We start from the raw sequence: 53,620 nt of genomic DNA on the forward strand, positions 1-53,620 counted from the left end.
ATTTTGCTATTTGAAAGAGCTGACTTCTGTCATTCACACCATTTGGAAAATCTGTGAGCCTGGTGCTGCTACTTTATAAGGGGAGGGAAGGATGTTTAATCAAAGCAGAGTTCTGAAAATCCAGCAGTCCAGTTTGTAGCCTTCATATTTTGGAGAATTATCAACTAAACCAGATTTAGTTACCATATTACACCAACAGCAATACATACCAATGCTAAACCAATGTATAAAACTATTCTCTTTAAAAAGAGTAGAGTTTGAGTGCTGACTTGATTGGAAATGAGCTTTCATGGCAGTCCTGACATATTCAGCAAAGTCAAGCAGAGCACCAGCTCTGCTTGACTTTGCTGAATAGCAAAGATATCTTTAGCTGAGCAGAAAAAAATCAGGAGTTTAACAGCTCTTGTATTTATGTTCTGCTCCCCCAGGATCTTCTTTGTATTGTGATTTTAAACCTGCCAACACTTAACAACAAAAAAAAGTGAATGTAGATGCAGGGAAAGTGCACTCCAAGTTCATATTCTCTCAGCATGACCACACAGGGTTGATACACATAAAAATAATCAGTAAGCAACTACCTCCAAAGATGTCAGGACCAAAGTAGTGAATAAGTCCATCCTTATAAACTGGATTATACCCCAAGTGATAAAGTCAGAGGCGACTTGGAGATGAAATTAGCATCTCAACAAGTCAGGAGAAAGACACAAGAGAAACCAGGTAGTTCTACACGTTTGTATATCTGGAGTCACTTTTTGCAACTGCTACAAAAAGCTGCTTCTGCAAGACATAAATCAACAGCTTTGCTGAAAGCATTAAAAAACTCAAAATTCAGAGCCCTGAACCTTTCAAAATTATAATTTTAGTATTTACTATGCTAGACAGATGACTTGAATTTTTACAGTATGTAATTTAGATTTTTGCAATTTAAACAGAGGTGACTTACAACTGAAATATATTCAAATCAGAACATTTTGATTCTTTTAGAACCATTAAAATGGTATCATTTTTGACTTGTAACAGCTTTTTCAAGGACTTGTGATTGGAGTAGAGAAGGCTGTGCAGACCAATAAAACTCTAATGATATGAACCATATCCAAGAACCAATATCTGACACAACTCTAATACTTCAAGTAAAAACCAGCAACTGAAAGCTGTAAGATAGACTCCTAGAAACACTCTCCCATCTTTGATAAGAATCAGAGGTACAATGAACCTTTAGAGCATAATTATTTAATGTAGTTTCTTGTGGAGTCCAAGAGGTAAATCACTCAGCTATGTATCTGCGTTTCAAGGAAAAAGGACCATTTTGAATTATGTTATAGTCTTGATTTCATCTCCAAAGCACAATTTCATTCCGTGATGTAAAATATTTCTGTATTATAGAAATCTTATTCCTGCTCCAAACTGAACACCATCACATATCCTGAAAAGAAACAAACAACAAACAATGTAAGGGATATATAAATTAGTAATGAAATCAAAATCAATTCTCCCTATCCCCAAATTCCAAAGGTTTTAGCTGACAATGGTTTTGTAAAAGAAACGTTTTGAAAATCTGTCATCCATATGGAGCAATTACATTTCCAAATAGAGCCCATAATTTTGAAATTGCTATTATACATTCACATTGCCCACAGAAACAATACTCCTCCTGTATGAAAGACTGAATATCTCACACAATACTCCCGAACAAGAACAGGCCTCCTGAAGCTTTTAATTGCATATTACAATATTTGCTTGATGCAGGATAATTGGTTGCTAACAAATGAATTTGTTCTTCTTTTCTCTTTATAGATAAACTTGTTTTCATTTTTGAAGGAAAGACATTAAACTAGGTTTTAATAAAGACAGCAAATGAGGTATTTATCCAAATCATTTGGGTTTAGAAGGCTTAAGAACACCCCACAAGCTGTTTGAGTGATCACTTCCCCACAAGGAATGAAGCTGCTGCACAGCTATTTGCACGTATCAACAGCTGCTCTCAAGGTAAATGAACTGTGGTACTTGGGAAGCAAAGTCATAACCAAGCTGTGCAACCAAGGTGAATAAAGCGGGCTGGGAAAGCAGCACCGAGATGTCTCTGTTGGAATGGACTAAAAAAACCTACATGGCACAACTGTCTCTGAGAAAGCAGACAGGAGTGCAGGAACCTCTGCAAAGCTGGTGTACCAACCTGTCTCCAGCCTGTACTCCCATGGGGAAGCAGTAGTTGAGCTCGAGCCTGGCAATGTTTCCCAGGCGCAGCACTATTCCTGTGCCGTAGGACCAGCGGATGCACTCTGCCAGCCTCTGCAGGTGCGCCCTCGGACCGTCACCTGCAGTCAAACACCAACAGATGAGCAGCACAGCAAGAGAGCAGAACTAGAATAAAAATACTCTGATTTCAGTTGGATTGTTGGCTGGTCTCTATGTCCCACTATAGCGCTCCTACAAGAAGGTGGAAATTAGTATTAAAGATTTCAATGTCTTTACTGCTCTCTTCCAGTGCCCGAAGGGAGCCCATGGGAAAAATGGAGAGAAACTAAGTGACAAGAGCCTGGAGTAACAGAACAAGGGGGAATGGCTTCAGACTGACAGAGAGGAGGGTTAGTTTGGATATGAGAGAGAAATTCTTCCCTGTGAGGGTGCTGAGGCCCTGGCACAGACTGCCTAGAGAAGCTGTGGCTGCCCCAGCCTGGAACTGTCCAAGGCCCAGTTGGATGTGGCTTGCAGGAACAGGGGATAGTGGAAGGTGACCCTGCCCATGGCAGGTGGGAGAACAAGATGAGCTTTAAGGTCCTTTTCAACCCAAACCCTTCTGGGACTCTATTCTATGATTCAGTGGGTCTCTGCTATTTTTAAGTTGATTGAATTATCTCCCTTCCAAATGGAAGTCACCTTTCTTACATCAAGTGAGGCAGACATCAAATACTACTATATTCTAAAACGGACTGAAATAATATTGAAAAGTCATAGATTAATACACTGAAATGTATCCTGAATTGAGTTAGGGATGGGAGGAAAAAGAGTCCCATCAGCTACCACACCCTCATCTAATGCCACCACTTTTTCTTTAGCTCATCCCAGTAAACACCAGAACCCCACTAAAACACCATCTTCTATTCTCCCTTCAGAATGGTGTAAGATAGCAAGTGTTAGTTACACATTGGTCTGCAAACATCACCTGTTCATAGACACTACCATTACCCTCCTGGCTCTCTTTCCTACAAGTTGTGCTGGAAATTATGGAGAGAGCTAAATAAACTACTGACAATCTGTCAAATATACAAGTTAAAAGCAGCAGGTTTTTGACATGCACCAAAATATATACAGTAAACAAAGTGCCTCTGAATGAACACACACAGAACAACTCTCCTTTTTGCTTTTATATGAAAAGAGGATTTTTTTTATTCTGTTGAGTCTTACCATAGTTGAGATTGCAGAGATTTCCAGCATTAAGGAAGAAATGTGTTCGGAAAAGGTCTCCAAATCCTCCACGGCCAGGCCGGAAAGGGAGAGGGGTGTAGAGATGCAACCCTCCAGCCCAGTAGGCTTCTCCTCCCAAGTAATCACCTGTTTGGGCAAAATGTTGAAATAAAGATTGTAATTTTAATTTACTATGGAACATATTAAAGGAATCACTTGTTAAAGGTACAAAAACACATTCCATAAGTTTATATTACACTTCCACCCTTTACAACTCTTCCCATTTGCTTCTGACTCGCTCTAAACTCACCACTATTAGTTTGAAAAATTAGAACTTCTACATTTCTTTAAACCTTCCAAGGGAAGTATATTTTTCTTCCTTCCCTCACCAGAACAGCCTGAAGCACGACAGTTCATCAGAATTACCTCCTGGCCACCTTTGCAATACTTCCCTCGGTAATAAAAATGGGCAATTGATACAATTGAACGATTCATTTCAAAACAGCAGAATAGAACTGAGGAAGCTCCTAGCACTCCAAACACCTCTGCTGAGCAGATTATCTTTCCCCTAGGCGACCTGAACATAGGCTGTATCAAACAAACTGTTGCTATAACCATGTTTTGGAACTTTTCCAGCTTGAAGATTGCTTACTAATTAAAATGACACACTTGAAGTGTGCAAGTTTGAACACACACATGGTTTATAAAATCAGTAATTAATCACAGCTTAACTAAGAACTGCCTGGCTTTGTCCCATTGTGAACTGATCTGTAAACAACATATCAAAGCCCTAACACTTCTCAAAAGTAGAGAATGAGTAATTATTTTCAGGTTACACAGAGTTTAAGGACTCTCTGTGACACACTAATATGTACAGTATTTTCAGAGGAGGGGGACTTAGAAGTGTCAGACCTTCACTCTGGGGTCCAATGCTGTACATACTGAATCCACGCACACTTGTTGGTCCACCAAGGTAAAACCTAGTGAATACAGATAAATTTAATTTAATGCTTCACTTAAAGGTGACTTTGTAACAGGTTTACTAATGTGATCTTTAAACACCAGCATGAGAAGGCAAAACTTGCTACAGAGTGAACAGAGTCACAATATGGCTTTGTGTCTGAATAAACCTATACCTGTTACAGAATTTTGCAGGTGGTAAATACCATTTTGCAATCAGAAATATGGGCAGGCAGAGCTACTACACAGCAATTTATAAGTTTTTACCAGCCCAATATGAAAATGGCTTGAGTATGAACATGCAATTACAGCTAATTACAAACACTTTATTCTCCTCAGAACTACTACTGTTTTTCTCTTGTGCAGAGTTTTCTATATACAATACACCTCTGTTGACTGGGAAAAATCCCCCAAACATTTAAAAAACTTGCCTGTCAGCTATACTGGATGGCTTGTCTCCAATAGGTACCAGCATTCCACCCCAGAACGATGCTGAAACAACCTTTGGAGAGAAAAACAAGTTGTTTATTAGTACTTATTCCTCAGGCAGAGCTCCCATCAGTCTCCCAGAGCTACAGCTGCTCACATCCTGTGGATATCACACCCTGTATGTCAGATTTGCAACAGGATTTTCAGGAAATTCTTGATGGCTGCCGCCCTCATTCTTTTATGCAGTGCTGTGCCTTGAAAATGTCAATATAGCACATTTGAACCTAATGCTAACTCCACAACAGCTTAAGGGAGCACTCAACCTCATCCAGCACCTCTTATCTTGAGAATTTTCATGTCTTGAATTAAGACAACACTGATGCCATCAATTATTCCTGGCAATTTGAAATCCACAGGAGACTGAGTCCAACAAGCAACTGCCAAAAATGTACAATTATAACCTGTCTGTAAATTAACCTTATAATTACATGAAATCACCTTCTGTGACTCACTATACTGACATCAAATAAACTACAGAGTTATCCTTTATCTATGAAAAGTAATTCTTGCATTTCAAGTCACTGAAATAAATAAATTTAATCACTTGCTTGCTGCCTGTGTGCCAGGTGTCACTGATAGACAGTGACATCTTCTGTCAATATCTTTGGGATAGAAATTATTGTAACCCCTGACTTTTAAATCTTCAGTATGCAAGTTGCTGCTTAATTCCCCATTCAGCTCTGAGAAGAATTTATTGCACTATCTCCTTGTGATAAAAGACTTCTTTCTAAATTCAGTTAGAAATATTCCTGGGATATGTTAAAATTCTTATTACAGTTTTTCAATATTTTATTTCAAAATCCTATTTCCACCTAATACTAAATCAATGCTGTTGAAATCAGCCTTCCCATTTTTCCCAATAATGTTATACACAGGAAACAATTACACGCTATGATATCAAGATGAACAGTTATATAGTCAACATTTCAATTAAAAAGGAAATTAAACCAAGATTATACAGAATATTCATGAAGGTTTAAAGCTTTTAAGTTTTTCAAAAACTTGCAAGGTTTTTCAAAAATCCCTCCTAAGGAAGATCACAAAGAACAGACATGACCAACATCACTTCTGGAAGGAAAATCATTCTTATGGTTAACTGTGAAACAAGTTCTCTCCAAAATTCCCACTTTTCAAGTAATTGTGCACAGCAGGAACATAAAGTTAAAAATACAGACAGTCCATTTTCCAGAAAACAGAATAAAGTTATCTACTCCAGCCATTTTTCACATTTTCATTTTTCTTTTTCCTAATCCATAGTGGAAAATAATCATAAGACATAGGTTTAATAGCCCCCCAAAAAACCTCAGGTCAATTACTAAAATATCTTTAAAAAGTTTACCGAATCCCAGAGAAGTTGCTTATTAAACTGAAATTCAAAATCCTCCTTCAGAAAGCTCACATCTCCACCTGTATAGCCAGCCAATTCCTGCAAAGACATAAATTTACGGAAGTTGCAACAGATATTATATGTTTCTTTCCTCTAAAAATTCAGCATGTCTGCATCAGCACGGGCAGTATTTTTCTTTATAAGAAATACAGAAACACCAGCATGGCGAGGCAGCTGATTTTTGGACTGAGCCAGGCATGAACCTCTGAGCCTCAGAATAATGAGCTGCATTTTTTTCTTTTCCAAATATTAAACCAAACTATTGTTTTCCAAGCCATTTTATAAATGAAGGCAAGATGGAATGGAGGTGGAAAATGCAGCATCCAAAATCAAGAATGTATTTTCCTAGATCTGAGATTTCAACTGGTGAAGAAGAGCATGACATAATTTGTTATTTTCAGCTCTCATGAAGTGACTGAACTAACTCAGTGTTAGAGGCAGGATCTAACATATTACACAGTACCTAAACACTGAATTACAGCCACTTCTCTCACTCACAACAGTCCACTGCTGCTTACTTTTAGTTCCAGTGGCTTTTCAAATCTGCCTCTAAAGCACTAGAGAAATTAATGCTTCTGAAGTATAACGTATACATCAGAAAAGCCAACTTTTAGAAAGGCTCTGACTGTAACAAGAGGGAAAAGCATTTTCTCAGCCAAAATGATACACGCATTTGCCTTGGAGAGTTATTTTTACCCAGTCTTTCATTTTTAACTCTCAGAAATTATGTAAGTAGCAACAGGACTGCAGTCTGGCAATCTGCATTACAGTGTTAAAAAAAAGAAGGCTAATTAATACCCACTGAAAGTGTAGTGCAAATACTGTCAGTGATAGTGTCTCTCAGCTAATAAATAATTTAATGCTGATGAAGAGGCTGTGCTCTTCGACTAATGGCATACAAATGAAAATTTTCCACCATAAAAAAAGTTTGACGATTTTAAAAGGCACACTGGGTAAACAGAAAATTACCAGTCTGCATTGTCTCCTAGTCAATTTTAGATTCATTTCTAACTTTAGACTTTTAAATATGAACATCAATTAGATCAACTAAGACTTATTTGAACACACAGATAAACCCCAATAATAGCACAAGTGATTAAAGCTACCTGATTAATTTTCAGCAAAGCACCTCGTTTTGGCAAGATTGAGGAGTTCCGGGAATCAATTACCATGGCATGCTGAAAAGAAGAAAAATATTTGGGTTAGGTTCTCTTATCTGTTGAATGCCTCAGAGTGACACCATTATTTTCCTTCCCAAACTGTGCAAACAGTGGAAGACAGCTCCAACTAAGATTAATGTAGCTACATGGATTTGGGAACAATATCCCTATAGACTGGCTTTGTTTGACATTTACAGGCCACATGAAATGCATACATTTATATTTTTTGCCCATGGCACACACCAGAAACAGAGCAGCAGCCCAACTGCAACCCACCAATCTGCAAAGAGCTTATCTCCTACAGTTTGTAAGCTGTAAGTGAAAGATGGCAAGTGACCAGAAGCTGGCATCGGGGAGAATGTTTACGAAAGGCTTAGAATGAGGATATTTACTCTTCCTGTCTGTTACAAAACAAAGCAATTCTGCTAAAAGAGATGGCAGGTAAGACAGTGGGAGAACAAGCCAAAGCCTAACAGTCAACTATAATTCTCTTAATTCCCAGTTCTCCCTTTGGGCCTCCTGGGTTACTCCAATGACTGGACACAGCAAAAGATGTCTGAAGGAAAACACATTCCCTCCAAAGAAAAAAAGCTCCTTTGGTATCACTCCTAAGTATGAGATGACTCAAAGTTATGTGTTTTTAAAATATTATTATGAAAAAGCCTTACAGAGAGAGAAGATTTTAGAGAGTGTCCACTTTCCTCTCGAACAGAAAAGGATGCTGTTCTAGCAAGGCAGCCAAGCTCTCTCCACACAACTTCCCACTTCACTGTGTGATTGGTCTTCCAGATGGGAAACTACAATAAAGGATTGAGAAACTCATTAAAACAATTGTTACAAAATTAAAAAAAATATATTTTATATTTGAGCCTATGGCTTTCTTCCCAAACTTCTTGAAACAGAAAGAAACTCTTTTCCATTTCAGAGTTATGCTAATTGTGCTCCAGCCAAGAGAGTTGGATGCACACTAATTAATCCATTCCAAATGAAAAATATCTTGAATTGGGCTGATACAGTAAACTAGGCAATCAGCTGCCTCTCTGAAATGATAATAAAAAAAAAAAAAAAGAAAAAAATACTGGCATTTTTATACAGCCAAAATGAGACTGAATTGTAACAAAAAAATCCAAGATGCACGACCTCTGTAATTTTCAAATCACTGACCTCTTTCAAATAAAGACAAGTCAGCCCTGCGCATGAGTGATTCAATTATTCAAAAAATAAAACAAATATTTCCAAGAGCCCAGCTGAAATGTAAATGAAGCATGTGTTACACTTGTGCTACACTCACATTATAGTCTGCAGATATTCCTCTGTCTGTTTCTCGAAGAGAGCTCCAAGGGAACTGTCCAGTTACTTTGTATACATTAACTGAAAAACTGAAACACAACATTATTGGCAGTTTTGAAAGGGAAACTATTTAAGGTACAGCTCTGAATAACAAAAAAAATTTAAGAAACCAGCTCTGCTACATCATTACCAGACCCTCAGGAAAGAATATAAGCAATTCTTACTCAAGGAAAGATCTTTTAACTGTTTTATATTGCTTCACTAAAAACAGAAGTAGCAAAAAACACATCCCCTACTTTTTTTCAAAGTTTCCAGGCCATGGTTTGAAGAAGGACAGGCCATATGAAGTTTCTTTTGTTCCATAGGAGAACTGGAAGGTCACCTTTTCTGCACGTCCAAGGAGATTTGGGAACTTCAGCCCAAGCACCTAAAGAAAATAAATAAAAAACCCCCAAAACACTAGACAAAAAAACAAAAACCTCCCCACACCATAACATTTTATATTGTTTGCTGCCTTGCATCTAAATCATATGCTGAAGACAGGGACAGCATGAGAATTAGAAATTAAGGTATTTAAAAATACTTGTAACTGAATGTAGTTTTTTTCTTAGTTTTCTCTCTGCAATGGCAGCAAAAGCCAAGTGCAAGCTACAATCAAACATCTAACTTTTACTGCTGTTTAGTAGCTGCTGACTTAATCTGCACTCTCACTGAGATATCAGTAGTGATACTACTTCCAGCAAAATCTCCAAGCCTGTCTCAAAGCCCTGGAGAACAAATCTTTGGCACAACAAGCAGCTGCTCTGCAATTGCAGACTCTCCCACTGATCCTCAGGAAAAATTCCTGTCAGGGAGTGTTCATCAGAACCAAAGCAAGGGAAAATCATCACTATGGAGCCACTTTCTTGTAATTTGGTTTTGAGCACCAAGATCCTTTTGCAACCAGACCTGATGGTGGCACAACACAATTCTACAATTCTCCAGAAACTACTGAAACAGTTTTGCCTATTCTGACACAAATTCCTTGCATCCTTCAGGCAGCTCTTGGCCCTCTGACAGAAAAGATGGAGCAGGTTTCCTCCCAACACAGACACCACCACTGTAATATTGTTGTGTGTACTGTTGGAAAAGAATACTAAAAAACTCCCAAATTCTAACTGGAATTGGGACTGACAGCTGTTGGAAGCAAACCAGTAACATGAGTTTTGTAATGATGGTTATTATACCATAAAAACAAAAGGCTTTTAGTATGAAGTACTAGATTTATAAGCTTCAGCTGAATTTAAGGGATTAGAATAAATAAATCTATTCAACTCTTAAGGAAACACATAATCTTGATTGCCAATATCAGTTTATTACCAGTCATGCTTTTAGAGCATTCACAAATTTTACTTCTCTTTGATAAACTAAGATCAAACAGAAGAGGAAGTTGAGCACAAAAAGAGAAACCCAAGCAGCTTTCAGCCATTTCTGAGCAGCACTGGAAGCAACAGGTAGGATTCCCTGCTGGTTTCCTTCAGGCCAAACATCGTGAACCTGGCTCCTGGCAGAGGAGCTGCATAAGCAGCTCTCAACTCACCCAGTTCCAACTCTCCTTGCACATGCAAAACATCATCACCTGAGTCATGTGGGATCTTACCCAGGTTAAAAATACCCTTAAGAGGAAAAGGATGAGCCCCTTGATCTGGCTTATCCACCAGCCCCAGGCACAGCTGCCCTGTGCAAGTGAGAAGGCAAAAAGGGTGCAGGATGAGCACCTGAAAGCACAAGCTGCTCACAGCAGCACTTCTGGTAAAAGCACATTCACAGACCAGCAGTACAGCTGGTGCTTCCTGGGGCAACTGGCAAATATTGTTCATACAAGATTTTAATCCAATGCATCCTTAATTGAGTCACATGAAAACAAGTCCCAAAGTTTGTAGAATTCATGAAAACCTACAGCCTAGAATAACTGATACCAGGCTAAAAGAGAAACACAAGAAAAATTTCTAAGTCAAATATAAAGCATTTTGACTGAGCAGAAAAATACTTCAAGTATATCTTATAGAAACAAAATGCCAAATTCCTTACTAATCTCTCCAACAGATGAAACATCTTAAATATCAGCAAGAAATAATTCAATAAGTTTCAAGAATTAAAAAACTAACTTGCTGAGCTGGAAGCTACAGCATTGTCCCCCAGCTCAAAATAGGCTTTTGCTGAATGAAAGCCTGGCACAAAGCCTGACAAAGTCTTAGTAAGGTTGGATCAAGTCTAGATCACCAAATTCCTAGCTAGGCTTGAAACTGAAGGTAAGAGGAATACCAAAAAACATTACTAATAATTTGAAGTAATCCATACCATGCTGCCTTCATTGTTGCCAACCATGGTGTTATAGCTCCCAGTTAACCTTCTCAATTCGGTTACCTCAAAGGTCACATCTAAACCATTTGGAAGGGCATCATCTCCTGAAGAATCAATGAAGTGCATGTTATCTCTAAAGAGATATTTTAAAAATTGCAGACAGGAGGTTACTTGAATTATTTGAAAATTGAGTTAAGGCATAATAAAAGTCCATGCTACAAAGGAAAATGGCTTGAGAAAAGGACATTTGGATGTGAGTGCAGAATTTGACTCAATCATAGGATTACTGGCTTTAATTATTTCATGTCAATGTGATGTGTAATACAACAACAGGACACATTTTCAAGCTTTCTCTCACATGTTCCTTGAAACTGTGGATTAAGGAAAGCTTACTGTAATTATTAGAAGTGCTGAAAATTCACTCATGGACATACACATATATGCAAACACATGCAAATAGATTTCCTTCATAGGGATAACTGATGTGGATACATTTGTACCCACAGCACACCCATCTATTCATCTAAAATATATATAAAGGTATACAAGACTAAGTTACACACACAAATAATATCCAACCTATTAAACAGGGAAATATACATTACAGGTATGAATAGATGAGAATAAAGATGAGGATAAATGAAGGAATACATACCTTGGCAGGTATCAATCAGAACATCCACCTGTCTAAATATTCCAAGACGAAGCAACTTCTCACGAGCTTCATGTGATTTCCTCATCACCTACAGCATGAGAAAAGTATCTCAGTCCCAGAATCAGAGGATATTTGGGATGGAAGAGGCTTTTAAGATAATCTAGTTCCTTTGAGTCTTTCAGGTTAACAAAAACTAATGAGGATAAATTAAAATGCAGCTAAGTTGTGAAATATTCACAGATTTTGTATATAAAGACACACATGTTCACATTCAAAACAGAACACAACCACTTTAACACTTTCATCTGCAGAAATATTTAGACCCAGAGCATCTGGCTCAATACCTTCAAACCTTTTGTTAATTGGCTTCCTATTTACTTTAATGGTTAAAACAGTTACTCAAATAGGTTCCAGTAGTTACAACTTATTTAGGGGGCTCCTGTTCTTGACAGAGTTGCCCCATGTCTGAAGGGAGTTGCCCAAAGCAGAAAAAAGAGAAAAAATTTTAATTTTTAAACAACAAGTCTGTTATTCACTGCAACACTTACATCAATGAGATTTTTTGCCTTGAAAACATCAGAGATTTCATACATGATGATATCATCTTTGGTCCGTCCAAGTCCATCGAAGTGCACGTGCTGAACCACCACCTAAACACAACAAATCTTTACGCACAAGTACTGGATTTGCATCTAATAACAAGGACCGAGGTCACCAATGCACAAAAATTATTGTGAAAAACCTTGACGATTCCTAGGGCTAATTCCTGCTAACCTACATCATCAGAAATTACTGCTTTCTAAGGACATAGCTCCCATAAGACAAAAATGAAAGAAAAGAGATGTCTAACGTGAAAGCTAGCACTGGTTGTAGCAGAAGAAACACTGATAGACTGCAGCTGCTGGGGTTTTAGTTATAAATGTTGTATGGACAAAGAAGCAAATGCAGAAATCACACAAGTAATAAGTGCATAAGACAGAATTATGTAGTTAATCATAGTTATTTGCTACTTCTTTCATCCACTATATGTAAGCAAAGAATTAAAAGAAGAAAATTAAACAAGTGTACAAGCCACAAATATTTAAACTCTGTTAAAATCATCATGACCACAGAAACAGAGCAGTTTGAAGTGCAGCTGAAAATCACTGCCATTATGAGGTTTTCTACTTTCATTTTGATACACAATCACCTGAGACAATTTTACTGTAAAAATCACAGCACCTTCCACACTACCCAGTACAAACAGATTGCATTTCCTTTATTTTTCCAATCTTTTCAGTGAACTATAATTTTAGGGGTAAATGTAAAAAAAAAAAAACCTGCTTCAAATAGTTGTCAAGGATTGGAACAGGCTGCCCAGGGCAGTCACCACCCCTGGGGGGACTAAAAACCATGTGGATGTGGCACGTGGGACATGGTTTGTGCTGGACTTGGCAGTGCTGGGATAACAACAAAGACTCTGTCTTAGCTTAGAGATCTTTTCCAACCTAAACAAATCTATGATTCTATACCAGAGTTTGTTAAAGAGACTATGCAGATTATAATAACTCTATCAGAAATATTTGTATGACTCTGTGTATTCATGTATAATACAACAGAAAAATAACAGCAACCTTCTATTACTGCCAATTGCTGAAAAAAACTGCTCTCCAAAAAATTCAGGATTTTGCTCAGCCACTTACATCTTTGTTTTCAAGAATTTCCTGCTTGCTCTCAGGTTCAACTTCAACCAGTTCAGCTTCCTCTCCCAAGGCACCAAAGTCTGGCCCTGCCATTGGAAGAGGCTCCAGACTCTGAAAGCATAAGAGAAAACAGCATTTAATAGGGTACACAGATTTGTGACTGGTGCCTTTTGTAAGCATTGAGCCTGTGGTTCTCAACAACGGGCTCATCCAATCCTAAGGGAAAAAAGCAAGAGAGAACTAAAATGAAAGGAACTACCAGAACACGTGATACCTACCTGCTTGCTGAAATTTTTAATGAAAGCTAAATAGCTTCCACATTGAATGACTTCTGAAAAACACTCTGCATTCTTCCAAAAAATAGCCTGAAGTTTTAAGACAGGCTTTTTTGTGTAAAAAGATTAATTCCAAATTCTTTAAAAAAATCTAAAAGCTCAGGCTGTCACTTCTCTAGTTTGGGTTTTAGGAGGCAGAAGACTATGAATGTGAAACAATAAAATAAAAAGGGTGTTCTCAGAATGTTAGTTTGCTTTGCATGCATTTATTTACCTTTATATTTCAGTATTTCTTTTATTTTTAGCCTTATTCTTTTCAAATATGGCTTGAGAACCTGAGGTTCTGACCATCAGAGCCAAACACTTTAATGAAACACAGCATATACCTGAAAGAGTTCTAAAAGAAGACTTACCAGAATAGCTGCTTTCCTGAATAGTAAATTGCTGTTGCATATCAAAATCCAAAGGAAGACAGACGCTTCTACCACCGCCACAAATTTCAGACAAGTGTAAAACACTGTGGTTTGAACTGCTAGACAATATTGTATCCACACAATATTGTCTAGCAGTTCAAACCACAGATGGACCCAAAACAGAGAATGCAAACAAAAAATCTTGAAACAGAAATTACATTAGTCACAGTATTTACATACTTGAGAGCCTTAACTGCAGGCAGCTCCCTGCAGCTGTTCTTCAGCCTTAAAACTGACCACTTAGACCTCTATCTTTCTTCTTTAAGCACTGCTAGATGGCTTTGGAGCTTTGTGCATCTATTCACGATGATTTCAGGCATGAAGCCCCTCAGCCCTCTCCAAGCAATGCAAGGCTCCAGCCTCCAAGTCTCACCAAGGGCGCTTCTCTTTGCACTGTGTTTTTTCAGCTGCTTGGTTTTGGGTTTTGTTTGGTTTGGGTCGTTTTAATTGTTTTTATTTCCCCAGCCTCGTTCTTGCCAGCCCACCCCCTGGGGAGATCAGCTCTGGGAAAGCCTCAGGAAAGACACAAAAAGACCCAAGTATTCTATAGGGAGAAAATCAATAAGAAATTTATCTCCTTTGTGAGGGTGCTGAGGCCCTGGCACAGGCTGCCCACAGCAGCCGTGGCTGTTCCATTACTGGAAGTGTTCAAGGCCCGGCTGGATGAGGTTGGGAGCAGCCTGAGCTAGTGAAAGGTATCCCAGCCCATGGCAGCGGGGACGTGCCACCACACGACCATAAAGGTCGCTTCCAAGCCGCCAGTATCAATGATTCTATAAAACCCCCAAAAAACAGCTGGGAAGGGAAGACGCTCCCGAGCACCGGCACAGGCTCCGACCCTTTCTCTCTGCCCTGGCCCGACTATACCACAATGGGCGGGCTCGGAAGCACGTAGCGAGTGAGGCGGGACACGGCCCCCGATCGCACCCCCAGCCCCGCTCCCGGCCGCGCCGTGCCCAGCCCGGCCCGAAGGTCGCGGCAGGGAGCGCGGGGCCCTGCGACCTTCGGGCGGCCCCGGTGCGGCTGCCAGGGTCCCACCCCTGGCGGGTCCTGCCCCGGTCGATTCCGAGGGCTCCGGCGCTCACCCTGGCGTGCACGGTGCCCATGGCGGCAGCGGCGGCGCGGGCGCGGCCTCGGCAGCTCCAGAGGACTCGGGGCGCTCAGGGCCGCAGCACGGGGGCGGCCATGACAGGCGGCCCCACCCGGCGCCCATTGGCCGGGACGGCGGAAAGGGGCGGGGCCAGGGGAGCGCTTCCCGGGCCGGAGGTCACCGAAAACCGGGGAATTCAGCCCAAACCCCGGGGACTTCACCCCAGACCCGGGGAATTCACCCCAAACCCGCGGGATTCAGCCCAAACCCCGGGGAATCCACCCTAAACCCGGGGGGTTCGTCTCAAATCCCGGGAATTCAGGCCAAACCCGCGAGATTCACCCCAAACCCAGGGGATTCACTCAAACCCACGAGTTTGTTTCACCCCGAATCCTTTAATTCACCCCAAACTCAAGTGTTTGTTTCACCCCGAATCCATTAATTCACCCCAAACTCAAGTGTTTGTTTCACCCCAAGCCCACTTGTGTCAGCCGAAACCGACGGGATTCACTCCAAACTTGGGGAATTCACCCCAAACGCACGCATTTCATCCCAAACCCATGGGATTTGCCCCAAACCCGGGGAAGCAGATTGGGCACTTGAAACGAAAAGCTCGTGTTGTAAATTACTTAAAATTGTTGGTATTGTAATTATTATTATTACTACTACTATTATTTTACATTGCATTAAATTGTTATCTCTACATATTTCTACTTTTCATTTTTATATTTGTATTATATATTTATAGATAATCTAGTTATTATATATTACTTATACTTTAAATTACTGATATGTTTTAAAATATCTATATTAAATATAAATATTTTAGCACATCTATTATCCATAGAACAAATTATTTAATAGATTTTTATTATTTATATTTAGTTATCTGATAAGTTAGTTTTATCTCAGAAACAACACACCCTTTGTTTTCTCCCTTCACACCCAACTTTCTCTGTTTTTTAATTATTTTTGTTTAAATGCAACGATGTATTTGTAAAATAACTGGTTGCAGACAGCAAACAAAAAATCCCATCAAAGAAAAGACAAAAAACCCACAAAACTTTAAACTGAGGTGACATTCAGGTCCAGCCGGAGTATGCACAAGCATCTCTCAAGAGTACTACTCGCACTCTTAAAAAAAACACCTCAGAACCATCAATGACATCAACACATTCTGATTTAACTTGCACTTGGGTGAATTACACTCAAGAAAGCTCAGAGACCATGGAAACAGAGATTGTGTTTTTATTTTTAAAAAAGGAGACAAAATGGGAGCTGTGCCCAACAGAAAAAGTGGTTAAGGTTTATTTAAATGTAGTTAATAGAAGTATTCCAACAAAGACCAGAAGCAAAACTTGGCATTCCTGATTTAATTCTAAAACAAACTGGTAAACTAATGAATGAAGACAATTTAAAACAGATCTTGTATAGTTTAATTGTAGTTAGAGCAATTCCAACATTTTTTCTTGCAACTCTGATGATATATACACCCAAAAAATGAACAGAAGAGTTGAAGTAAAGTAGCACCAGCCTTGTAGAGTACAGAAATAAGAGAGCTCAGCACTTCTTCCCTAAAGTCCATTTGAATATTGTAAAATGCAGAACTCCAAGCTTAGGGAAATCACAACTGAGAGACTGTTTGAAAGGCAGGCCCAATTCAAGTGCTACATTTTGCCCAAAGTTCACACTCCCATATCCCAGCTCCTGAGCATCACAATCCAACCCCTTTCCCTGGACAAGGGGCCCTCAAGCAGCACTTCCCTGGGCTGTGCAGAATTCCCTCTCTTGCATGAGAAGCCTCCCAAGGTCACATGCTGCCCCCAAACACATGTGCAAATCAACTTTAAAGCCATTATTGTTTCCTTCTACTAAAAAATTTACAAGACCTGATAAGCCATGAGAAGAGCAATTAATCCTAACATCACTTTCCTTCCCAGATGCCCTCCCCCACTAATGCATTGTCTTTGTTAAAATCATGCAGAACCTTTGTAGTGAAAATGGTTTAAGCTGCCATTTCTCAATAGAGGTATGATTTGGCTAAATTTTCTACCTATTATTTGAGACCTCTGCAGAGCTCCCTGAATATTGATACTTCCACCCAGCCTTACAATTTTGCTGTGCCTGACAATCTTGGGAAACTTCCTTTGGGTCATCCTACCTCACTGAGACAGGAGGGACACCTTTCTTTTTCTTCCTTCAGCAACAGGGGAGTGGAAGAAGGAAAGAAAAATCTCTGAAACTGGAGGGGAAAAAAGCCACAAAAATGATGGGGCAACAATTAGAGAGACAACCTAAACATCATTCACCACTTGCTATGCACTGATTTTTGTTAATATCTTCTGTAAAGTTTAACACCTTCACCACATACTGCTTGCTACTAAACACAGTCACTATTTTACCCACTTTTCAATACTTGATCAAGTATTAAGCTTTTATGTAAAGTTCCAAAAAAAAAAAAAAAAAAGTCCTCTGAAGTCACTGAAAGAGTACTTGTTTACACTTCAGGGAAAGGGGTCCCGTTTCTCATGCCATTTTCACTTGAAGTATTTCAGGAGAGAAAGAGACACAGAAGAAAGGTAATAGGAACTGCAGAGTACATACAACAACCTAGAATAATACTGTTCCTACAGTATCTTGTGCAGACAACTTTCCATAAACACAACAGTATGTTAAATATAAGGCAAATGACACTGGAGGCCACTAAGAAACTCACTTGTGTATTCCTCTTAAGGGACTAAAAACTTAATTTAATTTAAGTGCTATAAAAGTAATCCTAAGACATAATATTAAGAATTACATTTTTAAAAATGTTCTGTTATCTATGCCTGTTTGTCTAACAATCTGTTTACAGAATTTACATGCTGGAAGTAATTTTTAAAAAGATTTATTTCCAGAGAGACACTGTTTAACTACAAGTCTTAGTACAGCTGATTGAGCTGGTGCTTCGACAGAGCTATAATCTGTTACTTAGTATAGCAGCCACTGTTTTTATAATCCTTAAAACAGTAAGAGTCCCAAGGCAGATTTGTCAGGAAGCTGTAAACAAGTAATTTCCCAAGACTTCTTGGCAACAAAGTGATCCCTAGTCTAGGTTTTAATTTTCTCTGCCCAATTTCAATTTTGGAAACTGTGGAATCTACTTCCCTATTAATAATCTGGAGCAGTTTGGAAACTTGTCTCTGAGGAAGAGTCAACATCTATTTCCAGCACAGACTCATCAGGATTTGGGAGGAAATTAGGATAGGCATTTAAGTCAGACTGCTCCTGGATATCAGCAGGAGCATTTTTCATAGCTGAGTGCATGAAGCATGAAGATTCCCAGAGCCAGCTCTCAATGTGTGCAGCAGAGTGAGGCATTTTAAGGTGGCAGTATGAAGAACGAAATTCCACAGTAGATGGGACAGTTTGACATTGTCTTAGTGATGCATAACTGTCTTTCCTGTTTAAAAAAGAAGGAAGGAAAAGGAAATTATTAGTGTTTCAATGGCATTTTTGTCATGTTTACAAGTAGCAAATACAGTTGTTTACCTTCCCAAAGGCCATCTCTGCATTCCACTTTACAATCAGCTCGTTATCACCAACCTGAACAAGTGGAACAGAACTTGTCTACACTCTAAACCAGCACCTGAATCACCAGTTTAGCCCTTTCCAATTTGAGAAACAGGAAACTGAAGTTTTATCCAAGAACATCCTTTTTTTTAAAAAAAAGTTCTCTTCTCTCTTGCAGTGCTTTTGGGGAAAAAAAAAAAAACCACAACAAAACACCATGCCACAACCCCTCCCACAAACAAAAATAGCTCAACTGGCCATACACAGACACTACAACACTGCTTGAGCTGCTTTTCCACAAGGAAAACTGTGTTTCTGTTTAATAATGATGCAGTGAGCAAAGAATCCCTCTTAGAAGTTATTTCTGAGACAAACTGGTGATTCTGTGTCTTCCCAAAGCCTGTCTCAGATGGTAAGACTGTAATATGAGAGACTGCTAAATAAGGGTAAAAGCAGAAAGGTAGCAATACCCAAATTTATTCACAGAATCTCTAGGTTGGAAGAGACCTTCAAGATCATTGAGTCCAACCCGTGCCCTAACACCTCAACTAAACCATGGCACCGAGTGCCACATCCAGTCTTTTATTAAACACATCCAGGAATGGTGACTCTACCACCTCCCCAGGCAGACCATTCCAGAACTTTATGACTCTTTCCATGAAAAAAATTTTCCTAATATCCAACCTATAGATATTGTGGAAAAGTATCAGGAATATCACTAAGTAGGAAGAAAAGACACTGGATTACACGCGCTATCAAGTAACTGAGGAGAGGACAGTAGGTTAAAGAGCAAATATATATCAAGAGCTACATTTTTTCTCAGAGAGATGCCTCAAAAGCCAACTAGTGCTGGCTATTCTTATTCAAGAAAAGACTTTAACTGATTTCAAAAAGAGAGAATTTATAAAACTGAATCATTTGCATGCAGCAGCACTGCACTTTACCTGGCTGTACAGAACAGCTTGCTTTTAGCCTGGGCATAAACTGTGGCAGCAATCCGAAAAAGCTGTTCCTGCATCCATCGAACGTCAGCAGGCATGTCAGGAAACCAGTTCACCAACCTGCAGGCAAAACCAAAACACAGTTTTTGTAAGCAGGAGATTTAATCTCAGTTATGTTTTTACACACCCTGTCCCATATCCAAAACAGCTTTTTTTCCCCCAAACCAACTCCCCTAACCAAGGTGTCCATTTCTTCCCAGCCTCCCTGAATTGCCATCTAACCCTTTCATCTCTCTTCTACAAGCTAAGAAAAGGGGCACCACAAATCACTGCATCTCTAGTGGCTGACCAGTGCGTGCATTCCACACCCTGTGACCAGCACAGGAATCCTCCAAAATATTCCTGTCTCCAAGACCTTTGTGGTATGAACTTTCTGTTCAGTTTAAAGCAAGGTGGAAGAGGAAGGAAGAACAAAAGAAAAACACAATGGAAGAACAAAGAGAAGGCAAAACAAGAACAATGTACCAAGTGTACTTTTTTTCCTTATGATACCCCTTAATGGGAGTATCAGCTACATCAGTGGGACAAGGAGGAAAACTCCACAGAGACATCTGGAGAAACTTGCTGCCTCCCCATCAACCAAAAATGGCACAGAAGTGTCACACTCATTTGCACAGAAACAAAGTACTTCAATGGAGTTCTATATGGTTTTATTACCAGACCTGTTTTTTTCAAGATTTTCTAAAGATAGTCATGACATCTGCTGCTCAAGGACTGGAATTCTCTTAAGCAAGCACAAAGCTTAGGATTCATGGCACATTTATTGAGCATAACTTCTCCTTGACAAGAACTGAAACTTATCAAATTAAGCCCTACTTCAAGAGCAACTTTCAGTCAACCTAAACAGAACTGGTAAGAGAATTTATATGGTGAGTAAATAGTGGATTTCACTCCAGATTTCAGAAAGAAGCACAAGAAGGATGCGGAGAGAGTTCAGATACCCCTGCAGAATACAGTAATGAAGAATGTATTCCTGGAAAGCACAACTAAGGCTGCTTCTTTTGAGCAATTACAAGGTAGCTATTAGTAATATGAGTATGTATTTTAAGAATCTTCTTAATATGTTTATTTATCTAACCTTGGATTATATAGGCTTTAGGATGCATCACATAGGTAAAAATAATGGGTCTTTTGACAGTTATCACTTGAATTATTGAGTCCCAGAATGCCTCCAACATTTCCAAAATGATGATAATTCTAGAAGAGTTCTTTACAAGTTCCTTACCGTAAAGCGACGGAGTAAGCAGACTCCACTGGGAGTGTGTATGGCAGCATCAGGTAGGATATCACCCGCATGGGGAAGAGTTTAGAGAACTGAGCATAGAACCCATTCTGTTCTTTACAAGCTTCCTGCAGTGCTTAAGAATAATTATTTGGGAAAAGATGTTACACTATTTGAAAGCAGTTTCAATAATTAATCTCAGAGCACTCTTACCATAAACTTTGTGATATTTTAAAATATGGGAACACAGACTCATGGCACAGGGACAAAACACACTACCCAGAACTTCTAAGCAATTAAAAAAAAAAGGTCAAAGTTTGCTACTCAGATTTATAGGAAACAGCCTGAAGCATGCACCTTTACGAAGTCTGGGAGGTAGACTCTCAAATATGCTCTTCTCCAAAGGCCATGGATTTTGCTTTAGCTGGTCATTTAAGCTGGTCATTTTCAAAGTTTCTACTCTGTTGTTTTCTGTCAATTTTCTTCTCTTCACATGGTCAAGATGTTGTTGTGCAGCCTCGTGGGGGTTTCTTTTTGTGAAGGACAAGTGGATATAAATTGAGTCATTCAGAATACCTGAAAGAGTCAAGAGCTTTCACTTAGGTTTGATCCACAGGTCTCCTGAGTACCTGTACAGCACCTGACGTCTGTGTGTCTGAACAAAGATCTGTCCTGAGGGAACACCATCATCTACCCCATGTCAAATGCACCTGGTTCTTAGGATCCCACAAATGTTTAATCACAGTGATGGCTCTTCTGAAGGTTTAGGTCTTACTTTGAAAGAGGTTCTAAAGAGAAGGAAAAAGTAAACAATTAAGTGAAACTGCCCTGGAAACACAGAGTCATTTACCAAAGTTGTGTTCCTGCAAGAAAGCAAGGATTTAAAGGAGAGGAGGAAAGCTGATTTAATATGTATTTGAAAGAAAACACCTAAAACACATCATATATTTGGGAAATTTGACATAGCAGGTATCATGTGAGTAGTTTGAGGCATTGCTACAACAGGGTTGAAAAGGAAAGCAACTAGCTATTTTTTTCAGTTGTATCCAAAGTACAGATCTAAATCAACATGGGTTGCACTGCAAAACTGGTGCCAATTAAGAAATAGTACTGATAACTACCTTAGAAATAAGCACTAGATCATGAGTACAAAGAGAAAAACACAATAATTTTATTTACACTTGGTTTCCAGAAAATCATTTTAAAATTACATATGAAACAAGACTACCAAATTTGACTAGAATCTATACCTGCATACAACAGAACCTATATCCTACCTGCAAGCGCTAGTAAAAGACAAACGTCAAAAGAATACACAGTGAATTTAGCAAAGGAAAATATTTAAGTGTCACAGATGGGGGGGAATTAATTCCTACAGCTGAAATAATAAGAAAGGTGATGCATAATGAATGACCTTGGAAAGGTTATAATTATCATTGATTAAGCTTGACGCAAAACAACCCTGTGGCAGAATAAAAACAAAGTTGATCACAGGATTAGGAGTGTGAAAAGGAGGACAATAGTGCAATACAGAGAGGACATGGGGCCGAGATTCCGAGGAAGAACCGCAAGGAATGTCAGATATTAGTGTCAGATGGAAACTTGCATGCAGGAAACCTGTGGGTGCAGGACAGCAACAGAACCCAGCTCAGCACAGACAACCACAAACCAGGCTCTTTGTAGAGTTTGTGCTCTTAATCACATGGTAAAAGCTATAAAGCAAGACTTTCTCATTAAATAATAATAATACATAGTAATAACATTATAGAAAATCAAGCTCTTAGCAGAACTGTGAGGTTCTTCAGTGAAGAGAATTGTTTCAAGACAACTTGAATATTCAGTAACCAGGTATCAGCAGAGTACATGAATGACTGCTCACATCTTGCAGCTGGCACAAGTCTCATTTCTATTCCCATTCCTGTGATCTGACCCAGTACCAATTTGCTTCTGCATCCAAAGACTACAGGGCCCAGGCATGTTTAACACATGGTTAACTTCATCCTAATATCAAGTTACTGTTTTCAACTTGTTTGTCTCAAAGCTTGCAGAGCAACAACATTTATCAATATAAAACATATTATTAAAATTCTAGGAGCAGAATAGCAGAACTCATAATTCTTCTTCCTAAATTTATCTGGGTGTCAACAACTACTCCATTATAAGTTGTCATCTTCTAAAGTCTTTTCTCACATAGAGGGTTTGTCTGTGACTGAGTGTTCATTGTTGTTAGCCAGCTCCCACTTCTGGACTACCAAAAAATCACTTGGATGACTAGAGAGGAGGTAATAGAATATACGGTTTCAGAGGAGTGGGAAGCAGTAGGCTATACCCATCCTGCACAATTAAGATAAAGCCAAGTAATAATATGATTTGCCTAGAACTGGAATTCTTTGGAAATTTCACTTAACATTTACTTCACACAGATTTGATAAAATTCCAAAAGTTCAATTTTTGTGTGGCACAGTTCACCTCAGGTGAACTATAACTGTGGCATTTATACAAGAATGAAACTATCAGGATCCTTCTAAAATTCTCAAAAACCAGCCCCCTTCTTAGCTACACACAACCCCCTCACTCTTTTTGTTTGTTTTGATCTGGGTTTTTTTTTGTTTGTTTTTTTAAACTTAGGTTAAGACCATATAATCAATAATTATCTGAAAGGTTAACATACCATTCTCCTTCAAGAATTTAAGAGCATCCAAATATCCCTGCTCACAGATCTCTCCAAGTACCTGCAAATATAGAGTAAATGAGTCAGACAAATAAAAAGAAATTTCAACTTCAGATCAACAGTTTGAAGAATAAAGAGCCACTTTCCTCCACCTTCCACTATTTTAAGAAAAAAAGCCACCTTAAAAATTGCTGGAATACAGCAGATTCAGGTTAATATGGCTACTATGATGATGCATATGTGATCAGGTACATTAACTTAACTTTCAGCTGTTAAAGATGCACAGAATGATGGCATTCAAACAGTTTGGACTTCCCTCTCCTCTTGTTTCTTGATTAGCTCTTCAGAAGCTGCTAGCAGCAATGAAACAGGGTGTTTGGAGTGTGTCAATTCCCCTCCTTCCCTCCCAGTGCTTCTCACTTCCCAAAGGTTTGAAAAATCAGCTGTGCAATTCTGATGCTCAGGCTCAGACTTATCTTTGCTATGAAAATATATTTTACAAGATGCAATACCAGCTCACCTACACAAGAGTACCAGTAAAAGAAAAAAAAAAATAAAGCCTGCATAAGTAGAATTTAGAATTTGTCTTGAAGTGGTCACAAAGCCTGCAGTTTAAATATATCTGTAGCAGTCAGAAAAATTGCTTCTTTGCTGTACTATATCAAAGCCAGTTGAAAAGGTCTGGTTTTAATTTTCACAACAACAATTCAAGAGCCTTTCCCTCTTCAGATCTGCAACTAACAGCAATGAGCAAAGTTTAAAGGCAACTTGACCGTGACAAGTATTAATTAATACCTCTACAAAACCATGAAACTTTAGAACTTCTTCTAATTTCTTAGCAGGCAAACATTTAGGGACTACAAACCGACAGTTGTAATTTCCCAGTGTTGATTTTATGATGGAATCCTGTGACAATTCCCAAATAAATAGTGAAAGCCAGTAGCAGGATATGCATTTTTAGCCCAAGAGAGACTAAAACCAAGAAGGACACAGACAAAACTTGAAAAAAGAGAAAAAAGATACATCCACAGAGAAGTTTGTGTGACTGGATGAAAAGTTGAGACACTGCAACTTTCTGCAAAAGCTTTCATGTGGAGAGATGAAGCAAAGGAAGGCAGGGGCTGACCTTGGGTTCCGGAGGAAAGAGCGCCTGTGTTAAGCGATAAAGGTTGCCCAGGCTGAACTGAATGCTGGTGTTGGTCACGTTCATTTCATGGAAGTTGGCTGACTTGCCCTTGGGACAGATGTCACACTCCCCAGCGAAAGGGGACACTGTGATGGTGTTCTTACACTCATAGTGAGGCAAGTTGTCACTGATTCCTCCATCCACGTAGCGCTATAAAAAGGAGTGGAAACAACACATCTCAAGGGCTGACAATGTCTGACCAGAAGAGTCCCTCACACAAGAATGAAACAGCCCTTAAGGCTGTAGCTTAAGCCTGGTGCACCCAAGCTAAACATTTTGACTGGCATAATCTGTTCTCTAAAGCCAATAAACATTCCTACCTATAGTTCCATAGGCAGTGCAAGCATACTCCCTTTGGGATTTTTCAGTATGTTTTTTTTAAAGATGATAATCCTACACAATGTACAGAGAAAAGTAGCTCCATCCTTCAAAGTTCAAGTTCCAAGATACTAATCCATTCTAACTTACAAGTACTCTTCATAAATATAATTTGATAGAAAAGCATCAAAAAAGATTTGGACATAAGGAAAGTGTGAGTAAAAAATGGACAGTGCTTCAGGAACTTTGCCGAGTCACAGACACCTGTTGTGCTTTGTGTGTAAGTTCCAGGTTATGCTTTTGTCTCCTTCACACTGAATCACCCATTTCAGTAGTTTTATAGCATCACCACCTCGGATATTTTAATAAACCCCAAAGTGCTTTGTTTTGAGGTAACTACTGTCTAGTGCAGCAGCAGCAGTGGCTACAGACAGCCCCCTCCACCCACTTGCAGCAGCCAGTTCTCCAGTGGGCTACAGGGAAGTGGTTTGTTCCCACACCACCAGCTTTGTTGGTTCAGAGGCTGCATTTTTCTCCTTAAAAGGGCAGCAAATCAAAACTGTAGGTCCTTGTCATAAATGTTACAGAGCAGTGATTTGAGGAGGAGCAACCTGGATTATCAGTTTCAGCTGCCCTGATACTCAGGCCCTGACCATTCTGAGAAACACATTAGGAATTTCTGAGAAACACGTTAGGAATTAGGAATTAGGGCAGCTCATGGCCTGTCAGCTTCCCAGGACACCCTCTGGACCCAGCAGCATGCAGCTCCTGCTAAATTTTAGGTGTGTAATGCAATCACTAAAGTACAAGTGAAATCCCCAAGTTCTTCGTGACATAAATAAAATACAACAGGTCTGGCAAAGGAGGACCCTTCTCGTGAAATTATTAAAAGGTGGGAGTAGGAAGTACATATCTGAGTCACTGTTCTACTGATCTAAATGATTTTCACAATTTGGAGTATCTGCTCAGCTGTTCCTCCAAGCCATTTTTTAAATCTAAAACAATTGCTGTGTTTGAAAGCAGTAAAAAATACCAACGACAGCCACCACACCCAAAAGCTTTTGAATTGGCAGTTAGATACACCTTTTAAATGTTATCTTTAAGCCTTTGTTTTACAGTATATAGGTAGGAATGCCAAGCAGTAAACAGCAAGATGCCCCAAAGTTTACATTTTTGACATTCTGTTGTGCTTAAGCCTATAGGAGTCATGCCAAGCATACGTAACTGTGGTATTCTTACCATGTTACATCAAAAAATGCCTCCTAAGCATTAAAATTGTCTCAAAATAATTGCAAAGATTAAAATAATAGAATTATGCCTTCCTTTCCTCAAAATATGAGCAAATAAAGCACCCCTTGCATGCTTTTGTACTTTGAACTAAGCTTTTTAAAATAACATTGTTGTCTGGTGACAAGAACTGAACAGCCAGATTAGCCTGGATCCACCTAAACCTTGGATGTAGTCCAACGTCCTGTTTTCATAACACCTTTAATCTGGAAGAGTTTAAGGAGACATACAAGGTTTAGAAGTACAGATAAAGAAAATCTCTATACAGTTCTAATCACTTTTGCTTAAATTTCAACATGAAGAAAAAAATCCCAAAAAACATTTCACATCCATTATTGACCCTTTAATACTTGCAAATTGCCTTGAGAACAGCATGTAATCAAAGACATTTAAAGCTTTCTTTCTTCCTTCCCTTCTCCTTGTTCAAAGAGCACCAGAGTTTGAGAGAAAGCAAACATAAGTGAATAGAACAGGGTAACAAAAAGCCACTGATGTCACTGCCTTGATTTGAAATGCAGATCTGCTTCCAGACCTGTAATTATAACACCTACAACAAACCATGCCAACTCTCCTGCAGTTTTTGTCTCTTAAACAGGGGATTTTAGAGAGGCCAGTACTGCTGTGAAGTATTAAGAGGCTTTGTAACCAGCAGTTCCTGTGAAGCAATAGAACATACTGATATACTGATATTTTGGCTCTAAAAAGTAAGCTTTCTTACACTGAATACAAATGCCAGAAGGCAATAAAAAGCTTTGTCTGCACCTAACTGAACACAGAACTTTTTTTCCAGTTGTAAGGCAGATCTCCCTACATGCAGAACACAAAGATATACAATAAACGATATTACAAGGTATTTTTTAAAAAAATTATAGGTGACTCTTCCTGTAAATTTGTGCAGGTAAAAGAGCATCACTTCCTTCAATAAATATTTATCCATAGGTTACATACTTGTTATCTTATATCTTTTTCTTTTATTAATGAATTTTAGGGGGCAGAGAAGGGACAGAGAGACAATATGTGTGCATTAAAATACATGTACTATCTTCCACACATTCAGTGTTCCTGTCTTTTTTTGGAAAGTTGCTACAGCTACAGTACTAGAAGCTATTATGAAGTTATTTACTTTACAGTAGGATAACAAAAAAACCCACATGCATTCTTAAAATTTTCAGAATAGACAGAACTATTTTTAGATCTTAACAATAGAGACTTACCACACCTCTAAATGATGGTGGAATGAGACCACAATAAATAGGGACAAATGAACTACAGATTAAAGCCTGTAAGAAAATGAGACCATAAAAATTAAATGTTAACTGTCCATTACTAACATAAACATTTATCTTTATAAAATAAATTCTTATTCACTAAGGCTATAGTTTCATTAGATCCACTGCACTTTTAAATCATTTATCCTTTTTATGACCAATCCCTTGTACCTCTTCCCTAAAACAGTTCCCAGACACATTGACTGGGAAAAGCGGTACATGAATCTGGTTTAAAAATGCTTGAATTCCTCTTAAAAATACTGTCAGAGTAAGAATACCTGAAATGCTTAAAGCAGAAAGAAATTTCTAAAGTAAGTATAGAAGTAAAGTATAGGAGTTTCTAAAAGTTGCCAAAAAGAAACATACCTGTATAACTTCTTCTTTAGAGTTAAAATTAGAGATCAAGGCATTCTTGCCATCTGATACTCTGGTTAGTGAAATACACAGTCTGCCCGATGACAACTGGTGTGTGTTTTCTGGAAGATTTCTCATCAGCCCATCTCTTATTATCTTTATCACATTAAAGGAAGGATGAAGAGGACCCAGATTTCGCTTTCTAGCTTCTTTGGCTAATGCCAGAACATCTGCACAAGCCTGAGCTGGAAAGAACATGCATTGCATTTAAAAGCAGAAACACAACCCACATTTGGACTAATAAAGCATATCTAGAGCTCCACATTATCTCTCTTAGTAAAAGAATGAAAATGCAAGAGCTTTTTAACAGATTAAATAACTGTCCAACATGGTTAAGGAGCTTAGGAGTTTTCTGAGAGACAAAAAAAAAATAAATTTAAACTTTCAAAAAGATCTCTTGGTGAAGATTAAGCTACTTATGTGTCATTAAGATGTAGGTTCTAAATGTAAAATACCTGTATGAGAAGACACTTGCATTAGGAATTAATCATTCCAGAAATGCATTTTTTGGGGGGGGGGGGGGGAAATGAACCAAACTTAAGGTTTCAGGGTACCATTTTTCCTCATTGATACATAAACACACTAAAGGGAGCACGAAGTGTGATCTGGTAGGAATGCGAGGTAGGTGCATTTTTACAGGAACAGGCACATAATAATCTTTTCTCCAATTAAATCTATGTTTGGGAACTTCAAACCACTTCGGAAGACAGGAGTGTCCCTGAAGAACACTAAAATCTTCTCAACATTTAGTCACAGGAGGAAAAGCAGCTCATCCACCTGCAATGGTTTGTTTGAACTTAATGTCACATTTCTCCAGGACACACTTTGAGGAAATTGCTTGTCAGTTTGGTAGAGGAGACAGGGGGGAAAGCTCAAAGTGATCAACCTGAGTGATAGGCTTCTAAAAATATTTTCAGAACTTACATACTTGGACTTGCTAGAACAGATAAAATTCAATTTATCAGGTTAAATGTAAGCACTGCACTGGCAACAACTCTGCTTAAGCCTTTGAGCATAGACTATTTTCCAAAAATATTACATTTCTATAATTTTATTACCCTCTCAAGTAGCAATAACTAAAGATTTATCATTCTCAACCAAGAGTCTATGTCCAAAAGAGCATCTCTACAAAATCTAAGGTATCAGACACACTTGGTTTTTACCACTTCAATTGTTTCACTCCATCCTCACAGAGGGAAATCTTGGGCCACCAATCTACTGACACAAGCAGCCTGACACCAACACCACCCCAGAAGACAGAAAACAATTTAGACACAGCTCACTGTTCATGGTCAAATATACGTTTATCTTAGTAAAACACATTTTACACACAAATAAAAAGTTGCCCAAGTCACATTCTGACTAGTGACAAAGTTACTTCCAAAAGCAGAATCAGGCTGTTCTAATTTTCACTGCATCCAGATACTTGTTACCAACTCCCTTTTTTTATTTAGCAATGCGGAGTCTTCTAAAATTTCTAAAAATAGCCACGTTGCGGGAGCCAGAGATACTGAACTACCAGAACTCTGGCCAGGAAGAGCAGTCTTGGAGCATATGCAATAATTACCATTTCCAAAATAAATACTTTGTAAAGCTTATACACCAAGCAAGTCAAGCAAGTTGCTTTTTCTAAAATACAAACCAACACATGCAATTTGATTTAGCAGTTACCCACTGTTGGGGAAGATGAAACAGGAAAGCCTTACAAATATGATTGCCTGGCAAAAGATTTTGAGAATATAGAAATTATAAGCAAGATTGAAATGAAGGCAAGCTTTGAGATCCCTTAGTTACTGAACAATGGGAAAACAATGGTGTGGCCGGCTGAATGTAATCCCCTTTTGATGATACAAGACCCTCTGCAAGCAGGCAGGTCCAAGGGTGCAAGCAGACCCTGCCAGCTTGGCAGAAGAGGTCCGAAGAGTAGTTTTTATGGTTTAAAATGTAGCACAGTATGGTAATGTAGTAATTCTTATAGGCTGTATGTAAATGCTATAGGATTTGTGTGTTGCACTAGATTGGTTAGTGAGAATCAGAATATTCAACACAGAAGATGATTTATTGTATTGTAACGGGAACTTCACTCTCTTACTCTTGCTCTCTTACTCTTACTTACTTTTCTATGCTCTTAGCTCTTGCCTTTTACGTTCTTACCCTCATCCTCTCTACCCCTCTCTTCTCTCGGGCCTGCTCCGAGCTGCAGCTGGCAGCTCCCAGCAGGGCCCTGTACCCACGCCCTTTGCAATAAACCGCAAGTTGCACGACCTGGCTTCAGAGATCTCTCATCTTCATCCGTCTCGAACGTGCCACCCCCTGTCTCGCCTACAACTCACTGTCTCTGTATACAAGAATTTCTTTGCTCAAAGTAGTTCACAGGGAAAGAAAAAAACAAAACAAAAAAAAAGCTGACATATTTTGTTTATTGTAAGCTATTTTAAACCCTGGAAGGGCTCCAAACCTAGGGAAAAAAAAAAAGGAGAAGTTCTATTTACGAGTATGTGATATTAAACAAAAAAAAATTATGCGATATTAAATCACCAAAAAAAAATTTACAAAGCTTTTTGTTAATAATTCAACAGACTTCAAAGTAGTCCAACTTCTTTTCCTTCTCCCTTCCTTTCCAACAGGACTAAAATGCAGTTACCTCTTAGGCTGTTGTATTCCAAAACAGGAACTTCTCCAAAAGGGACTAAGGGCTAGAGCTTAAGTCAGGTCTTGGTCCATCTGTTTTATTTTTGAAACACAGGAGAGCTAAAGAAATTAATATTCCTAGTAAATGTGAACTGTTTCCTGCTATAGTTCTGCATTCTTATTTTTAATTGTTTCACTGAGTAAAAGCTGACATTGTATTTGCAGCCTGAATTAAACCTGTTCTCTTTAAGTGCCTCACTGGAGTGGATGATCACAGCATAATCAAAATACCAGATCTCCAGGACATCCAAGGAGTGCAACTTTAACATTCCAGTTTGGAATAGCCTAGAATGCATTTCATCCTCTAAACAACACTCATGGCTAAGCTTCCCAACCTCCCCCATATTTAATTAGAGAAACCTCTTTGTCAGTCTATAAAAGTTCACTTTTTTTCTCCTTTCAATGCCTAATGATTGTATTTATCCACTTTTGAAGGTCCACAGACTCCCCACCTATTCAGCAGGTAATTTGAGTCAAAGAGAAAACCCTTCATTTAAAATATCTGGCTGCAAGGCTGTAAGAAATAAAATAAGCTCTTTAATTTCAGCCACAACCCCTGCTCACAGATTTGCACATCCCGTTTTGTGTGCACTAGCACACAGACCAGCTCAGGGCTGGGTCCTGGCAAGCCCCAAATATCTCCAAGTGTGGAGATCCCACAACCTCTCTGGGAAGCTGTTCTATTATTCTACCACTCTCATAGCAACCGGCCTTTCCTTACACCTCATCTGAATTTACCAGGTTCCAGCTTGTACCTGCTGCCTCTCATCCTTCCTCTCACCTCTAGGAAGAGCTGGGCTCTGTCTATCCACCAGAAAATACAAATGTGATAAAAAAATATAGGACTTGCTAACACCTCCAGCTGCAGAAACCACAAATACTGCACATTGAAGTATATCAGAGTAAGAGAGGCATATGATACAAACTCACAAAATAGATCTTATTATCATTGTAAAACAGTTTCCTTACAGCTTATTTACCATCCTCTGCTTTCACGCAAGCTCACAAAACACAGCAGCTAGAAACGCAGAGAATTAGCATGGGAGTACCTTATTCGTTTTGTTAGCAATTCATAGATTTAGAATGTGGGTTGTTTTGAATTATCTTTCAAGTGATGCCTTTGTTTTTTTTTTTTTCCCCCCAGTAGAAACACACTTGCCCATGGAATCTGCTACCTTGGACAGTGACCACACACATATTCTATTAGTTAGAGAAAAGCAAAAATATCAGTTGACATATGAGATTGGTAATAATTGGGAAAGGTTATAGTTTGAAATCTACAACTCTTAATTATTAAAGTGCTAAACCATTTAAAAGCTGTTATTAACTCATATTGACAAATAAACAATATACATTTTCTGGGCTTAAGAGTGCTTCAAATATTTAAGACAGCTTCCTCCTCAAATCATTTACAATGACTTAAGACTTAAAACTTGGTATGTTTTAAAAATACCAGCTATTGGGGGAAAATATTAATTTGTTTTAAAAGCCAGTAGCAGGCTCATAATAATTCAAGTATGTCATGTTTGGACATTACAGCAAAATTAAATTAAGCAGCAGAGGTTTACTGCTAAAGCTTTGAAGAAATTAAGCTTATGGGCTAGAGCTCAGCGGTTAAAGCAGCAGGGACAGGCACTGTTCTCCTGCACTTTCAGAGAACTTCTGCTTGTTTCTGTCAGTGGATTTTTTCCTCAGAAATTTAAAAGCAAAACCCACATATGTCTCCAAATTCAAAAGAGGTACTCATTGTTCTCCTTCTCTTCTAAGACAAATCCGAATTTACAAAATCCTCTAGTTTTAAACCAGTCAAGGTTGCTGCTAGCAAAAGCAATCAGTATGGACTAATGAACTACACAAGCGTTACTCAGTGGATTCCTTTAGTTTAGAAAGAAAACCATTTTCAGATTTTCAGATATTTCATATATTTTTTAAATGGCAATCCTGATAGCTTTTATCAAGTTTAATTAATTACAAAAATGTATATTCATGAGCCCTAAGTATGTAAAAGTAAGGTGTATTTTCATACTGCTAGAAAATAGGTGTGCATTTTACAAAGCACACTACATTCTGTTTCAAACTAACATCTTTAATCCGGCATAAATACAACACAAGATTACCTCTATTGTTTAAATGACAATTAAAGTTAGTGATTTCAATCAATCTACTGTTTATAACCATACACCTAAACGACCTTAGCAATATACACCGTGCACAGATTAGAGAGGAAAAGCATGTTAAAGCTAACCTAAGCCCTGACCTTAACTCTCTTAGCCTTATCCCAGAAAGGAGCAGCTCTGGAGGAAGCGAGATAAAGCTGCCCCGCACTTCACGTGCAGGGAGATGGTCCATTTCCCAACGAAGCGCAAACACTGTGTTTACAGCTGACGACGGGGCTGGCCCAGTTGCTCTAGAGGGTGTTAGGGCTCGGCTGCCTCCCGCTCTCCCAGGTAATTCCTGGACTTTGGACAGCGGCGGTGAGAGCAGCCCCTCAGGGGGACAAGCACGGGAGGAACTCCGACCTTTCGGCTGCGCAAGCTTTCGAATCGGAGCGGGCATCGCCAGCACCATTCCCTGCGCCACGGACCCCGCTTGGATTTAATTCCACCCACGGGCACACGTTTCAGGGGTGAAGAGAAGCAGAGAATCGCAGCCAGCCCGGCCCGGCCCAGCCCGGCCCGGCGAGCCCCGCGGCCCGAGCGTTCCTCGGGGCCGCGCCCGCCCTCCCGCGCCGCACCGGGCCCTGCCCGTCGCACCTGCCCCTTCCCTGCCGTCCGCCTCGCCCCGCTCGCCCCGGCCCCGCCGCTGACCCAGAGAGCCGCCCCCGACGAGGACTGCACCGGCGAGCGCCCCGGCGGAGGCGCCGTAGATGTGCCGCGCATCGCGGATGACGTGCGGGGCGCGCTCCTGCAGGCAAGTGGCGGCGCCGATGTGGTAGACGCCCAGAAAGCCGCAGCCGGCGAAGGACACGCTCCAGCCGCCCTCGCGGTCCAGCATGGTCGCCGGCGGGACGCGCGCTGGGGCCAGCGAGGGCAGAACACTCCGGTGGCGGGGGCCGCTGCCCGGCGACTGAACGCGCTCGGGCGGCCGCCCCTGGCGTTACACGGAGGCCGCGCCCCCGCCGCCGGTGGCGCCGCAGCCAATCCCGAGCCGCCGCTGGGTGGCCCAAGGCGCCTCCGGCCAACCAGAGGGCAGATGCAAGTTAGGCCCCGCCTCCTTGCGCCCCCGCCCTGGATGGATAGCGCTCCCGCTGCGTGATCCTCGCCCGGGACTCCACGTCGCTCGTTCTCCCCGGTCCCCGCAGACCTGTCGGTCCCCTCAGACCCTTCGGACCCTTTCCTCGGCAGCCTCCGCCAGTACCCCAGTCCCGCCTGTCTCCCAGTCCCGCCCCGAGCAAAGCGGTCCAGAGGGGCGCTGCCCGCCCACCGCGCTTCCAAAGCCGCACGGCGCCCTGTGGGCTCCGGGGTTAGTGAGGCACAGTGGGGTGCGGGGTCAGTGAGACACAATGGGTCTGGGATCGGTGCGGCACAGTGGGCTTCGGAGCCGGTGGGACACAGTGGGGTCCGGGTCGGTGAGCTGGGGTGCCGGCAGTCGGCCGGGCAGATCGCGCCCGGTGATCCCCAGTTAAGAAGGGAAGGGATCTGGGATCTGCCAGGCACGGCGGGCAGCGGGAGGCGGCACCGCTTCCCCAGCCCCTGCGGGCCGTGGGAGGTGCGGGCTTAGCAGTCGCCCCAATTATCCACGGCTCAAAGGAATCCCCTGCGCCAGCGTGTGCAATCATTCATATCGCGTGATATTCTCTGTTTAATACTCCTGAAACTTAAAGAAAATTCATTATGATAATAACACTAGGCTTATAGCGGGAAGATGATACAATAATCTGCTTTCAGATTGCAATTTCAATCTGCAAACAATTCTGTGTTCGTGTTCTACCAGCATTTTACAGAAGGAAGCTCAAGCAAAGCAGCTAAATGCCATCTGAAGTCTAGAACAGCATCATCTGGTAGAGTATCAGTAGTACCAGCTGACTGATGCATCAAAATGAAGTGTCAGGTAGTGGTGGACTTCTGGAGGTCTCGTAATCTTTAAGACTCTGAAGACCTCATGCTTTCAGCTCTGCAGGCTTATTTTCCTAAACAACAGTTCAGATATTTCTGTGTAGTGCTGCATTTCAGGCCAGAGATATGCTCTAAATAATTTTCTCCTCAAGTCCTCTTAAACGCATCTGAACATGTCCAGATGGGGTTTAGCTCCCTGTAAAAGGGGCAGGTTTCCTCTAAAATTTGTAAGAACTGGCATTTGTATGTGACTCTGTCACCACAAATTCCTGAGTTCCCATTAGGCCCACCCTGCAATGCTGGTAGGGATTGAGTAGCTCAGAAGGGAATTCACAAAAATTACCTTGCCCAGCAGGGAGCTCCCCAGGGCTCGACTATGAAAATAAAACAGAGAATAGCACCTCTGAAATCCTTTAGGATTTAATTGCCTCACTCAGGACAGCAGAAATCTTCTTTAGCTACCTGCATGCAGCATTGCATCATAACAGTGGGATGTTATAACATCTCAGAAGAGTCCAAGAGGAGTTCATGCTTTCCAAATACACCTAGGAGAGGTTATGTTGTGAGACCTTTTATTTATAGAAAGCACTGCCATGAAGAGAGCAGAATTCAGCTCTTTTTCAGTGGATTTGAAGCCTTAATTCTGCCTCTAAGTGAGCACCTCAAGCACGGGGCCATATTTCCAGTTTTCTCACTTCTAAGTAACTCTCTGGACACTTCTGTCTTGTTGGGCCATTTGGCTTCATCCATTCACCATTTCAGTGAGCAGAGCAGGGCGTGTCCTAATACCAATGCTGCCTGTCTTTAAGGTGCTTCCCATTATTTAGGAAAAAGAATTGAACCCCTTTCACTTCACAGGGAAGGAAGAAGCTGAAAAGATGAGACCAGATCTCACACTTCCTAGAAGAGCCTTCTTTCATTAAAAATGTGATTGTGACTCCTGAAACTTTTCCATTCTCTTCAAAAGGAAAAGCCCGGCTGCGCTGTATTTTGTATTCACTTCATGTGTGCTCTCATGGTATTTACTCAGATCATAAGTGTGGGAAGAGTACCATTTCTTAATCCATGTTTTGGAAAATGGACACCAAGGTGTTCAGAGAGGGACATTTCTGGACATTTACAGAAGTCTGTCAGAGCCAATTAATGGCAGGCAAGCAGGGGATTTTTAAAACATTATCACATCAATAGTTTTTCAGGGTTAAGCTCAATTTTGCTGGTAGAAATCAACTCTGTTTGAAAATGTTTTTTAATCCCTAAATTGTCACTAGAAGGCTGTTCCTGAACCACATTTCCCAAATAGTCAGCAGGATTCCTATTCCTCCTGTAAAATGGCCAGTTCATAGCCATCTGCTCTTCTGATTTGGGTCCTCTAACATTAGTATCTCCTGTATAAAACTGACAATGGAAGGAGTGCTGAGTTTTATTCCCTTTATCCCCCTTTCTGTGACACTCGGGGAGCTGGGCTCCTCTGGCTTCCTCTCATGACACAGGTGCTACAAATGCTCCCCAACCAGTAAAGCAACTGGTCCTTCAGATGGGGCTTCTCTAGAGCTCTACACAGTCCTTGCTAGAGAAGCTGAATCACAGATTCTGATTACTTGTACTGTGATGAACTGGTAAATCCAGGTCCTTCCCTATCTCAATTTACATCAACGTTTTTAAATGTATTGCAATTCCCTCAGTACACAATACCAGATTTGTTTCCAACACTAGTGTCCTACATATGCCAAGCCTTTTTTATGATCTGTGTCTTCTTGGGCTGCTTCTAACAGATAGTGCAATTTCTCTACTACATCATCTCTAGCTTAGAAAATAACATCTCTTGCCAGAAAAAAAACAAGACAACAAACAAAAAAATTTAAGCTGAGGTGCATAATGACAGGATGGATCCCATCCAAGAAAGGTGATACGACCTTGTCACAAGTACTACCAACCCTACTGCAATTGTACAAGATGCAGTTTCAAGATATATATCAAGTTGATATCAAGTTTTTGATCAAGTTCATAGTTTATATCAAATATTGTTGACAAGTATCAAGTTGTGTTTTTATCAAGTATCACTCCATGTACTATATGCTGCAATCTGTGCTGCATACACATCTTAAATCTTTTACTGAATCAAGGCCATAATAATTTTCCCATAATTCCAGAAAAATTAAGCAAGGCCTGAAAGGCCTTGTGAGAAAAATCAAATGTATTTCAGTGGAGTTATAATCTACCAGGAAACTTGCATGCAGCTTGCAAACCTGTAAACAGGCACTGACCCAGCCCAATGTCTGGCACATAAGCTCAACAGACACACCTTCTGTTTGTCATTTAACCACTCTTTGTCCTTTCCATTTAGCAACTATGTTAATCTTGATACAGGCATGCCATTTTCCTAAGATGTGGACTAAATAAAACCTTCTTTCATGCAAAAAGAGAGAAACTGATAGTGTACTTGTAAGGTGCCTTTAACTCCTTAGGAGAAAAGTACCATTTAAATACCTGCAGGTAGCTCAAGGCACGTAATTTATGGGAAAAGGAAGCACATGGGACTGAGCACTAGCCGGAAGTGACAAGCAGTACTGGGCTGGTAACATAGTATTAGGTCTGAGATCTTAGTCAGCTGTGTAAATCTGACAACAATTTCTGTCAACAGAACAAGAGGTTCAAGAAATTACTGCTAAACCCTGCTTGGAAACGCAAATGTTTTCTGATTTATTTTTTTTTAACTTTTAGGGATTCATTATTAAAGCATTTTAAAAGAGATTGGTATATCACAATGGCCTTTTTCATGGGGGAGCTGGAAGGGGACACTGTAATGAAGTTGGCCTAGTATCACTTAGCAAGTCTAGTTTCAAAGTTGGAGGGGAAGTCTGATTTAATGAGAGCTAAGCCAGATCTACAGCCTAGAATTTTTCCAGAAGGATAACAAAGCCCCTGCTAGAATTTCTGTAGCCCAGGACACTTGCCAGTGCAGTCTGTCATGTGTGTGTGTCCTTGTCAAGTGATCATCTACCTAATCTAAAAACATCAAAGCCTCATCTCTGCCTGATACCTTTCTGGACATGCTCCGCTGTGAAAATTTTCACCAGAAACACAAAACATTTGTTGGCAAAGTTTAGGTGCCTTTGGTGAGTATTGCAGCCTTAGCTCATGATAGAAAGCCTTGCTCTCCTCTGCCTAAGAGGAGAAAAGCAAAACCAAGGGATTGCTTTACATTCCCTTTGAGATCTCTTATGTGGGATGCTGCAAGTTTACTCCTCTTGTTTCAGTGCATGCAGGGGAGAAAGAATATGAGCTCTGCTGTCTTTTTATTCAGGTAACTGCTGCCTATGTTCCTCTGAGGATGCTAATTTGTCACAAATTATGATCAATAGCAAATATTAATTCTACTCCTTTTGTGGTATCATCCTACCAGAGCTGGATAAAAGAAGAGAAATTCTACTAGATAAGTAGCCAGGAGACTGTTAAACAGCTTTTCCTCTTTAAAATGTGTGAGGAACCACAGGGCAGGAATGGAGAAGTGTTGAGTTACAGGAGGTAAGCTTAGGACAAATACAGACCATAAGCTGGACAAGGAATTCATTACATCCCTGGTGCCAAGACCTCACGTGCACGCTCACCACTGGCAGGGCTGTATACTGGGGAGCAGGGACAAAGAAAGGACATTGAAATCATCCTGCCAAGATAAGTTTCAATGGTTTTTAGTCTGTTTGCAACATCAACTGAAATTCCCCCCACTTCACTCTATTGTCAGCCTCACAGAGAAACTACACTTGGCACAAGAATCCTTCCTGTTCCATTATTGGCTTTCAGCTTTGTAACTATATGGACCAGCAAAAACTCAGGCACTTGGTGGGGTTTTTTTCTCTTTGCATGTCTTATGACCCAGTAAGCTTGCAAAGGTCTCAGGTTCACTACTCAGGTTACTTTGGCTAGAGGTTGTTTTAGTAAAAGCTGCTTTTTCCCTTGGGCCTGATCTTCTAACATTTGAGTATGGATTTGGGAGTTCAGGCTAAGGTTCTGGTGACTAAGTCATTATTTTTGTGTACAGTAAAGCTGAAGAAACTTGAGAGTATGAGCTCAAAAATTGGTTTGTACATGTCCAATACAGTAGATGATGACATTTTAAACAGTTTTAGTGCAGATTCCAAACTTCACAGCATAACCCTTTGAATTAAGATAAGAGTTCTTCTCTCTGACTTGCAGTTGTGACTGTGGATTAACAGACTCCAGTCTGGGCAAAGGGAAATCAGCTGTAAAGATCTGTATCAAAAGGGCAATACAAAACCTAAAACCAGATAGAAAAAGCAACCTCTGGTGTTTTCCAGAGGTTTCTGCCATGATCTTTTCCAAAGGAAAAGAAAATCAAAAATTGAGCACCCATTTTACATACCTTTTTGCTAGGTTCCAACACAAGTCATTCTGTAGAGACAGAGCCCCTTGCTCTCTGTGTCTGAAGCACAGGGGTTATAGGTCTAGCTTTTGAAAAAATCTCTTTACAGGTCCTGTTTCAAGCTGTATGCTCTTACAAAACAGGGATCTTCATTTGGAAGCTGTATTGAAACTACTTTCTCTGGTTGCTTTGTCTTTGGTACTCAGTGTGCTACTACCTGTCTTGTAGTTTACTTGTGCAAACAATTTTGTGACTGTGGCTTAACCTTAAAATACAGGGGAGGTTTTCAGACCTAGGTGCATCCCATGCCCTAAAAATTCTGGCTGTTGAAATGCAAATTCTGCTGCCAGCCGTTTCTTCCTCTGGGTGATGTGGGAGGGAGAAACGTGATAAAGCAAATTTAGTAAAGATAATCCAAAGAATGTGTTAACTAAAAAACCCACACAGAGCACGTTTGCCTTTGGCCAGCCTGTTTGCAAACAGATGTCTCTCAAGAATAGCTGTGGCAGCAGGCAGAGAAGCAAACCATAAAAGGGGCACCACTGGCCAGGGTCTGCTTAATTACAGTGCATGTAACACCCTCACTGATCATCAGGAGCTTGCACCTTGTGTTAAAGGACTGACAACAGTGACCGAGTGCTGGTGCCAGAGGCTTGCTTTGTCAATTTATTGGAAAAATAAATGTGCACTCAGCACATTTTTATATCCAAAGGTGGCTGGAAACCAGTGTAACTGGTTCAGGTCGGAGAAGCAAAGAATTTTGATATCTTGAATTCCTTGGTGTGAGCTGTGTTTTTCCTTCTCAAAGCCAAAAAGAAAAATCCTGAGAGTTAAAATTTGCTTCTCAGGTCTGATATCAAAAGCCATAGCCTTTACTCTTCATAATTTCAAAACTCTTGTATGGAACAAATAACCTAGAACTATTTCACATGAACATGGTCCAAATACTGTTTCACAGGAACATGGCCCATTAAAAAAAAAAAAATTAACTTTATTTTTGTTTCATAACTTTGTGGCCTGGTATGCATGTTGCAACAGTTTCTTGCAAAAGATCCCGTGCAGTTCTATACATCCTGCTATTGAGATACAGTAATGACCATGCCCAGTGCTGACTTGCAACCTTTTTTTTTAATAATTACTTTTGGTCTTGCCCTACGAAAATACTTCAAACCTGTAATTGCCCTAAAGACTAGGTGTTTGGCTTCCCAAGTCTAAGACCAATAATATTTAGGGAATTATTCTAGATATAGATATGTACATATGTACACTTTCTCTAGCAGAATATTTTCCAAGAGTTGTGATGCATTTGAATCTTGTCTTGCACACAGCAACCCATTAGCCAGGAAATGTACATGATTATTTTATAATCACCTCTTTACAGGGGTTCTCATTCTGCAGAGAAACAGCTGGTCCTTCATTCACCACCCCTGAGAGGTGGAAGCTCGGGAGAAAAGTATGAAACTAACATTTGTAATAAAAGGAAATGATTGTTTGTGTACACAGAGACCAGAAAGCCACTTAGCATGCATTAGCACCTTCTTAACATTTGAAAATGCATTAAAAAATTCTAGAGAAGAGATTATGGAGCTGAACATAGGTGAAGATGTTGTCAACGGTGTGTGTGTGTGGGATGTAAACATACAGGCTGTGCATAAATATAGGCCTTTGATAGAGCAGTCTTGGTTCTCTTGATTCTTTAAATACCAGGGATCTGAAATTCCTAGGTTTTTTTTCCTTCCAGTTGGAGAAGGGAAGAAAGTTGTACAAAGCACATTGCACCCTGCAGATGGCTAAACCAAACCACAAGCTGGTTGACAGAACCACACAATACCAGCACAAAGGGGACAGGGACTTCACAAGTGCCACAGAAATTTGCCCAAAGGACTTCATGCAGTTTGCCTTGAAAAGCAAATAGTTCTAGTGAACTTTTGGGCAACAATACCAACCTAGGCAGTCAGTGCCAGCCCTCTGCCACCCTTGGCTGTCTTCATATTCTAGATAAGTGGACTGGGTGGAGGAGTTGCAGTGCCACAAAATAACTTTTTTCCCTCTGTTTCCCTCTGTATTTGCCTACTTAAAGCTGCTGAACAGCAAACCATCTGTGGCCTCAGCATGGAAAAGCTTCCTTAGGGCTTACATAAGCCAGGTGACCTGGGGAAAGTCATTCCCTGGCACGTAGCAGAGGGGACCTGAGGCAGGAGGGGAGGCAGCCTCAGCGGGAAGGATGTCCCTGCGTGCTGCACAGCATCTGGGGACCTTTCTTCTCACTTAGCTGTTCTCAGGTTTGAGGGACTTACTGAAAGGTACCCTTGTGTTGTGAAAGTGTTGGACAACCACCACTGCCCATTGTGGCCCGTTATACCAAATTCATTCTGTAGCCACCAGGCTTCCAAAAAATTATGAGAAAAGAAAGAAGAGATTTTAGGAAGCCTGCCTTTCCCTAAAAGTCTCCAAAGTTCCTGTTTGTGGAGCTGGAAGTTTTGAGCAGCTATTCCAGAACACTCTCCAGCTTGAGGAGAGTGGCTAAAGTCATTAGGGCTGGCTACAGTTTCACCACTGTGTGCCAGGAGTTGTCCTAAGTGACCTTTCTCAGCATGGACCTGTTTTAATCATTAAATTATAGCACAATAAGGAGGATTTGGGGAAGGCTCTTTGTCCTGTAGCTCTGCTGTAAGAGAAACAGAGAGCTTTCTCTTTCTTTGTAGAGGAAGGATGTTCTTTAAGTCCAGTGAGGAAAACATGTAAACTGTGCATCTCTCATTGGGCCAAAGAAAACATCTGTTCTCCTCATGCTCCTGTGAATTATGTTAGGCAGCCACCTGTACAAGGCCCTGGCTGCTGTGAATCCCGTTTTGAAGAATTCACCATTCTTCCCAAATGTTGCACAGGAAATTTAGGCACAGCTTTAACACTAGGTAAATTTTATGCCAAGGGATCAAGTGTTTCAAGAGAGGTGATGAAATGGTAAAGGCAACAGTACCCAACTCCTATGGTTGGTCTAACTTTCACCTAGATTCATTGGTTTCATTTTCATGTAGAAATGATCCAATTTTTTAGTAGGCAAGTGATCAGTGCAGCAGAAACCAAAAACCTGCTCAACTCCCCACTTAACCAGGAATCCTGACAAGTTTAAGGAGGATATGAGGGCTCTGCAGAGGGACCCGGACAGGCCGGATCCATGGGCCCAGGTCAGTGGTCTGAGATTCCACAAGGCCAAGGGCCCCACCCTGCCTGGGGTCACACCAACCCCCTGCAGCTCCAGGCTGGGGCAGAGGGGCTGGAAAGCTGGGAAAGGCCCTGGGGGTGCTGGGGACAGCAGCTGGACAGGAGCCAGGTGTGCCCAGGGGGGCAGGAGGCCAATGGCACCTGGGCTGTGCCAGCCATGGTGTGGCAGCAGGGCCAGGGCAGTGACTGTCCCCTGGGCTGGCACTGCTGGGGCCACACCTCAGATCCTGGGGCACTTCTGGGAACCTCAGGACAAGAAAGGCATGGAGGGGCTGGAGCTTGTCCAGAGAAGGGAAGGGAGCTGGGGAAGGGGCTGGAGCACCAGGAGGGGCTGAGGGAGCTGAGGGGGGGCTCATCCTGGAGAAAAGGAGGCTCAGGGGGCCCTTCTGGCTCTGCACAACTCCCTGACAGGAGGGGACAGCAGGGGGGGATCAGGCTCTGCTCCCAGGGAACAAGGGACAGGATGAGAGGAAATGGCCTCAAGCTGTGCCAGGGGAGGGTCAGGTTGGACATCAGGAGGAATTTTGTCATGGAAAGGGTGGTTGGGCACTGGAAGGGGCTGCCCAGGGAGGTGGTTGCGTTCCCATCCCCATCCAAGAAAAGACTGGATGTGCCACTCAGTGCTCTGGGCTGGGTGACAAGGTGGGAATTGGTCACAGTCCCTATCTACTGGTATTAGCATTTAAAAATACCTGCCAGGTCCAGATCTTCAACTGCTGCAAATCATCGTATTTGCTTTTCAAATGTGCTGGTGAATTGGTTTTTGAAACCAGTAAACTGTTCTGCTTGAATAATACTTTTATGTGGAGCAGTTCCCTTTTAGTTCAGTGCTGTTTTCCAGTGAGAAAAACAGTATAAAATTTGTACCAGAAATTGTACAGATGTCCTGACATCTTTCCCAGTTCTGCTCTGCTGGAAGACGAAGGACTTTACACTTCCTGTTACTTTGTATTTCATCCCTTTTGTCCCTTGTCCTGCTCTGGATTGCTCCGCTCCTTCCTCCTCTGCTTCCATGTTTGTATGCTCCTTGTCTTCCCTTCCTTCTCCTGCCACTTCTCTGATTTTAGCCTTAGCCAACTATTAGCTAACTTCAGAAAGACAAAAGTGAACAGTTAGCTGGGTTAGAAAGCTGAATTGGAGAGGGTAAGCAGGCTCTGCCTCCTTGGCATGATCCAGCTGGTGGCTTGGCTCTGTCTGCACAGCAGGGGCAGTGCAGGCTGAGACCCATTTCCAAGTGTTTTGTGCCTTGTGGGCAGCCCCTGCTTCCCTCTCCTGGGTGTGCAAGGGGGAGGGCACAGCAGTGTGCCAGCTAAAGCTGGTTAGTGGGTCAGGGAGCTGGCTCTGGCATGGGGAGGGACTGACCTTCACCTCTGCCCTCTGCCATTCCTCAAAAAACACGCCATGGGAACCAGGCTGCTGCTGTGCCTTTTCTTTCAGAAGTCCAGAGCCTTCTGCAGTTTCTGTCTGTGCTGTGACAAGAGTGACCAAGGGGTGGGGGCTTTTTGGCCTGTCCATCTCATCAACCCAGTCTGCCCTCTGTATAACACAGGCAGATGTCCCTGGTGTGCTCCTGATGTCTGTACATGTGCCTTCTAAGAAATGCTGCTGAGGACCATTCTGGTTACATTTTTAACCATCTTAAATTGTGTACAAAACAGTAATTGTCATCTTCTCAGGCCTCAAGTTCTTGTCCACACACTGGAAAGGCAAAAATAATTTTGTCTCCTTCCCTAGACCATTCTAATTTAGGAATCTAAGCCACCATGTCACACCATTTCCCTTTACTCCTCATTCCCCCCACTTCTTTCGCAGCTGCTGAATGTTGGCTTGCTGTAGGGAATTTGGCTGTGGCATGATGTCAGTTACATTGTGAAACAGCGAAACTCTGATCTTAATTCCTAGCTGGTAAAGGCAGAGAAATTCATAACTTCAACTTTACCCTCAGTGATCTGTCCTGACTTGTCCTGTGGAATGAATAATACTCCAAAAATAGGAGTAAATACAATGTCCTTTCCCTAACTAAAGACTGACTTTGGTCAACCAAAGAAACAAGGTTTATTTCCTTCAGTCCATTTCAAAAGCAAAGCATGAAGTTTGATCTCACTGAACAAGTTCTGAAAAAGAAAACTCCCTAATTTGATTCACCCGTTTTCCAGAGAACACTGTCACTGCTGCCCACTGGTTTCCACTGAGCCCTCCAAAATGTGCACACACGCAGACAAAGGGCAGTCCCTGTTAATTGAACTGAACTGTGCTTCTGCTTTCAGCAAAAGATAATGTTCTGACTGCCAGCAGATCAACCTCGTCTCCGCCATCTCAGAAAGGATAATTTGTATCTTGCTGCACAAGAGACCCGGCTAATACTGATTACTCCCAGGATTCACAGCAACATCACAGGAAGCTCATGAAGACTGCAGTACCTGCAGGCAGAGGATTCTCTCTCTAGTAGCAAGTTCTTAGCTTTTATTCTTCAAACCCAAGAAACAGGTGTTTTCCTAGCACAGCTGAAGTGTTCCATCATCTCTGGATGCTCTGTGGAGGGAAGGAGATAATTTACAGCAGTTCAAAGAAACACAATGGCTTTACTGCCTTCCCCCTCAACGCTGGGCATGCAGACTATAAGTGAAGATTAACTGGGAGACTAGGAGGAAGAAAGAATACAGGTAGTTGAGATAAGCAATCTTATATTTAGATGACCTCTTTTAATCTTATTTATTGCCAAGATCAGCATAAGTCCAAGTTCTGCATACTCAGAAAACAAAAAGGCAACAAACCTAGTAATAATAATTTTGCATTGTTTTGCATTAAATTTGCTAAGCAGAACTAGAAGCTTGGCATGGTTTCCTGAGGGTATTTCAAAGTTCAGCTAAATAATCATGCCTAATGGACAGGAACTTTCAGTGTATCATCACATAAACTGTTTCTCTAGCATAATTAAAGGCACATATTTTGATATTTCTCTATTCACAGATGTCCATGTGGCTTTGCCTACCTCCATTATACCATAAAAAATAATACACTGATATCTACATACATATACATATACATATACATATACATATACATATACATATACATATACATATACATATACATATACATATACATATACATATACATATACATATACATATACATATACATATACATATACATGTACATGTACATGTACATGTGTGTATATATATATATATATATATATATATATACAAACACATTGATACTCAGGAAAACACTGAAAAATATAAGCAGACACCAAGGTTAGAAAAGTGTAATGCATAACGTAAAGCATAAATGTGTCTATGGAGTTAAATCATTGATGCTAAGTTTGTGATAAAATAAAACCTCATGTATGATGCAGTGATATACTTAAAACTGTATTTTGGTGCTTATATTGTTAGTTTATATATATATATATATATATATATATATATATATATATATATATATATGCTCATGCTTGCCTTTCCCATCTCATGGTTACAGAGGTTGAGGTATGTTTAGTAACATAAAGGAGATTACAATATGGAACAAATGAACTAAAGCTTCCCCTTTCTATTTGCTAACCAGACATAAGGAGGGGCAATTTCTTGAGGAGGTCCTTAAAAGCTGTGTGCTGTGAAGTCCTTGAATGCCCCCCTTTTCCTTGCCTTTCCATGAAAGCCTTGCCCTTTTCCTTTGCTCTTAGCCTCTGTAGGCAACTGACTCCTTGCCCTGTTGCTTCAACACCAGGCAGCCCTCCAGCCTTCCTCCAGTACATGTTGCAGCCCTGACCCCATTAATCTGGCCAAAAGGCTTTCAAAGTGGAAACATTGATAATCATGGGACTTTCTCCTGTTGTCAGGGGCAAGCAATCTATTATCTTCACTGAAAATATCTGTTAACAATGGGTAAGTTGTGAAAGTAACAATACCCCAAGGGCTGTCTGATCCATGGAAAATTAAAAATCCAGAAAAATACTTTGCATAGATGCCTTCTTAAAGAGGTTTTAAGTGGTTTATTTGGTTTACAGCTAAAAGTATTTTCATATAGGTAACCATTGATGGGTCAAAAAGATTAGTTATAATTCTATAATTCTTTGAAAGAGTATGTAAAGGCAAATCACTCCTCCTGGATCAGTTTCTAAATTGGTGGGGTAGGGGTGTAATTAGTTTGAAAGAGTCTTTAGACAAGTCTCAAGTTACCAATCACTTTGTAAAATATGATTTTATATAATCTACATTCAAATCCAATATCCCACAGAAAGACCATATGGGAATTTTCCCCCACAGTTTTATGGAAAGGCCCAGCTGTTAATCACTCACTGATGAATCCTAGAAGTATAAGAGGTCTGATGTCAGATGTTGGCCTATTGTACAAACCCTTCCCACCACACATCCCAGACATCTCACAAACACTTTATTCATCCTGAGTTTTAGAGACCTGAATTCCCTCTCACTGCCCAAGACCTCAAAAAGCCTTTCAAAATGCAACTAGAACTTATAAAACATTCTTTCACCTCCCAGTCCTATGAATTGGCTGTGACATCCCCTCCTGAGGGGATGAATCCATTCCCTCCTTGCTATATATTGTATTGATGGCTTTAGTGAATCCAGAGCTTCAGTCTCAGTCTTCTGCTTAAATCCATAATTCCTTTTCCCTTCCTGAGAAATCAAACCAGATCAAAGCTGTCCTTAAAATTTACCTAATCTCTTGACTGAATCCACAACATGCTGCTCCCTAATGAACCTAGGGATTTTGTGCAGTGTTCTCATCCTGGTCACCATCTAATTAAGTATTAGATTATAAAATCCTTTTACTTTCCCTGAACAGAATGGATGTGAAATTGTCTTCAAGAAAACTAGATTTCTGTGGTTTCGCTGTGCTGTGGCCATCAGTAGTGCACAGAGTCTAGGTCAAAGAAACAATGCCCTGCAGTTCCAACAGGGACCAGTTCTATGAGAGAATGTTCCTAATACAGATATTTTTCTGCTTTTTTTAAACCTTGGTCTCTATGAATTCTATATTATATCCATATTCTGCCTATCAGAAGCCTGACTCCCTAACCAAAAATCATTCTCATCTGAGCCCTTGCTTTCAACACCCTTTGTTTCCTCCTCACAATAAAATCCCTGAGCTGACAGGAGACTACAGCTTATCCTATGTCATCATGGTCTGTTTTGTGACATGGATGTGGAGCCACAGAAGCAGCCAAAACAACACAACTGAGAAGCTGGCACAGAAACAACTCAGCAAGAATGAACAGTTGAGGCTGAGGCAAAGAAGGAGATGGGGAGATAACTGACCAAGAGCAAGTATGGTGGAACAGCCATCGGCAACTGTTCTTCAGCTTTTTGTGGGACCTGGGATATGTGCTGTCACTGCTTCAGAACAGAAATGGTTAAAACTTATTGTATGCAAAATATCTGCTTTAATTGATATTGAGACAGTCCTAATTATGTGAATTTTTTTTCAAAAAGCATTCCTGATGTCGAGTAAGTTTGATTAATTTGTAGTTCCTTTGAATGACAAAGTAAGCTACATCTTCAAAGGAATGCTGCAAAGTAGCAACCAGTGCAACCAAGCCTGTCAAATGTACATTTCACAATTAGAAAAGGGTACACTATATAGAAAGACTGCATAAAATGACCTTTAAATCTTGAAACAACTATTAAAAATACCAGAAAACAGTCTATAGACAAGAACATTGCAATAAATGTAATTTTCGGGAGTTCTTTGAGGTATGTATCTCAAGCATATTTGAATCTGCAAGTACAATCTACATACTAATTAAAAAATCCTTGCTGCAGCTCATAAGATCCAGTTAAAATCTCAGAACATTGTTTGACTCATAGTCAATTTTCTGCATTTCAAAATTTTGATTTTTCTATGTAACAGCAGATTCAAAGGACCACCAAATGCTGTCTTTGTATTCATTATTCTTAACATCAAAATATAGCTTATATTTTTCTTATTCTCTTTTGCTTTCCTTTACAGAGGAGGAGCAAAATGCAGACTAAGACAGAACTGCTCCCCCAGTTTGTGCAAACCACAAGAAATTACACAAACAGATCTTTTTTCTTGAGGCTTTGCACTTAAAACTAAGTTTTGTCATGATCTAATGGGCAATATGTCACTAGGCATTTACAGGAGGAAAAGCATGATGCTCAATTATTTACCTGACATAAATTGTTATAGAGCAAAATGTGGATGGTGTTACAGTATTTACAATTAAAATGTGACAAGTAGTCCAGTAAATATTGTTTTGCTTTTCCCTACAGTCTTTTCCTTTGCGATGCCAACAGCAGCAGCAATCTGGAAAACAGATTTAGCACAGGTTAATGGAATCCTATTCCCAACAGAGAATTTATATTCTCAGTAGCTGGAAGGCACATACACAGGTAACGTGGGTGCTGGTTTCTCAATTCCAAAGCCAGACCTATGAAACCAAATTGCCCTAGCTTATTAATCTTTTTCCAGCTTCATTTATATGTAACAGCATGGAATGTAATGCTGGTATAAATTAAGTGAAATCAATGCCAGGTGTAAGAGAGGTAGGAATGGACTTTGTCAGGTCAAATTTTTCAAATCTGGCAGGCTGAATTTCTGGCTAAATTCCCACAACCCCATTTGACATGTGCATGGCTTTTGTAAATGCAACAGTCTAATTAAAGGATGGTTTAAGCAAGAGTTACAAAAGTGAGATCATGCAGCACCTACAAGACTGGCTCCTGTATTACTTCGTGTTGGTTTCTCAAAGGCATTCAAAGAAATCTCTGTTGCTACCCATCTCAAAATACTGGCAAAGATTCAGTGAGAGCTGAATCTTTCATGATTTCTCTCTATTTGATATTTTGCTTAATAAAACATCTTCAATTATGTGTAGCAGACCTTCAGTTGCAGCCTGAGCTGTATTTGTTATGAGTACTCAGTGCAATTCAAGACAGTTTGAGTAACTCTCTACCATGGTTTTTCTAAAGAACAAATAGGAGAGTGAAAACCACAAATTTAATAAAAAAAGCATTACCTGCAGGGCCTTAGAGCTGGATACTAAATCCCAGGCTGATCACAACCATATCACTAAGCCAGCCAATGACCCCAGCACTCTGTGCAGCACCAGGGAGAAGAAGCCAAAGACTCTTGAGCTGCACTTCTGAATTTTCCCTACTCCAGGCCCCAAAATTTTCTAGTACGCAGGTTCCACAGGAAGCATGGGGAGCCTTCATTCTCACCCAAGCCCACCACTAAGCCACGTCCATAAGCACATCTACATGGTTTTTAAAAAGACTCCAAGATACTGAGGCTACTATTCACTACATTTCACAAGTACATAAAGAGAAGGTTTAAGAACTTGAGTGGGAACATTGAGTAAATTAGAGCAAAACTGGGATTAGAAACTAAGACTTCTGTATCCCATTGCCATGCTTAAACTTCAGAACAACACTCTCTCTCCTGGAGTACCTCTGCTTCGTGTTGGCCCTCTTTTTAGAGATTAACCTTCCACCCCTAATTCCCATGATCAGTCCCATGGAAATGAATAAGAAAAGGCTCAGGACTGAGCATTTAAATTGCAGTCCTAATGTTTTGTAGTCCTTTTTTTTTTTTTTTTTTGTTAACCCAGCACCTGTGCTCTCTTATCACTCAGTACTTAAACTGTGATTATAAAAGCAATTAGAAATAATCACAGGTACCTATATTCCAAAGGCTCCAAATTATATTTGTCAAACTGAAGTTATGATGTGTGGTGTAAGAAAAACACACATAATTTGTCAGCCTAACTAATGAGTCTGGGTAAGGTAAGTCATATTACACCTGAACATATGACATACTCTTGAAAGCCTGTGACCTCTCTCCTTATTATGGGTCCACCCACAGGAGATGACTGCAGCCTTTAGCAGAAGACACGTTACATCTGAACTATTTTCGGGTGCTTTCAGCTGATGATGTATCCAGAATAATCATGATACTACCACATGCCAGCAGATACTGCACCACAGTCCTTGTGACTGATTGTCTGAAGAACTATATTCCCAGCTATAAGTATTAGGATCAGGGAGGATGGTCTGGAACCAAGAATCTCTTAACTTTGCAATTGTCAGCCTCTGGATTTGCAGCTGAAATGAATTGTCCAAATTCCAAACACAGCAAGTGCAAGTTAAAAAGCCTTCTCTTCACTTGTGCATCACTTCAGAACTTGCAGGGCAGAGTGGGCTTGAAGCCTGGCATGCAGAAATATAGAGTAGTATGTGGTTTGTTAACCTCTTACAGACTCTTGGGCACAGTGAGGACACAGTGAAGTAAGGGCACAGTGAGGATACAGTGAAGTAACACTGCTACTCTCACAGAACCAGTTGTGGTGCCTTACACACAGGGAAGGTTCAGTGAGGTTCTTTTAATGGCCACTCCTGGATGACTGTTGCTCCCTCCTTGCCTTATGCAATCCTTAAGCAGGTGATGCTGTAGGCATTGCCCACATCTCTTCCTGCTCCTACTGAACAGACTTTTTGTGATGATGTCATGGTTTGACCCCAGTCAGACCCAAGCCCCTGGCAGCTGCTCGCTCAGTCCCCCATCAGTGGGTTGTGGAGAGAATCAGAAGGGTAAAAGGTGGAAAATCCATGGGTTGAGGACATCCTAATAGGAGAAGCAAAGGCTGCACACACAAGCAAAGCAAAACAAGGAGTTAATTCCTTGCTTCCCATGGGCAGGCAGGTGTTCAGCACCTCCAGGAGAGCAGGGCCCTGTCCCGTGGAATAGTGACTTGGGAAGACAAACACCATCGCCCCAAATGTCCCTGCCCTTCCTCCCTCTTCCTTCCCCTTTACATACTGAGCATGATATCATGGGGTCTGGGGCATCCCTTGGGTCAGTCAGGGTCACCTGTCCTGGCTGTGTCTCCTCCCAAACTCCCAGGCACCCCCAGCCACCCCCCCAGCACGGCCTTTGAGGGGCAAGAAAGGCTTTGGCTCTGTGTAATCCTTGCTCAGCAATAACAACATCACCTCTGTGTTATCAGCCCTGTGTGCAGCACAGATCCAAACTACAGCCTAATTCCAGCCCCTGGGAAGGAAACTAAAAATTAAAATTAAAAATTTGCCTGTTTTCTGAATAAAAGTTGCTCTTAAAAATAGCCACAAATTCAACACCACATGAGTATGGAATGGAGACAGAAATGTGCAGGTAGCTAAAGCCCACTGGGGAAAATATTTACAGCTATGCAATATTAAGCTATGCAAGGTATCCCAAACCATCTTGTCTAGTGGAATTACCATTGCACAATTTGTGCTGGGGGTCTACAAAAACAGCACTTCTGAACTTTCCAGAAAGCAGAGCAGAGCTGACTTATTCGCTGCTTCTCTTCCCCTCATGTGATCTTTGCTTTGAGCCACTGAAAATATCAATGCATCCCCCGTGTTTTTCCCTTGAAGAAATCAACTTGCTGTGTATTTTCAATGCTCATCTCTTCATGTTCCTGCCCTCATTTCTTGTATAATGTACATGATGCAAAGGGATCACAGGATTTCTTAATTCTGTTGAAGCTGGTGATACAGCAAGCTCATCTTGTCTGGATGTCTCTACCTGGCCTGTTGGGAAGGATGGTGTTAAGGGTAAAGATGATATATGATGTCTATGTGTAGTCATGATCCAAGCCTGCTGAATGTGAAATGATCTAGGATATAATTTTAGGAATGCTGTAAATTTGTGAAAGATAGTCTCTGGTAAGGACCTGTCTCAGAGCTGGCACAGCAAGTGATTTGCATTGCTCCTGTGTTGTGGTGTAAAGCTAGGTTCTTCCCCTCAGCTGTGACTACTTCCTCCTTGCCTGTCTCCTGCCCAGTTCCGGATTACTGTATTAAGATCTAGATTTCAGGAAGGGCATCGTGAGATTTGCAGAAGTTCAAAAGATGCCCTTCAGGCCTGCGGTCATTGGCCTGTCCAGATGTCATTGTTCCCTGAGACCCTCCCCCTCCCACCTGGTTGGTAGCTCACCTGTCCTCCCTCCCCACCTTCCTGTGAGCTTAAAAGGCGTTGCGGCCATGCGGTCGGGGTCTGTTCGGAGCAGTACTGAGATTCGGAACTGTAATACCTTGGAATAAACTCTGGATTTAACTCTCTGGCAGAACACACTTTCTTTCTCTTCACTATCGCCTGGACTTTCCTACTAGAGGTAAACTGAGTTCTGCTTTCCTTGGGCCTATCTCGAGTGCTTAATAGTATCTGCTTGAGAGCCGAAGGTGTCTCTGAGGAGAAATATCCCCAGTAGCCACTTGTAGCTCAAGAGAAAGCAACAACTGGCGCCCAACGTGAGGCACATCGAATTTGAATGCCCAAGAAGTAATCTCAGAACTTCAGAAAACCTTCAATGCAGCTGAGCATCCGCTAGAGAGCTTTGAATGCATCGCTCTCAGCAAAGACTTAGGGATCAATCTCCCAGAAGAAGTCTTGTGGAATGTTCGGTACTCCTAGAAAATTAGCTCCTTTCTGGTGAGCAATTTTCCAGGGGAGAATAGGGGAGCCCCCTTTTTTGCCCACGGGGGTCCTGTTCCAGTGAAGAGACGTCCTGCTTCTACCGCCATCAACAACTTCGATTTTGGTGAGTATCTGTGCCCTTTAGAGGGAGTAGAATCTCAAAAAAAAAAAAAAAAAAAAAAAAAAAAAAAAAAAAAAAAAAAAAAGGTCTCTGCCATGAGAACTTCGCTTTTAAACAGTCTCTGCCGTGAGAACTGTTTTGACCCTGCCGTGGGTTGTTTGTTTTAATCCGGAGCGATATTGTGTTAGACATAGCTCACTGCGGTGCTGGGTTGCAAAACAGGCAAATCTCACTTCTACTGCCCTGAGTGACCTCTTATCAGATGAGGAAATTACCAGGCAAGCCACCATTCAGAATAGGGCAGCCATAGACTATCTGCTCCTTCTGCACAACCATCGCTGTGAAGAATTTGAAGGCCTCTGCTGCCTTAACTTGTCATCAAAAGCAGAGGACATCCATGCCACAATCGACAAGATGAAAATCATGGTGAACGACATGAAGAGAGAAACTGACGACTGGCTGAGTTGATTGTTCAAAGACTGGGGACTCTCGGGCTGGCTGAGATCTATTCTGAAAACTTTGGTTTTAGTATTGTTTATTTTAATTATCGTTATTATAGTTGTTAGCCTT

At 40.8% G+C, this 53,620-nt stretch overlaps 2 protein-coding genes across 3 annotated transcripts; both read right to left on the reverse strand.

Moving 5' to 3' along the window:
• Positions 1-1,210: 1,210 nt before the first annotated feature.
• On the reverse strand, positions 1,211-15,338 carry SAMM50 (SAMM50 sorting and assembly machinery component). The gene is made up of 15 exons (XM_009094078.4): positions 15,205-15,338; positions 13,372-13,482; positions 12,238-12,339; positions 11,690-11,777; positions 11,032-11,138; positions 8,988-9,118; positions 8,693-8,780; positions 8,070-8,198; positions 7,348-7,419; positions 6,194-6,280; positions 4,797-4,867; positions 4,318-4,385; positions 3,406-3,552; positions 2,174-2,315; positions 1,211-1,423 (listed from the first exon to the last, which is right to left on the reverse strand). The coding sequence occupies exons 1-15, from the start codon at positions 15,223-15,225 to the stop codon at positions 1,378-1,380; spliced, it is 1,410 nt and encodes a 469-aa protein (XP_009092326.1). The 5' UTR covers positions 15,226-15,338; the 3' UTR covers positions 1,211-1,377.
• Positions 15,339-16,441: 1,103 nt separating this feature from the next.
• Positions 16,442-33,892, reverse strand: LOC103819680 (patatin-like phospholipase domain-containing protein 2). 2 transcript variants are annotated; one of them, XM_030237961.2, is made up of 9 exons: positions 33,627-33,892; positions 28,081-28,313; positions 27,661-27,726; positions 24,782-24,991; positions 23,656-23,716; positions 21,342-21,560; positions 20,988-21,120; positions 19,706-19,822; positions 16,442-18,651 (listed from the first exon to the last, which is right to left on the reverse strand). In XM_030237961.2, exons 1-9 carry the CDS (start codon positions 33,811-33,813, stop codon positions 18,360-18,362), a joined length of 1,518 nt encoding a protein of 505 aa, XP_030093821.1. In that variant the 5' UTR covers positions 33,814-33,892; the 3' UTR covers positions 16,442-18,359. The 2 variants fall into 2 exon arrangements, with proteins under 2 accessions (XP_030093821.1, XP_050825648.1); XM_050969691.1 differs by having other exon boundaries at positions 33,573-33,892.
• Positions 33,893-53,620: the final 19,728 nt, after the last annotated feature.

This window comes from Serinus canaria, chromosome 1A (assembly GCF_022539315.1).
Source record: "Serinus canaria isolate serCan28SL12 chromosome 1A, serCan2020, whole genome shotgun sequence".
NCBI lineage: Eukaryota > Metazoa > Chordata > Aves > Passeriformes > Fringillidae > Serinus > Serinus canaria.

What these genes read in the sequence shown, in the direction of transcription:
- SAMM50 (XM_009094078.4), bottom strand. Translation starts at nt 15,225, where the DNA reads ATGGGCACCGTGCACGCCAGG. An exon ending in CTCTAAAATCTTCTCTCTCT is followed by an intron (nt 7,420 to 8,069) that starts GTAAGGCTTTTT and finishes TCTTCTTTTCAG; the next exon opens with CATGCCATGGTAATTGATTC. An exon ending in CTTTGCTGAAAATTAATCAG is followed by an intron (nt 6,281 to 7,347) that starts GTAGCTTTAATC and finishes ATGTCTTTGCAG; the next exon opens with GAATTGGCTGGCTATACAGG.
- LOC103819680 (XM_050969691.1), bottom strand. Translation starts at nt 33,813, where the DNA reads ATGCTGGACCGCGAGGGCGGCTGGAGCGTGTCCTTCGCCGGCTGCGGC. An exon ending in TAAATTCTTGAAGGAGAATG is followed by an intron (nt 21,561 to 23,655) that starts GTATGTTAACCT and finishes TGACTCTTTCAG; the next exon opens with GTATTCTGAATGACTCAATT. An exon ending in ACCTCCCAGACTTCGTAAAG is followed by an intron (nt 21,121 to 21,341) that starts GTGCATGCTTCA and finishes ATTATTCTTAAG; the next exon opens with CACTGCAGGAAGCTTGTAAA.